Consider the following 72,089-nt stretch of genomic DNA (forward strand, 5'->3'; position numbering starts at 1 on the left):
CTAGTTTAGCGTTTTCCTCTAAATTTAATGATTTCTTCTATGACTGCTATATGATGAAGACGTCAAATTTTCACATATTTAAAATTAATTAAATTAAAATTTGATCAATATAAAATTAAAGACACGACTTTAGCCAAAAACAACAAAAATAACTTGTCAAAAGACAAATAGCAGCAGTGGTTACGATCGTTTCATTGGGGCTACCCAAATCATCAGACCACTTGCCAGCTATCACTAATTCTTTTGGTGCCTTACTCATAATCTCGACTATAACCCGGTGGGAATTATTATTGGATTTGTTTATCCTTTTGGTAAAAACAAAAAAGAAATGCTCTTATGAAGTTGGAAGAAATCTGTGCCATATATCAGATAATTTAGTTTGTTTGTGTACAAAAATAAATGTAAAGCAAATAAATTTTAAAATATTTACTTATTTTGGTTTTGACCACTGGGATACCACCGACGTTTGCCCTGACGAAGCCATCCACCCCGCAGGCCCTCTTTGCCTGAACGGTCTGTGGCCCAGTATCGGCTGCTTCCAATCCTGTAGGGTTCGTTGAGTATGGGATCTTCCGGTTGCGTCAGAGGCTCCACCTTGGCTAAATTGACACATTGCCGGATAAGAGACAAAACAAAGATCGAGCAAGCGCTATAAGGAATTCCGTACAGCGAAATGTCGAACAACCCAGAGATAGGTCCATGTTGTGTTTGAGGACCAAATATATATATATATATAGACGTCAGATTTTCACATATTTAAAATTGATTAAATTAAAATTTGATCAATATAAAATCAAAGACACGACTTTAGCCAAAAACAACAAAAAGAACTTGTCAAAAGACAAGTAGCAGCAGTGGATACGATCGTTTCATTGGCGCTACCCAAATCATCAGACCACTTGCCAGCTATCACTAATTTTTTTGGTGCCCTACTCATAATCTCGACTATAACCCGGTGGGAATTATTATTGGATTTGTTTATCCTTTTGGTAAAAACAAAAAAGAAATGCTCTTATGAAGTTGGAAGAAATCTGTGCCATATATCAGATAATTTAGTTTGTTTGTGTACAAAAATAGATGTAAAGCAAATAAATTTTCAAATATTTACTTATTTTCGTTTTGACCACTGGGATACCACCGACGTTTGCCCTGACGAAGCCATCCACCCCGCAGGCCCTCTTTGCCTGAACGGTCTGTGGCCCAGTATCGGCTGCTGTCAATGCTATAGGGTTCATTGAGTATGGGATCTTCGGGTTTCGTCAGAGGCGCCACCTTGGCTAAATTGACACATTGCCGGATTAGAGACAAAATAAAGATCGAGCAAGCGCCATAGGGAATTCTGTACAGCGAAATGTCGAACAAGCCAGAGATAGGTCCATGTTGTGTTTGAGGACCAAATATCCCCAGGGATATTAAAATCTCCTAGGACTTTCTAATGGTCCCTATCCGAAAGTTTATTGGAAATTTTCTGAATAGCGAAAAGGTGGCTTCAATAAATAGGAAGTACCGACAATGGAGGTATGTAGGAACAGGTAATAAAAATGGAGCTACCATTGATAGATCGCTTCACACAGAGGAATTCAACGTTGTTGGATTCCTCGAAAGAATTAGACAGTTACCATTTTCCTAGTATAGCGTTTTCCTCTAAATTTAAAGATTTTTTCTATGACTGCTATATGATGAAGACGTCAGATTTTCACATGTTTAAAATTGATTAAATTAAAATTTGATCAATATAAAATCAAAGACACGACTTTAGCCAAAAACAACAAAAAGAACTTGTCAAAAGACAAGTAGCAGCAGTGGTTACGATCGTTTCATTGGCGCTACCCAAATCATCAGACCACTTGCCAGCTATCACTAATTCTTTTGGTGCCTTACTCATAATCTCGACTATAACCCGGTGGGAATTATTATTGGATTTGTTTATCCTTTTGGTAAAAACAAAAAAGAAATGATCTTATGAAGTTGGAAGAAATCTGTGCCATATATCAGATAATTTAGTTTGTTTGTGTACAAAAATAAATGTAAAGCAAATAAATTTTAAAATATTTACTTATTTTGGTTTTGACCACTGGGATACCACCGACGTTTGCCCTGACGAAGCCATCCACCCCGCAGGCCCTCTTTGCCTGAACGGTCTGTGGCCCAGTATCGGCTGCTGTCAATGCTATAGGGTTCATTGAGTATGGGATCTTCGGGTTTCGTCAGAGGCGCCACCTTGGCTAAATTGACACATTGCCGGATTAGAGACAAAATAAAGATCGAGCAAGCGCCATAGGGAATTCTGTACAGCGAAATGTCGAACAAGCCAGAGATAGGTCCATGTTGTGTTTGAGGACCAAATATCATATTATATATATAGACGTCAGATTTTCACATATTTAAAATTGATTAAATTAAAATTTGATCAATATAAAATCAAAGACACGACTTTAGCCAAAAACAACAAAAAGAACTTGTCAAAAGACAAGTAGCAGCAGTGGATACGATCGTTTCATTGGCGCTACCCAAATCATCAGACCACTTGCCAGCTATCACTAATTTTTTTGGTGCCTTACTCATAATCTCGACTATAACCCGGTGGGAATTATTATTGGATTTGTTTATCCTTTTGGTAAAAACAAAAAAGAAATGCTCTTATGAAGTTGGAAGAAATCTGTGCCATATATCAGATAATTTAGTTTGTTTGTGTACAAAAATAAATGTAAAGCAAATAAATTTTAAAATATTTACTTATTTTGGTTTTGACCACTGGGATACCACCGACGTTTGCCCTGACGAAGCCATCCACCCCGCAGGCCCTCTTTGCCTGAACGGTCTGTGGCCCAGTATCGGCTGCTGTCAATGCTATAGGGTTCATTGAGTATGGGATCTTCGGGTTTCGTCAGAGGCGCCACCTTGGCTAAATTGACACATTGCCGGATTAGAGACAAAATAAAGATCGAGCAAGCGCCATAGGGAATTCTGTACAGCGAAATGTCGAACAAGCCAGAGATAGGTCCATGTTGTGTTTGAGGACCAAATATCCCCAGGGATATTAAAATCTCCTAGGACTTTCTAATGGTCCCTATCCGAAAGTTTATTGGAAATTTTCTGAATAGCGAAAAGGTGGCTTCAATAAATAGGAAGTACCGACAATGGAGGTATGTAGGAACAGGTAATAAAAATGGAGCTACCATTGATAGATCGCTTCACACAGAGGAATTCAACGTTGTTGGATTCCTCGAAAGAATTAGACAGTTACCATTTTCCTAGTTTAGCGTTTTCCTCTAAATTTAAAGATTTTTTCTATGACTGCTATATGATGAAGACGTCAGATTTTCACATGTTTAAAATTGATTAAATTAAAATTTGATCAATATAAAATCAAAGACACGACTTTAGCCAAAAACAACAAAAAGAACTTGTCAAAAGACAAGTAGCAGCAGTGGTTATGATCGTTTCATTGGCGCTACCCAAATCATCAGACCACTTGCCAGCTATCACTAATTCTTTTGGTGCCTTACTCATAATCTCGACTATAACCCGGTGGGAATTATTATTGGATTTGTTTATCCTTTTGGTAAAAACAAAAAAGAAATGCTCTTATGAAGTTGGAAGAAATCTGTGCCATATATCAGATAATTTAGTTTGTTTGTGTACAAAAATAAATGTAAAGCAAATAAATTTTCAAATATTTACTTATTTTGGTTTTGACCACTGGGATACCACCGACGTTTGCCCTGACGAAGCCATCCACCCCGCAGGCCCTCTTTGCCTGAACGGTCTGTGGCCCAGTATCGGCCGCTTCCAATCCTGTAGGGTTCGTTGAGTATGGGATCTTCCGGTTGCGTCAGAGGCTCCACCTTGGCTAAATTGACACATTGCCGGATAAGAGACAAAACAAAGATCGAGCAAGCGCTATAAGGAATTCCGTACAGCGAAATGTCGAACAACCCAGAGATAGGTCCATGTTGTGTTTGAGGACCAAATATATATATATATATAGACGTCAGATTTTCACATATTTAAAATTGATTAAATTAAAATTTGATCAATATAAAATCAAAGACACGACTTTAGCCAAAAACAACAAAAAGAACTTGTCAAAAGACAAGTAGCAGCAGTGGTTATGATCGTTTCATTGGCGCTACCCAAATCATCAGACCACTTGCCAGCTATCACTAATTTTTTTGGTGCCCTACTCATAATCTCGACTATAACCCGGTGGGAATTATTATTGGATTTGTTTATCCTTTTGGTAAAAACAAAAAAGAAATGCTCTTATGAAGTTGGAAGAAATCTGTGCCATATATCAGATAATTTAGTTTGTTTGTGTACAAAAATAGATGTAAAGCAAATAAATTTTCAAATATTTACTTATTTTCGTTTTGACCACTGGGATACCACCGACGTTTGCCCTGACGAAGCCATCCACCCCGCAGGCCCTCTTTGCCTGAACGGTCTGTGGCCCAGTATCGGCTGCTGTCAATGCTATAGGGTTCATTGAGTATGGGATCTTCGGGTTTCGTCAGAGGCGCCACCTTGGCTAAATTGACACATTGCCGGATTAGAGACAAAATAAAGATCGAGCAAGCGCCATAGGGAATTCTGTACAGCGAAATGTCGAACAAGCCAGAGATAGGTCCATGTTGTGTTTGAGGACCAAATATCCCCAGGGATATTAAAATCTCCTAGGACTTTCTAATGGTCCCTATCCGAAAGTTTATTGGAAATTTTCTGAATAGCGAAAAGGTGGCTTCAATAAATAGGAAGTACCGACAATGGAGGTATGTAGGAACAGGTAATAAAAATGGAGCTACCATTGATAGATCGCTTCACACAGAGGAATTCAACGTTGTTGGATTCCTCGAAAGAATTAGACAGTTACCATTTTCCTAGTATAGCGTTTTCCTCTAAATTTAAAGATTTTTTCTATGACTGCTATATGATGAAGACGTCAAATTTTCACATGTTTAAAATTGATTAAATTAAAATTTGATCAATATAAAATCAAAGACACGACTTTAGCCAAAAACAACAAAAAGAACTTGTCAAAAGACAAATAGCAGCAGTGGTTACGATCGTTTCATTGGGGCTACCCAAATCATCAGACCACTTGCCAGCTATCACTAATTCTTTTGGTGCCTTACTCATAATCTCGACTATAACCCGGTGGGAATTATTATTGGATTTGTTTATCCTTTTGGTAAAAACAAAAAAGAAATGCTCTTATGAAGTTGGAAGAAATCTGTGCCATATATCAGATAATTTAGTTTGTTTGTGTACAAAAATAAATGTAAAGCAAATAAATTTTCAAATATTTACTTATTTTGGTTTTGACCACTGGGATACCACCGACGTTTGCCCTGACGAAGCCATCCACCCCGCAGGCCCTCTTTGCCTGAACGGTCTGTGGCCCAGTATCGGCTGCTGTCAATGCTATAGGGTTCATTGAGTATGGGATCTTCGGGTTTCGTCAGAGGCGCCACCTTGGCTAAATTGACACATTGCCGGATTAGAGACAAAATAAAGATCGAGCAAGCGCCATAGGGAATTCTGTACAGCGAAATGTCGAACAAGCCAGAGATAGGTCCATGTTGTGTTTGAGGACCAAATATCCCCAGGGATATTAAAATCTCCTAGGACTTTCTAATGGTCCCTATCCGAAAGTTTATTGGAAATTTTCTGAATAGCGAAAAGGTGGCTTCAATAAATAGGAAGTACCGACAATGGAGGTATGTAGGAACAGGTAATAAAAATGGAGCTACCATTGATAGATCGCTTCACACAGAGGAATTCAACGTTGTTGGATTCCTCGAAAGAATTAGACAGTTACCATTTTCCTAGTTTAGCGTTTTCCTCTAAATTTAAAGATTTTTTCTATGACTGCTATATGATGAAGACGTCAGATTTTCACATGTTTAAAATTGATTAAATTAAAATTTGATCAATATAAAATCAAAGACACGACTTTAGCCAAAAACAACAAAAAGAACTTGTCAAAAGACAAGTAGCAGCAGTGGTTACGATCGTTTCATTGGCGCTACCCAAATCATCAGACCACTTGCCAGCTATCACTAATTTTTTTGGTGCCCTACTTATAATCTCGACTATAACCCGGTGGGAATTATTATTGGATTTGTTTATCCTTTTGGTAAAAACAAAAAAGAAATGCTCTTATGAAGTTGGAAGAAATCTGTGCCATATATCAGATAATTTAGTTTGTTTGTGTACAAAAATAAATGTAAAGCAAATAAATTTTAAAATATTTACTTATTTTGGTTTTGACCACTGGGATACCACCGACGTTTGCCCTGACGAAGCCATCCACCCCGCAGGCCCTCATTGCCTGAACGGTCTGTGGCCCAGTATCGGCTGCTTCCAATCCTGTAGGGTTCATTGAGTATGGGATGTTCGGGTTGCGTCAGAGGCGCAAACTGGCTAAACTGACTCTTGCCGGATCAGAGAAAAAACAAAGGTCGAGGCTCAACCTGGGATGCTGACCAATTGTAGTCGGGCGGACTTAGGCAAGTCTTTAATCAGCCTCCCCTCAAGTCAGGTGTGTGATGCGACCCGTGCACACTGAGTCTGCACGGAGCCTTCCCAGGGCCAGGCAACCCTGGGTCGTAAGTGGCCTCGCCTCATTTCATAAAATGAAATGAATAATACAAACCGAGCTTCGGAAATCCCGGGAGAGGAGAAACCCCAAAAACAGTCAACGAAGGACGAGAAGGAGATGCTGAGGAAGATATTGGTCGCGGCATCTCACATTGTATCGGAGACCGACGAAGAAGAGTCGCAATCCGAGGGGAGGGCGAGTAGCATTCCAAAATCGAAACACACAGGTGGGGCTCAGCTGGGCACCACCTCAGGGATGGCGAAAATGTCTCACCATCAGAGACGATCGAGGGTCAATATTGCCCGCTTCGTTCTAGGCAAGATAGCTAAGAACGAGGCTGAGGGCAACACGGATCTCCTTGCGAATATCGCGGAATTCGAGCAATATAACGCGGCAAACCCAACTACGTTCCAGCCTTCGAAGGCGAAGGGAATTCGCTCGCAGACGTGGTCAGAGGGCACCGGGTCATCAGGTGCGACGACGGGTCCTCCGGAAGCTTCCTGGCGGAGTGTGTTGCTAAGATTAGCGACACATGGGCTGGCCTTAAAATTAGGCTAGTCCACGCCAGGGAGATCCCAAGGAGACCCAGAGCTCGCATCTGGTTACCAAAGGGCCAAACTGACCATGCAAGGGTGATTGCCTGTCTGAAGGCTCAGAACCCAGACATACATACGGACTGGACCATCCTCAGAGCAGAGCAGGAGATGAAGGCGAGTCAGCCTTTCCTCCTACTGATCAACCAGCGCTGTCTGCCCCAGCTGGAGGCAACGGACCACAAGGTCAGGTACGGCATCAGGAAGGCCAAGATTAAGGTCTTCTTGGCCGAGCCGGACGAGATTCTGGAGGAGGTCGATGACACCAACAAATTGTTGGACGACATGGTCATCGACGACAAATCTCCTGACGCGACCCCCACCAACATCGATGTCGAGAATCGTGCAGATTAACCTGAAGCGCAGCTCGCACGCTTCAGCTAATCTCACGATCCTTCTAAGGGAGAGGGATACCGACATCGGTTTGATACAGGAGCCTTGGACCAGGGACGGGCAAGTCACTGGACTAAGGATCCAAGGATACATACTACTCGAATGGTAGGTCGAGACCATGCATTGTAATTAAGAATCATTTTAATGCTTTTCTCTGTCCTAATCCACCTAGCAGTGGCCAGATTCGTGGCGGCGGATGGGAGCGGAGTCACCATATCATCTGCGTACATATCCCATGATGAGCCGGTAGTCATAGCCTCTGCAATGGGCGGAAGTGATGAAGACGACCCTGGTGCTCGGGTGTGATGCGAATGCGAGGCACACGCTCTGGGGGAGTTCGGAGACTAACGTAAGAGGTGAGTCACTTTTTGACAATATTATTTGTAGAAATGTTACAATATGCAATAAGGGTAACACACCGACCTTCATCTTTCCGAGCACGGAAAATTTTCAAGGTTGGGAAGAGGTGTTAGACCTCACCTTACATATAGAACAGAATAATTACAGGGTCGAGAATTGGAGGGTATCGACAGAACACTCCTTCTCAGACCATAGGTACATTTTCTTTGAAATAACGACACCAGTTAAGAAACAGGTGCCAAGAAGAAACCCCCGTAAGACGGATTGGAACAACTTCAGCGAAATTTTCCAATCTAAAGTAATCGGCCGTAGGATCAAGACTATATCCACTGCAAAGGTACTCGACAAGGAGGTGGAGGACCTAACAAATATTCTGAACGACGCCTTCAAAGAGACTTGTAAGCTAACATTGTCGAAGAAGCAATACCCACCGTGGTGGCCAAAGGAACTAACCGAGCTCAGAAAGAGCGCGAGAAAGTCCTTCAACAACAGCTATATAACCCGGGATTGGGGAACATACAAAGAAGCACAAAAAATGTATAAAAAGGCAGTATACAAGCCCAAGAAAGAGTCCTGGCAGAAATACTGCGAGTCACTGGAAGGCATAAAGGACACGGCGAGAGTAAGCAAAATTATCGTCAAAGGGCACATAAGCCCTACCCTGATCAACAGAGCAGACGGCTCTGCTACGACGACAATTGAGGAGTCACTAGAGCTACTAGTTGACACCCACGTCCCTGGAAGCCAAAGAGTGAGCTCGGAACTCGAGGAGGGAACGAACACTCAAATGGACACGCCTACGAAAGACATCATTACCACTGAGCGAATTCAGTGGGCAATAGACTCCTTCGATAAGTATAAAGGATAGCATTTGCAAATGGCTAAAAGCTATTTACGAAGCTATCTTAAGACTGACGCACATCCCACTGCTGTGGAGGGAGGCAAAAGTCATCTTTATACCGAAACCGGGCAGAAGGGGGCATATCCTAGCAAAGGGTTATAGACCGATAAATCTTACCTCCTTCGCCCTGAAGACACTAGGGAGACTCCTGGACGTTCACATTCGGGAGTCTCTAGAGGGACATCAACTCACGGATGCGCAGCATGCGTACCGCAAAGGGAAATCAACTACACGTAGTTGTACATCATGTCGAGAAGACATTACAACACAAGCAATAAACAATAGCAGCCTTCCTAGACATCGAAGGCGCGTTCAATAACGTTAACTCCGACTCAACTTGCTAGGTATTGAGAGAGGCATCAGAGAGTGGATCGGGGTCATGCTAAAGAGCAGGACGATCACAGCCGAACTGAGTGGCACTCACCTCACGCGGACTGTGAAGAGAGGCACACCTCAGGGCGGGGTATTATAGCCCTTACTCTGGCTCACAAATATGAACACCATACATTGACATTGACATATCTCAATACGGGTGGAGTTAAAGCAGTTGCGAACCCAAACGACGTAGTACTGCTAGTATCAGAACCATACCCTGACGTTATTAGCGAAATAATGACGGGTGCGCTAGGTCGATTAAATAAATGAGCAAAAACCTGCGGACTAGGTATCAACCCCACTATGCTCTTCACACGAAGAACAAAGATTCCACCCTTCAATATGCCCAGTATAAACGGCATGGAGTTAAAACTAGCGGAGCGAGCGAAGTACCTAGGTGTTATTCTGGATAAAAAACTCTCATGGACAGAAAACATTGCAGAAAGAGTAAGGAAAGCAAGCATTGCATTCTACTCCTGCAGGAAAATGTTTGGAAACAATTGGGGACTGCATCCAAAGATAATTTTATGGCTCTACTCAGCAGTGGAATGGCCGATACTAACTTTCGGAGCCCTATTATGGTGGCCGGCACTAACTAGGGCTTACAACAGAAAGAAGCTGAAGGATACTACGGGAAGCGAGTGGGGGGGCCGTGGGTGCAATGCGCTCATGCCCCGCGGCTGCTCTCAACGCTATCCTGGATATAATGCCGATAGAGCTGTTCGAGAAGGACATTGCAGCACAGAGCGCAGTAAGATTGAACGCAAGCAATTGCTGGAGGGAATACGGCGCCGGGCACGGACGTAAAGACCGACTACATGATCACGGAGATGAAATTCGGGAACGCATTCTCGACCTCATACCCATCAAGGGAAGACTGGAGTAGGGGCAAAGTCGTAGTGGAGAACGAGGTGTCCCTCTACACCGATGGCTCAAAAATTAGCTGCGGCGTAGGGGATGGGATCTTCGCTGAAAATTGGAGAATTGAAAAGGCTTTCAATCTCTCTAACTCAGCGACGGTCTTTCAGGCTGAGTTACTAGCCATAAGGGAAGCAGTCGAACTTTCCTTAAGGCAAGACCTAAGGGGCAAAAGAGTTCGAATCTACTTTGATAGCCAAGCGGCTATAAAATCTCTAGCTGCCGAGAAAACGAACTCACGACTAGTGGCAGAATGCAAGAAGGCCCTTAATAGACTTGCCGACAAAAAAAAGGTACAAGTAACATGGGTACCGGGACACAACGAGATCTCAGGTAATGAGAAGGCAGACGAACTAGCCCGTGCAGGCTCGGCAGGGCTAAGTTCTGACTTCGAATTACCGATCTCCCTAAACGCGATCCAGACAAGGATCCATGACCACTTTAAGCAGTTAGCTAATAAAGAATGGCAAAGTAAGAGCGATCAAAGAAGGTCAAGGGAATGTTGGCCGAGGTACGACAAGAAACGAACCAGTGAACTGCTATCCATCAGCAAGCGGGATATTAGTAGGTTCACGGCACTCACCGCGGGACATTGGGCGATCGGTTCCATACAATACAATCTGTAAAAGCTGTAAGCAACCTATAGAGCAAGAGACACCGAAACATCTGCTCTGCTTCTGCCCAGCGCTAAAACACATCAGACTTTGCCACTTTGGTGCCTACCTGATGGAGTCACTGGGAAGCATAGGAAAGCTGAAAGTTTCAGCAATCCTAGGTTTTCTTACTGACTCTGGGTGGTACTGAAAGTGAACAACAACAACAAACAGAGGGAGTGGACCAAAAAGAAGCTTAGCTCTAATTGGAGGCCCCAGCAAGGGGCCTCACCACTATAACCTACCTACCATCATATACCTAACATAGGAACGATCGAAAATTTATTCAATTAAAAATTATAAATTTTTTAAATTATAAAAATTATAATTATAATTATAAAATTTTCATCAAATTTGAGATATAGCCATTTCATGTTCTTCTACAATTTTGTGTAACTTTTTATAAAAATCGGACTACTATATCATATAGCTCACATAGGAACGATTAAGAAATTAATACAATTAAAAATTATAACTTTTTCAGTTTTTAACAGCTTTTTATCAAACTTAAGCTATAGCCATTTCATATTACTTTACAATTTTGTGTAAAATTGTATGAAACTAGGACTACTATATCATATAGCTCACATAGGAACGATTGAGAAATTAATACAATTAAAAATTATAACTTTTTCAGTTTTCAACAGAGTTTTATCAATTTTGAGATATAGCCATTCATATTAGTACTACATTTTTTGAAAATCTATATCATATAGGTGCCACACAAAAGATAGTTAGATGTGGAGGAAAAATTCAAATCTGTGAATGTAAAACTAAGATTATATTATTTATAGGTGAATGAAATGAAAGCATTCATTGTTTTTTTTTTTAACATAAATAATTATATTGTATGGATTCCTAGTCATCGAAGTTCTATCTGCAAGGGTATATAAACTTGTTTCATGTATAAAAAGTTCGTTCTTTAATAAGAAACGATCTGCAATTTTCACAACCAGATGACTTTGCAATATATATATAAGATCAAATTTATTTGGATTAAAGTGTCTCGGGAGCAGAAGCAGCAGATTTAATATTAGCATGTTTTAAATCATTATTTGTAAACAAGCGATCAGCTGCGGCAGAAGCTTTCCACCTCATAAGCCGGCATGAAAGCCTTCCGCCGAAGCTCTTCTGTTTGGCTTATCTATTCTCTCGATTCATTCGCTCACTTACGTTGAAACTAAAAACACACAAAAACTTTGTAACCAAACCACACACAAGCACACACAAATTAAAACATAACTAATTTTACGCCAACACAAAACAAACCCCTCGCTAAGTCAATTCGCTTAATAGGTGGCATAAATTAATGCCCTCCTCAAAACATTTGGTGACCCCGACGGGATCGCGTAAAAAATCGTTTTCGTTAAAATAAAAGGTGAAAAGTGCTTATATATAGTTCGTATGCTCACACAATACAATTGCATATCGTTGCATCGCTATTGAACTTTATCGGTACATTCGAGTACATAGCATCTCTTTATATATTTGTGCACTAGCATATAGTTGCAGCCCTTTTATATACTTTTCGTGCAAATTGTGTTTGCGCTGTTGGTTTTGGTGGTCCGATAGAACCGTTAGCTCGCGGTCAATGAACGCAAAGCTTGGCTCCGCTATTCTTTCGTTCTCTATTCTCTGCGTTTGGTACAGCTGCATCGGTCGCAAACCCAAGGTGACATTTGAATACTCTTTTTGAAAATAAAATGGCAGAGAATGATTCGGTTACTGCGTGCCCATCCGGGGTCAATAGTGATTTTGACTTTTATAAAGCCAAAGCGGACTCGGTTTTTCGACAGCTAGTGGCTTTGAATGACTTTTTCGGTTCAGAAGAGGCGTCTCATTTTGATGAGGCCGACCTTCAAGTCAGGCTTGAGCTTATTGAACAAATGCAAGATAATTTTGATAAATCTCAAACAGCTGTCGAAAGGCTCAATCTACTAGAGCTGGCTAGTGATGTGCGTGCAAAATTTCTAAACATTTATTGTGCGGTGAAATCCAAAATATCTCGCGAACTAGCAAAACTCCGCCGAGTGTCAGTGATAAATTCGACTGCACTCCCAAATTTCAACATCGAGCAGGCTTCAACCTCCAGGGCTGGTGTCCGGGCCACTAGGGTGCCTGAGTTTAAGCTGCGACGATTTGGAGGCGCTTATATGGACTGGCCAGATTTCTACGCTATGTTCACTACAGTCATCGGCAACAACGAGGACCTGACCAATTTGGAAAAATTCCAGCATCTACGCTCCTGTTTGGATGGCCCCGCGTTAGACACAATTCGCTCGCTGGAGCCAATAGAGGCCAATTATGAGAAGGCAGTCGACCTATTGACTGCTAGGTTTGATAACAAACTTTTGCATTTTCAGGGGCACATACGATCTATTTTCAGGCTTTCTAGTGTGGTGAAAGGGTCGGCAAGGAGTTTGCGGCAATTGAGCGACGGCATCAACTCTCATCTACAGCCCTTAAAACAATGGTAACCACCCAGGAGATTGCGGATGGAATGCTCATATCCCTGGTGTCCTCCAAACTGGATCAGCATACCCAGGAGAAGTGGGAAGAGGGATTGTCTACCAATAAGCTGCTAAAATGGACGGATATGGCTGGCTTTTTGGAGAAGAGATGTCGGATGATGGAAAACATTGAAAATGCTATGGTAACCCACACACCTAGCAACCAGGTGGGAAAAACTATAAATAAAAATGTCCAAAACGCTTGCACCGCATCATCCTACACCTCATTATGTATTTTGTGTGATTCTAAGGATTACTTTATTTCGAAATGTCCACAATTTATTGCCTTGAGTCCCACACTACGCTACAAAGAAGCAAAAAGGCTACATCTTTGCCTAAATTGCCTGCGTAAAGGCCACAGCCTGCAGCAGTGCAAAGCTGGGAACTGCAGGCATTGTCGCTCTAAGCATCATACATTGCTACATTTGGAGTCAAATCCTGCTTCATCACCCTCGCAGCCCACATCCACTTCTGCTCCTCAAAATAGTGCCTCGCTCACTTCTGCTTCGCCAAATTCACCCCCACCTAAAGCCTCGGTAGATCATCAATCTGATTATGTGCTTCTTGCCACTGCCATCATATATGTCCGAAATCGTTCCGGCATAATGGTGCCCTGCAGAGCCTTGCTCGACTCTGCATCGCAAATTAATTTCATTACTTCTCGACTCGCTCATCAATTGCAACTGTCAACTCGTCGCTCAAATACATGCATCTCAGGTATAGGAGAGTCTTCACTCATGGCTGATAAGGCGGTAGATATTATTGTACGATCTCGCAACAAAGGTTACCGAACATCATTCGCTGCAATAATGACTAGCACCATCACAAATTATCAGCCGCATTTCGACCTAAACTCTTCAGAATGGAACATCCCCAGCAATTTATTCCTCGCCGATCCGCTCTTTCATAAAAGTCAAAGGATTGACATTCTTATAGGAGCTGGAATCTTCTTCGACCTGCTTTGCGTTGGGCAGATACGGCTGGCCGATCACCTTCCCTCCTTGCAAAAAACTAGATTGGGTTGGGTAGTATCCGGTGGCATATCTTCGCCGGCCCATAAACACTCTTCTCTTCCCGCATTGTCAGTTGAGCACGATGTACAATTGGATCCTGAATCGTTGCCGGACCTTGTCAAACGGTTTTGGGAAATTGACAGCTATTGTGGATCGTCATCTGCTCCAACTGATGAGGATGCCTTGTGTGAGAATTTATTTGCTCAATCTCATTCTCGGCTTGAGTCAGGCCAATATTCAGTTCGATTGCCCGCAAAGACTAGTCTCGATATGCTAGGAGATTCATACCATCGTGCTTCGCAGCGATTCAAATCATTGGAATTCAAATTGGCTAGAAATCCTAATCTCAAGGCTCAATATATTGCCTTTATAAAGGAGTATATCGATTTAGGCCATATGTCGCTCTCTTGCAAGCAGTCAGCTTTGCCGCAATATTATTTGCCCCACCACTGCGTTCACAAATTGGACAGCTCGACTACCAAACTCAGGGTAGTCTTCGATGGTTCTGCCAAGTCTTCGTCTGGATACTCTTTAAACGAGTTGCTCTTTGCTGGTCCCTCCATTCAGCCTAAAATCTTCAGCACTTTGGTTCGGTTCAGATTCTTTAAAGTGGCACTATGCGGCGACATCTGCAAAATGTATCGCTGTGTGCGTGTCACCGAACCTGATAATCTGCTCCAATGCATCCTCTGGCGTGATAGTCCAAGCGAAGAAATTAAAATATACACCCTGGACACCGTCACTTATGGCACTAAGCCTGCTGCATTCCTAGCAATTCGTGCTATGCAGCAGCTCTCCTATGATGAGGAGAAGGATTTTCCTGTGGCAGCCAAGATCGTGCGTAGGGACTTTTATGTTGACGACCTTATTTCTGGAGGCGACTCGATCGAAGAGGTCGTTTATATCCGGCAGCAGGTTAAATCGTTACTTGCAAAAGGCCTATTTCCAATTCGTAAATGGTGCTCCAATGAGCCGGCAGCGCTTGAAGGAGAACTTGAGGCTGATCGCGAGAAAATGCTCAAATTTAGTGATGGGACTGACTACGCCAAAACACTTGGCCTATACTGGGATACAAGTTCCGATAATTTGCTTTTTGGATTCTCTGGAAATGTAGCAGACAAGCCAGCTACCAAGCGGTCTATTTTATCTGCCGTAGCCAAATTCTACGATCCCCTAGGTCTTACAGCGCCCATTATAACCAGGCTCAAAATATTCCTGCAAATCCTGTGGAAAGATTAGCTCGACTGGGATGAGACTTTGCCACAATCTTTGCATTCCTTATGGTTGGAACACTCCGCGCAAATCTCGGCAGTCAGCCATTTAAAATTTCCTCGCTTCATCATGCAATCTGACTCATCTTTGGAAATTCATGGATTTTGTGATGCAAGCTTGGCGGCATTTGGTGTCTGTATTTATGTGCGCTCCGAAGCAGGGGGCACCTACTCATCACATTTGCTTTGCTCCAAGTCTAGAGTCTCGCCGCTTAAAACAATAACCATACCAAAACTTGAATTATGCGCAGCTCTATTGCTATCCGAACTCATCCACAACATCGCTAATGCCATTTCTCAGCCTTGCACATATCATTGTTGGTCTGACTCAACAATTGTGCTCTCTTGGATTCGCCAGGCCCCATCAGACTTTAACATTTTCGTCTCCAACAGAATCGCGCAGATTCAAGAAAGGACCAAGGATATGGCTTGGCATCATATATCGACCCACTACAACACGGCTGACATATTATCCAGAGGATGTACTCCGCTCGAACTTTTGGATTCGTCGCTGTGGCGTGAGGGCCCACCATTCCTGCGGACAGACGAAGCTTGCTGGCCGCCTCATACGCCTACTCTAGTAGATGTGCCTGAACGCCGCCGCCTCGCGCTGGTGCTGACGCAAAGCCAGGATATTTCGTATGGCTGCAAGTTTCAAAATTGTTTTGGAAAGCTGCAGCGAGTCTTTGGCTACATACATCGGTTCCTAATGCTAAAAGCCAAGGATGAGCCACGACGGCGAGGACCTCTTACAGTAGACGACATCAAGGGAGGCACGCATCTGCTCATCAAGGGAATCCAGCTCATCAACTTTGCTGAGGAGTATAAGGCCCTGCAATCCGAAAGGCAGATTTCCTCAAAAAGCAAGCTGTACTCGCTGCATCCAATCTGCGATGAATCGGGACTTATTCGAGTTGGCGGTCGGCTGCAGAATTCATTATTGGATTATGATGCAAAACACCCAATTTTGCTTCCCAAGGATCATCCAGTCACGTAAGCAATCATAGCTCTCTATCATTTGAAATTTCTTCACTCAGGCCCGCAGAGCTTATTGGCGGCTTTACGGCAAAGGTTTTGGCCAATTGGTGGTCGAAAAATAGTCGCCGCCACTATAAACAAATGCATTCGCTGCTTTCGATTAAAGCCCAAATTAGCTGAGCACATCATGGCCCCCTTGCCATACAACCGCGTGCAGCCAAGTCGACCATTTGTCACAGTGGGAATCGATTTCTGTGGTCCTTTCTACTCCAAGTCTGAAGTCAGAAACCGGCCACCCGTCAAATGCTATATCGCAATATTTGTTTGCTTCGCCACTAAAGCCTGCCATTTGGAGCTGGTGGAGGATTTGTCTGCGGCTTCATTCATCGCTTCATAAGCCTAAGGGGCAAGCCTGGCACAATATGGTCCGATAACGCTACAAACTTCGTTGGAGCCAAAAACGAGCTGCTGGAACTGAGGCAACTGTTTCTCGCCGACCCTCAAAACAGCGATCTTCAGCAGGCCCTCGTTTCCATCGGGATCAAATGGCAATTTATTCCCCCTCGTTCGCCTCATTTCGGCGGCCTATGGGAGGCTGCCGTCAAATCTGCAAAATATCATTTTCATCGGGTCGTTGGCAACACTATTCTCTCATTCAATGAGCTTCGCACTTTAGTTTATGAAACTTCAGCGATGCTTAACTCTCGACCGCTCTGTCCAATTTCAGAAAACACTAACGATTTGGATGTCCTTACACCTGGTCACTTTTTGATTGGGTCTTCTTTCGCCACAATCGAGGAGCCCGACATCACGCACCTCAGCATCGATCGGCTGAGCCGCTGGCAACGAGTTTGCCAAATTCAGCAAATCATCTGGCGGAAGTGGAGTACCAGCTACCTCTCGCTTTTACAAGAACGTGGGAAATGGCGTGCATCAAGGCCCAACATCCTACCGCATAGCATTGTGGTGCTCAAGGAGGACAACATCCCTCCGCTTCAATGGCGCCTTGGCAGAGTGGAGAGCATTATCCATGGAGCTGACGGTGTGGCCCGTGTCGCTGTCATTCGGACAGCCACCGGCCTAATAAAAAGGGCTGTTGGCAAAATAGCTGTTCTACCCCTGGAAACCACCTCATCTGGCAGCGTGCCGCATCTAGCGGGGGGAGCATGTCGGGAGCAGAAGCAGCAGATTTAATATTAACATGTTTTAAATCATTATTTGTAAACAAGCGATCAGCTGCGGCAGAAGCTTTCCACCTCATAAGCCGGCATGAAAGCCTTCCGCCGCAGCTCTTCTGTTTGGCTTATCTATTCTCTCGATTCATTCGCTCACTTACGTTGAAACTAAAAACACACAAAAACTTTGTAACCAAACCACACACAAGCACACACAAATTAAAACATAACTAATTTTACGCCAACACAAAACAAACCCCTCGCTAAATCAATTCGCTTAATAGGTGGCATAAATTAATGCCCTCCTCAAAACAAAGTGACTTCTTGTTAATTTAGTCATTCTTGTTACTGATCCCTGCTCTAATTCGTGTACCTCTAGTATAACATAAAAATCGACTATTCCGTCAGGGGTTTCAAACTTAGCTTTTAGTAAGTTATTTCTTATAGATTTGAAAAGATTGGGGAATGTCATAAATCTAACAATATTTTTTATTATTGAAGCTAAGGTAAGGATTCTCATTCGTGACTTCAAGTATCGAGGTACATTTTCTTTTGTTATCTCCTTGATCATACAAAACGCCTCTTACTTTGAAGCCAATATTTTCTGCAATATTAATGTTTTTATAAATAGGGCTTTTAAGCCATACTTTTATGTTTGTTTCCGGCACAAAATAGTTCAATATAAATTTGCATATTTTCCAAATACCCCGTATAACAAATCCTTTTCATTTTAAATTCGAATTTTTGCAGCTTCTCTATTCTCATTTCTCTATTTTCAGACAATTTTCTAAAGGCAAAATATATATTTTTTTTAAACAGTGATGAAGTGTTCGCCACAAAATCCTCACTAAAAATGCATTTTTCTGCCCATTTAATTAAAATTTCTGGGTCTTTGTCTGGAAATGTAAACATTTAAAGGGCGGGGAAATCGCGCCTAGATTTTTGGCAGTGGGGCATGCAGCCTTAGTTTATACTGATCGTGCCCTTTTTTCATCTGCCATTGCCATAAGGGCTTTCAAATGGCCTAATTAACAACATCTAAAGAACAAACAATGCTCAAACTCAAACCTGTTTCAATAGCAAGCAGCAGCAACAGCACGTAAAATTGACGCGCAAAGAAACGCCAAAGTTGTAATTTGCTATTTATACCACTTATTTGCACAACTTCTACACTCACTTATTATAGTTTATGTCGCAGATCCAACGGGTTAAATTTTATATGACAGGAAAGCGTATGAGTAATTAATAATCGTGTTAATCGGCACCTATGCTGGTGTAGGCTTTTAGCGAGCGCAAGAAGAGAAACCAAAGCGGGGAAACAAAGAATTGGCGCGATTTTCTTAGCCCGCTTTTTCACCCTAGCGCGGAAATCAAAACAAATTTGAATTTCAGAAGATCATTTAAATTCATAATTATATATGAATTTACAATTATTTAATTATTTTTTTTATTTAACACATAAATTATAAAAATAAAATAAAATAAATGTAAGAATATGTAATAGTAGTAGGATAATACGGGTCATGGCTCACTAGGTAATAAATCATGTCAAAAAAGGGGGTGGGGTGACCCTAATTAGTCACACGTGGTTGCACACAGGTGTCATAATGACCTAATTAGCATAAAAAGGTCACTTAATTAAGTTAGAAAGGGTTGGGGTGAGGATCACCCTAAAGAAATGGTGAAAGTGGGTGAGGTGTTTTGACATGTCTTGTCTAGTCTTGTTTTTTTCTCACCCCAAAGGTGTGTGTGTGAGGGGTGTTTTCTCATGCGTAAAAATGTGTGGTTGTTTAGAGTGATCTTTAGTGTGATGCGTACGAATTTGTAAAACGATATTTAGGTTGAGTAGTAGGAGGAGGAGGAGGGGGAAGTTGTTTTATTATGCGTGTCCGTTTTGTTGATTCAATTAGGGTTGTAGATGATATCTGTTAGTGTAACCTGTCTTCAGTGATCTTGTGACATACTTTTGTGAAACAAGCGTGAGTTCGAGAACTTCCCCCTCGTTTGGCGAGCATTAGCGAGCATTAGATGGGAAAGTGTGTGTGAATATCTAAAGTATGGTGCTTCTAACTTGTATTAAGTTAAGGGGAGGGTAATCTTAAATGTTTCAATTCTATAGTGGAATATACACAAAAACAAATGAGATCGTTTATTTAGTCAAATACGTTTTTATTTAATCATATTCGTGTTACATTATTTTCCTTTGAGTTTTTTAAACAAATTAATGTATCGTTCCATCAATTTTAAGGCATCTTCTTCATTCTTTTCAACATGCATACACCTGCAGTTGTCAGGTCCGACTTTACAATCATCATATGCCCATGCACAGGATGATAGGTGCTCCCCATACTTGGAATGAATTACTGGGGTGGCTTCAACATCCTTAAAAAATGTATGAAATGATTTCAACTTTGAAACATGTTCCTTGAAGATCTCACTCCCATGCTCCTTTAAAAACTCTTCAATTTTTGAGGAAATCATTTTTTTTTTTTTCTTTCAACGTAATAGGCTGAATGTTTATCTTAAACTAAAGTCTGCTGGATATAAATCTTTGTATTATACTTAGAAAACAGATGTTAATAATGCAACGGCTATTGATAGACCCACCCTCGAAAACACATTCAAAACAAACGTTTTTTTTTTTTGCTTTATTTTAGAATTTCAATATATGATGAAATTAATTTTCTAACTTTATATTGTTGAATTACAAAATAAAAACAAGCACACTTTTCTATATTATCATTAGAAAATTTACATAAATTTAAATGTTCTCCAAATGTTGTTTTTATAAATTCCTTCACGTCAATACTCATGAACATGTTCCTTGACTCCAGCAGTAATTTGAAGTCCTCTTTTGAAATCATATTTCCAAATGTATTAATAAATAAATTAATTTTATTTATCAAGGAAGAATAATTTGGTATATTAAGATTGTTACTAGAATCCGAAATTTCGTAAACTTCTTTTCTCGACTCTCAAATTGTGAATTGAATGAATGGTGAAAAGTTGTTGTTGTTGTTAGCAGTTTTCTTTTGTGTAAAAGTTTATGATTTTACGAACATTGTTGAGTGAGCAGACACCATCTCGAGCATGTAATGAACAATATGGAAAGTGGTGTCCATCCATTATTTTTAGAGAGGGACATCCAATTTCATCAATGTTAATTACATCTTCAATTTTAAAAAATTTTTGTAGGAATAACCTTTTTTGATATCCCTTACAAATTATTTCCTTTTTTCTAATTATTTCTCTTAAATACATTTGTGTTTCTTTGAAAAAGTATACTCCATCGTTCCAATAAATTTTATTATGTTTTTTTGTTAACCAAGAAGAGATTCGGTATCCGAATGTGTTTGGGACCCTTATTGTTTACATTGTTCATAAATGACCTGCCCAAAGTCTTGACTAACTCCAGAGTACTTATGTACGCGGATGACGTCAAGCTTTGCGTGCAATACAATGACGTTGCCTGCCAGTCGGATTTACAAACAGATCTTAATAATTTTCAAACTTGGTGCTGTGTAAACTTATTAAACTTAAATGGCTCGAAATGCAAGCTAATGACATTCTCTCGCGTCGCTCCTAAGCTTGCTACTTACACGCTGAACGGCTGCTCTTTGGAAAGAATTAATACAGTTAACGATTTGGGCGTCCGCTTGGACCCAAAACTTGACTTTATTGATCATATTTCGTCTATGGTGAATAGAGCCAGGGGTGTGCTTGGATTTATTAATCGGTGGTCGAAGGAATTCAATGACCCCTATGTTACTAAATCCTTATATACTTCCTTAGTTCGTCCTATCCTAGAATATGGAAGCTGCGTTTGGAGCCCTCAGTACGGCGTCCATAGTAAACGCATTGAGTCGGTTCAAAAGAACTTTTTACTTTTCGCTCTACGCGGTTTGAATTGGGATGCAAACCAAAGATTACCTTCCTACTCTAGTAGACTCCTATTAATAAACTTGCCGTCCTTAGCCAATCGTAGAACGATGCTAGGGATAACCTTTATTTTTAACCTTATCCATGGTGATGTGGAAAGTGCTGACTTGTTGAGTCAGCTTAATTTCCATGTACCATGTAGAACCACTAGATCCTATATCCCATTAGTGTTGCGCCACTGTAGGACCTCCTTTGAACTGCATGAACCTTTTAGAGTGTTATGTGCAAATTATAATGATTTGTACACACTAATCTCTAACGTAGATTCCCTTCCCAAATTAAAATCTTTAATACTAACACACTTAGTAAGCATGCAAGCTAACAATCTGGCAGCACGCCGGTAGTTAATTTTCCTCGTATTCTGTCCTATATTTTCCATCGCGCCTACTAACACCTAATCCAAACAGGCACGTGCTTGGTGTCATACGGGCCACTTGTATGTACTGACCTTAGTGCATCAACGTCCAAAGAAGCTGTTTTCTACATTTTTTATTCAATTCAATAAAATCATGCGGAGAGTGTATGAGAAAATAGGAGCTTTAGTTTGAAAGTCTGCAGGTGATAGTAAAGGAGATTCACTTCGATTATAGTAGCTAGTTTGAAACTTGCAATACATTTCATATAGGTGAGCAAATCGTTCTTTCTCAAAGTCCAAATTCAAGTCATCGTAGGGGTATGTTTTAGAGTTTAAGTACACCTTTAGATTTCTTAAATTGTTTGTAATCACATGGTGATTATCTTTAAATGCAATTAAAGGAAATCGTGGACGTTTACGGTTAGCAGCTAATTTAACATTCCAAACATGATGTGTTTCGTTACTTAGTTTAGGATTAATGTATGTATCCCAACTGCGGAATGCAATCGGTAGATTGGATCCACTTTTTATAATATCATACATTTTAATTTTCGTTGAATCGCTGGGTGTTATATGACGAATTTTCCATGTAATTTTAGTCATATTGAAATGACATTTTCCGACTCTTTGTGCACTCTCAATTTTATCTTCCTCAAGTATATCATTTAAATTTTTTGATATCAATAGTACTAGTTCATGTTTACAATTTAATAAAACTTTTTTGAAATCTTCAGCAAATCCAAGTAGATTTTTAAGGGGTATTGAAAAGTTAAAGTTAGGGCTTAAATTGAAATCGGATCCTCCACTCCATCCAGAATTGTAAAGTCTCTTGCTCTTTTATTGTAGAAGTAATACCACTAAACCTTGTTCTATCTATCTTAACACCATTTATTTCATAGCGTATTTCATCTAAAAAGTATGCCATGCTATTATTTCTCATCCTCCCAATAACATTTTGAGTTTCTACCGCTCCCCCTTCCTTAATTAGTGTAATATCTCCTTGAAAATTTAGAAGACTCTCATGGGGGAGTACATATAAATCTGGATTTTGAATTGTAATTCTTATCTCATCATTCGTTTTAAATGATTGTTGATACGGTGAATAACTGTGATATTCTTTCTTCGATATACTATCATCAGAGAAAGGTTTTTCTCGTACTGCCAATATTTTATTCAACCCCATAACTTTAGTTAAACTCGTACTTTGATATTGTGTGATATTCCTTTTTTATAGCCCGGTGGAACATTAATTCCGAATTCGTATAATAAATGATCTTGTCTACTATCAATATATGATCCGCTCACACTATTACATACTAAGCGAATTGTGTTTATTTTTAAAATGTTAACAGGTTGATCCGATAGATATATTTTTTTCAGGTCGGGGTAGATTATTTTTTTATTGAAACCAAGCAATTGTCCAATAGAGTGGTTTCTATTAAAATAAATAGGTTCCTTGGTAGTTGTAATATGAACTTGAAGTGTGTTATTATTACTTTCCATTTGAAATGTTTTCTCAAGACCATAATCTTTAAGTTTATTTTTTAGAAAATCATAAATATCATTGAGTTCATATGATCCTATGGGGAGTTGAATAACTTTATCACCAATATGAAATAGATTATTATTTATATCAACATTGGGTTTAGAGTTGTACATATGAAAGTCAATGAGTGCACACTCATAGTCACCATTCGTCAGTTCAATAGTTGGGAAATAATTAATTTTTGTAATGCGTTCATTACCATTCAATGTAAGAGTAAATGATCAACTCATTTTGGAATCTAATACAGATCTGTGAAAATATAGCCTTCAGAACGAAACTTATATTCTCAAATAATTATAAATTCATTAAAACCCTTCCTATATCTTCCTTTTTCTATATCGTTATCTTTACTTATTATGAGGAATCCGTATTTATCGCTCCAGCACTTTTGACAAATTTTCATAAATGAATCATAGGACATATCAGTATTTACGTGATCACGATATATTTGTCGCATATTTAAATCATCTTGTTTAAACATTATAATCAAATTACCGTTATCACGTGTTAGATGTTTTGGAATATGAGTATATGTTTGACATAGGTAAAAAGAATATATATTTTTGTGACGTCCCATACAAAAATATCATCAAAAATCATAATAGAGTTTTCTTTAGCACAGTTTAACGGACCGACAACCAATGCTCTTATTGTATTGGGTAATAAAGAACTATGTCGTGGAACTGAATTTTTAACTGATTGATCACCACCCTCGATATTTCTAACTCAGATTTCTTGTTTTTGACGTATTAAGATTAAAACAGTATTCATCATTGTTTTGAACATTAATTACTGCATTTCTTTTTTCAAGTTTTTTTTTTGGCAGTACAAAGTGTCCAGATCCCTTCATCGCATCGCATTTAAACATGTTCAGTTCAACTCTGATTAAGCGGGTTAAAGTCCATCCGCTATCCCTCTCCTGGAACTCACTCAATTTCCTCTTTATGGAAATTGAAGTATGCCATTAAATTGGATGCTGATATTATTAACGTCATTTTACTTTGAAATGACTTTGTTTCCACTACCATATACTCTCCAAACAATTCAAAATTTATTTTTGAACAAAGGGCGGAGGTCATTACCCGTTCAATATGAGGGATCAATGCGAGGGCTGCGTCACTAAGGAATTCACTTGGATTTCTGACAGCAGCCCCCCTCATTCATAAACATTTATTGGAGAATTCGTCCCTTGAATCCATCCAAAATCTGCTTTATACTTCCATCCACAGGTCGGGTTGCAAAAAACTTATGGACTTCTGTACGGATGTGGTGTTTCCATTCCACACCCACAGGTAGATCATCTCGACAGTATTCGCAGTAAATATCATTGATGGAGTTGATTGCGTTGTTGGCGTTGATGGAATAGAACATTTTTGTTTTTAAAAATGTGCACGTACGCTTTTTAATTTTTTAAAATTTTGATTAAAAAAATTGAATGTTAAAACCGGCGTGATGGCTAGGAGTTCAAACTGAAAGTGAATCCTTGGACTCTATAGAGTCCTATTCCTGATTTCTCATATCGTTTTAACTGACTAGTGCTCTGCTTTTCATGTATATGGCGTCCAAACTTGTCAACGTTTATTAATGAATTATTTGAGCCTCTCTCAATTCTTCAATTATAGACATTATTTCTTTTGTGTGACTTGTATTTCCTGCAGATTGTGATGCCATTAATAGTTGTAATCGCTCTACCAATTCGTTCTGATCATCCTAATACACATAATTTGGTTTATTCATATCCAGTCTCATAAATCCAGTCCCTGTTTTCATTGCTTTATTAGGTTTTGGTGTAGACTCGGCAATAGGTGAATTAGCTAAAAGTGGTTTTATAATTTCTAAATACTTCAAAGCCCTTGTTCCTTTCACCTGTCCATTTGGAAGAAAGTTCCTTCGATAGACATTCGTTTTTATTAAAATTTGTCTATAAATTTCCAATTAATTTATATTGTAATTTTGTTTGAAGATGATAACATATTAAAGAATATAATCCATTTGTAAGTTGCCAGTTTTGTCCATCATCAAATTTAATTGTATTGTTTCAAACAATTATATGACTACTACTCCCAAGCATTAATTGACCAAATTCATTTTTTCTAGGACCATACATATGTCTTATTCAATACACGTTCTCTTGCCAGTTCACTAATGTTGAAATTTTTCATACTCTGCTCATGTTTCGATGTTTGATCCAATATTGAACTCGATGTGTGAAGAGGAAGTTGACTTGATGTCACAGGTGATGTAATAGGAGAGTCAGAGTCCTTCTCCTCTATAGCTGCTAGAGAATAGAATTGATCATCATCAACTCCATCATTAATATTGGTCTTCATCCCCCAATCATATGACTTCACTTCATTATCAATGTATTTAGTGGTTGAGTTAAGTTTCTTTGTTTCATAAAATAAAAGTTTCCTCTTCTTATTCATATGTGGTGTTTCAAAGTCTGATGTTATATTTTTCTGATTAGTTTTTATTTCATTCTTTTCATTTGAATGAGTCTTGGGTAAAATATGATATAATTTTTTGTTATCATTAACAAGTTCATGCATTGGTTCTGTAATAGGTTTAAATGTTTCTTCAAGTTCCACAATATTTCGGTTTGGTGTTGTTTTAATTCAGAGAATTTTTTTTACAGCATTTCGACTTTTTGTTAATTGATTTAAAATATTTTCATTCATTCAGTTAAATTTGCTAATGATATGTAGTTATTAAGTGAAATGGATATTACTCCTTTGCATGTGAAAAAGGTACTGATAAATTAACCTTGGTGCAATTAATTATCTATACTATTATATAAAAAGGAAAGGTTTGATTTTTTGTTTGTTTGTTTGTATGAATTGAATAGGCTCCGAAAGTACTTGGCAGATTTGAAAAATTCTTTCACTGTTGGAAAGCTACATCATTCCTGAGTGACATAGGCTATATTTTATTAAAAAAAAAATAGGCATCCTTACTAAAATTACGATAACGTTATCCAAGGTGTTAAAAAAATATCAAAAAACTACCTTACATCTACCGCCCTCTACAGGCAGCCAGCTGAATCAAAGCATTTCCTGTCAAACATTTAAAACATATTGAAATAAGGAATTGGAGATAAAATTTTTTTTTTTTGTTCAGGTTCAGTAAGAATCGAAGTCATGCCACCAAAGAAGTCGAGTTTGGATCGTCGTAATCGCAATACAGAAGCAAAAAGACGTAAGATTACGATTATGACTGACGAAGAACGGGCCTCCATCCGAGAGACTGAGCGGCTGAGAGCAATGCAGATGCACAACGAAGAATCAGCAGAAAGACGAGCAGATAGGCTTGAGAGAAAACGATTGAGAGAAGAAGCTTGCAGAAGATCAAAACCTGCAATACAATCGTCTTGCATTCAGATATAATCCAACTATTGATTACAGCTCGAATCGAATGTCGTTATTGGTCGGATGCATCAGGTCTGCATATACTGTCAGGCTTCTTCGATTGAATCAGACGAAACTTCGGTCCGAGGAATATATCCATTTGCGGGATGCTGTGATGAATGACCGTAATACAACCAACGTTGGAAAGCTCACGATTTTGCCATCCTCATACATAGGTAGTCCACGCCACATGCATGAATATGGTCAAAATGCCATGGCATATGTTCGTTGCTACGGCCGTCCAGACTTATTTATCACCTTCACATACAATCCAGCTTGGGACGAGATAGTACAGCTGTTATTTCCTGGACAATCGTATAGGGATAGGCATGACATCACAGCCCGTGTTTTCAGACAAAAGCTCAAGTCACTGATGGATTTTATTGTGAAATATGGAGTTTTTGGATCTGTGCGGTGCTGGATGTATTCAGTAGAATGGCAGAAGAGAGGATTGCCGCATGCGCACATACTGATTTGGCTGTATGATAAAATTACTCCAGATGAAATCGACGATGTTATATGCGCTGAGATTCCATGGGCCGAGGTTGATACGGATTTGCATGAAGTTGTCATCAAGAACATGATCCATGGCCCATGTGGTACCCTCAACCCATGTTCACCATGCATGGTAGACGGGAAGTGTTTCAAGCGATATCCTCGAGCATTTACAGCCAACACCGTAACAGGGGACGATGGATATCCTCTGTATAGGAGACGGTCAACTGAAGATGGAGGGACTTCGGCAAATTTAAAAATGAGAATTGGTGATATTGAGGTAGACAATCGTTGGGTGGTTCCATACTCAACACTATTGTCAAAATCATACAAAGCGCACATCAACGTAGAATATTGCAATTCTGTGAAATCGATTAAATATATCTGCAAGTACGTGAATAAAGGCAGCGATATGGCAGTTTTTGGTGTTCAGGCAGAAAATGGTGACAACAATGCAGTACGAGTTGTCGATGAAATATCTCAATACCAGGCTGGAAGATACATAAGCAGCAACGAGGCTGCATGTCGAATTTTTTCGTTCCACATTCATGAACGCTATCCAGCTTTAGTTCACTTGGCAGTCCATTTGGAGAATGGTCAACGTGTCTATTTCACAGAAAGAAATGTGCAAGAAAGAGTCCTGAATCCGCCAGCGACAACTCTGACTGCCTTCTTCACCTTATGCCAGGAAGATGATTTTGCCAGAACCTTGATGTATTCAGAAGTGCCCTCTTAACCATAATATGCCCAGCAGGTGGTCAACTAGCTCATATACCGAGGATACCGATGATCCAAAATGATATGACAATCCCATTTAAACGGCTTCAATTTCCGGTAAAAACATCTTTCGCATTAACAATTAACAAGTCACAAGGCAAAACCTTCGAATTAGTATGGATCGATCTGCGAAAGAAATGTTTTATAAATATAAATGTTTATAAATGTTTCATAAATCTAACAATATTTTTTATTATTGAAGCTAAGGTAAGGATTCTCATTCGTGACTTCAAGTATCGAGGTACATTTTCTTTTGTTATCTCCTTGATCATACTTTGAAGCCAATATTTTCTGCAATATTAATGTTTTTATAAATAGGGCTTTTAAGCCATACTTTTATGTTTGTTTCCGGCACAAAATAGTTCAATATAAATTTGCATATTTTCCAAATACCCCGTATAACAAATCCTTTTCATTTTAAATTCGAATTTTTGCAGCTTCTCTATTCTCATTTCTCTATTTTCAGACAATTTTCTAAAGGCAAAATATATATTTTTTTTTAAACAGTGATGAAGTGTTCGCCACAAAATCCTCACTAAAAATGCATTTTTCTGCCCATTTAATTAAAATTTCTGGGTCTTTGTCTGGAAATGTAAACATTTAAAGGGCGGGGAAATCGCGCCTAGATTTTTGGCAGTGGGGCATGCAGCCTTAGTTTATACTGATCGTGCCCTTTTTTCATCTGCCATTGCCATAAGGGCTTTCAAATGGCCTAATTAACAACATCTAAAGAACAAACAATGCTCAAACTCAAACCTGTTTCAATAGCAAGCAGCAGCAACAGCACGTAAAATTGACGCGCAAAGAAACGCCAAAGTTGTAATTTGCTATTTATACCACTTATTTGCACAACTTCTACACTCACTTATTATAGTTTATGTCGCAGATCCAACGGGTTAAATTTTATATGACAGGAAAGCGTATGAGTAATTAATAATCGTGTTAATCGGCACCTATGCTGGCGTAGGCTTTTAGCGAGCGCAAGAAGAGAAACCAAAGGGGGGAAACAAAGAATTGGCGCGATTTTCTTAGCCCGCTTTTTCACCCTAGCGCGGAAATCAAAACAAATTTGAATTGCAGAAGATCATTTAAATTCATAATTATATATGAATTTACAATTATTTAATTATTTTTTTTATTTAACACATAAATTATAAAAATAAAATAAAATAAATGTAAGAATATGTAATAGTAGTAGGATAATACGGGTCATGGCTCACTAGGTAATAAATCATGTCAAAAAAGGGGGTGGGGTGACCCTAATTAGTCACACGTGGTTGCACACAGGTGTCATAATGACCTAATTAGCATAAAAAGGTCACTTAATTAAGTTAGAAAGGGTTGGGGTGAGGATCACCCCAAAGAAATGGTGAAAGTGGGTGAGGTGTTTTGACATGTCTTGTCTAGTCTTGTTTTTTTCTCACCCCAAAGGTGTGTGTGTGAGGGGTGTTTTCTCATGCGTAAAAATGTGTGGTTGTTTAGAGTGATCTTTAGTGTGATGCGTACGAATTTGTAAAACGATATTTAGGTTGAGTAGTAGGAGGAGGAGGAGGGGGAAGTTGTTTTATTATGCGTGTCCGTTTTGTTGATTCAATTAGGGTTGTAGATGATATCTGTTAGTGTAACCTGTCTCCAGTGATCTTGTGACATACTTTTGTGAAACAAGCGTGAGTTCGAGAACTTCCCCCTCGTTTGGCGAGCATTAGCGAGCATTAGATGGGAAAGTGTGTGTGAATATCTAAAGTATGGTGCTTCTAACTTGTATTAAGTTAAGGGGAGGGTAATCTTAAATGTTTCAATTCTATAGTGGAATATACACAAAAACAAATGAGATCGTTTATTTAGTCAAATACGTTTTTATTTAATCATATTCGTGTTACATTATTTTCCTTTGAGTTTTTTAAACAAATTAATGTATCGTTCCATCAATTTTAAGGCATCTTCTTCATTCTTTTCAACATGCATACACCTGCAGTTGTCAGGTCCGACTTTACAATCATCATATGCCCATGCACAGGATGATAGGTGCTCCCCATACTTGGAATGAATTACTGGGGTGGCTTCAACATCCTTAAAAAATGTATGAAATGATTTCAACTTTGAAACATGTTCCTTGAAGATCTCACTCCCATGCTCCTTTAAAAACTCTTCAATTTTTGAGGAAATCATTTTTTTTTTTTTTCTTTCAACGTAATAGGCTGAATGTTTATCTTAAACTAAAGTCTGCTGGATATAAATCTTTGTATTATACTTAGAAAACAGATGTTAATAATGCAACGGCTATTGATAGACCCACCCTCGAAAACACATTCAAAACAAACGTTTTTTTTTTTTGCTTTATTTTAGAATTTCAATATATGATGAAATTAATTTTCTAACTTTATATTGTTGAATTACAAAATAAAAACAAGCACACTTTTCTATATTATCATTAGAAAATTTACATAAATTTAAATGTTCTCCAAATGTTGTTTTTATAAATTCCTTCACGTCAATACTCATGAACATGTTCCTTGACTCCAGCAGTAATTTGAAGTCCTCTTTTGAAATCATATTTCCAAATGTATTAATAAATAAATTAATTTTATTTATCAAGGAAGAATAATTTGGTATATTAAGATTGTTACTAGAATCCGAAATTTCGTAAACTTCTTTTCTCGACTCTCAAATTGTGAATTGAATGAATGGTGAAAAGTTGTTGTTGTTGTTAGCAGTTTTCTTTTGTGTAAAAGTTTATGATTTTACGAACATTGTTGAGTGAGCAGACACCATCTCGAGCATGTAATGAACAATATGGAAAGTGGTGTCCATCCATTATTTTTAGAGAGGGACATCCAATTTCATCAATGTTAATTACATCTTCAATTTTAAAAAATTTTTGTAGGAATAACCTTTTTTGATATCCCTTACAAATTATTTCCTTTTTTCTAATTATTTCTCTTAAATACATTTGTGTTTCTTTGAAAAAGTATACTCCATCGTTCCAATAAATTTTATTATGTTTTTTTGTTAACCAAGAAGAGATTCGGTATCCGAATGTGTTTGGGACCCTTATTGTTTACATTGTTCATAAATGACCTGCCCAAAGTCTTGACTAACTCCAGAGTACTTATGTACGCGGATGACGTCAAGCTTTGCGTGCAATACAATGACGTTGCCTGCCAGTCGGATTTACAAACAGATCTTAATAATTTTCAAACTTGGTGCTGTGTAAACTTATTAAACTTAAATGGCTCGAAATGCAAGCTAATGACATTCTCTCGCGTCGCTCCTAAGCTTGCTACTTACACGCTGAACGGCTGCTCTTTGGAAAGAATTAATACAGTTAACGATTTGGGCGTCCGCTTGGACCCAAAACTTGACTTTATTGATCATATTTCGTCTATGGTGAATAGAGCCAGGGGTGTGCTTGGATTTATTAATCGGTGGTCGAAGGAATTCAATGACCCCTATGTTACTAAATCCTTATATACTTCCTTAGTTCGTCCTATCCTAGAATATGGATGCTGCGTTTGGAGCCCTCAGTACGGCGTCCATAGTAAACGCATTGAGTCGGTTCAAAAGAACTTTTTACTTTTCGCTCTACGCGGTTTGAATTGGGATGCAAACCAAAGATTACCTTCCTACTCTAGTAGACTCCTATTAATAAACTTGCCGTCCTTAGCCAATCGTAGAACGATGCTAGGGATAACCTTTATTTTTAACGTTATCCATGGTGATGTGGAAAGTGCTGACTTGTTGAGTCAGCTTAATTTCCATGTACCATGTAGAACCACTAGATCCTATATCCCATTAGTGTTGCGCCACTGTAGGACCTCCTTTGAACTGCATGAACCTTTTAGAGTGTTATGTGCAAATTATAATGATTTGTACACACTAATCTCTAACGTAGATTCCCTTCCCAAATTAAAATCTTTAATACTAACACACTTAGTAAGCATGCAAGCTAACAATCTGGCAGCACGCCGGTAGTTAATTTTCCTCGTATTCTGTCCTATATTTTCCATCGCGCCTACTAACACCTAATCCAAACAGGCACGTGCTTGGTGTCATACGGGCCACTTGTATGTACTGACCTTAGTGCATCAACGTCCAAAGAAGCTGTTTTCTACATTTTTTATTCAATTCAATAAAATCATGCGGAGAGTGTATGAGAAAATAGGAGCTTTAGTTTGAAAGTCTGCAGGTGATAGTAAAGGAGATTCACTTCGATTATAGTAGCTAGTTTGAAACTTGCAATACATTTCATATAGGTGAGCAAATCGTTCTTTCTCAAAGTCCAAATTCAAGTCATCGTAGGGGTATGTTTTAGAGTTTAAGTACACCTTTAGATTTCTTAAATTGTTTGTAATCACATGGTGATTATCTTTAAATGCAATTAAAGGAAATCGTGGACGTTTACGGTTAGCAGCTAATTTAACATTCCAAACATGATGTGTTTCGTTACTTAGTTTAGGATTAATGTATGTATCCCAACTGCGGAATGCAATCGGTAGATTGGATCCACTTTTTATAATATCATACATTTTAATTTTCGTTGAATCGCTGGGTGTTATATGACGAATTTTCCATGTAATTTTAGTCATATTGAAATGACATTTTCCGACTCTTTGTGCACTCTCAATTTTATCTTCCTCAAGTATATCATTTAAATTTTTTGATATCAATAGTACTAGTTCATGTTTACAATTTAATAAAACTTTTTTGAAATCTTCAGCAAATCCAAGTAGATTTTTAAGGGGTATTGAAAAGTTAAAGTTAGGGCTTAAATTGAAATCGGATCCTCCACTCCATCCAGAATTGTAAAGTCTCTTGCTCTTTTATTGTAGAAGTAATACCACTAAACCTTGTTCTATCTATCTCAACACCATTTATTTTATAGCGTATTTCATCTAAAAAGTATGCCATGCTATTATTTCTCATCCTCCCAATAACATTTTGAGTTTCTACCGCTCCCCCTTCCTTAATTAGTGTAATATCTCCTTGAAAATTTAGAAGACTCTCATGGGGGAGTACATATAAATCTGGATTTTGAATTGTAATTCTTATCTCATCATTCGTTTTAAATGATTGTTGATACGGTGAATAACTGTGATATTCTTTCTTCGATATACTATCATCAGAGAAAGGTTTTTCTCGTACTGCCAATATTTTATTAGACCCCATAACTTTAGTTAAACTCGTACTTTGATATTGTGTGATATTCCTTTTTTATAGCCCGGTGGAACATTAATTCCGAATTCGTATAATAAATGATCTTGTCTACTATCAATATATGATCCGCTCACACTATTACATACTAAGCGAATTGTGTTTATTTTTAAAATGTTAACAGGTTGATCCGATAGATATATTTTTTTCAGGTCGGGGTAGATTATTTTTTTATTGAAACCAAGCAATTGTCCAATAGAGTGGTTTCTATTAAAATAAATAGGTTCCTTGGTAGTTGTAATATGAACTTGAAGTGTGTTATTATTACTTTCCATTTGAAATGTTTTCTCAAGACCATAATCTTTAAGTTTATTTTTTAGAAAATCATAAATATCATTGAGTTCATATGATCCTATGGGGAGTTGAATAACTTTATCACCAATATGAAATAGATTATTATTTATATCAACATTGGGTTTAGAGTTGTACATATGAAAGTCAATGAGTGCACACTCATAGTCACCATTCGTCAGTTCAATAGTTGGGAAATAATTAATTTTTGTAATGCGTTCATTACCATTCAATGTAAGAGTAAATGATCAACTCATTTTGGAATCTAATACAGATCTGTGAAAATATAGCCTTCAGAACGAAACTTATATTCTCAAATAATTATAAATTCATTAAAACCCTTCCTATATCTTCCTTTTTCTATATCGTTATCTTTACTTATTATGAGGAATCCGTATTTATCGCTCCAGCACTTTTGACAAATTTTCATAAATGAATCATAGGACATATCAGTATTTACGTGATCACGATATATTTGTCGCATATTTAAATCATCTTGTTTAAACATTATAATCAAATTACCGTTATCACGTGTTAGATGTTTTGGAATATGAGTATATGTTTGACATAGGTAAAAAGAATATATATTTTTGTGACGTCCCATACAAAAATATCATCAAAAATCATAATAGAGTTTTCTTTAGCACAGTTTAACGGACCGACAACCAATGCTCTTATTGTATTGGGTAATAAAGAACTATGTCGTGGAACTGAATTTTTAACTGATTGATCACCACCCTCGATATTTCTAACTCAGATTTCTTGTTTTTGACGTATTAAGATTAAAACAGTATTCATCATTGTTTTGAACATTAATTACTGCATTTCTTTTTTCAAGTTTTTTTTTTGGCAGTACAAAGTGTCCAGATCCCTTCATCGCATCGCATTTAAACATGTTCAGTTCAACTCTGATTAAGCGGGTTAAAGTCCATCCGCTATCCCTCTCCTGGAACTCACTCAATTTCCTCTTTATGGAAATTGAAGTATGCCATTAAATTGGATGCTGATATTATTAACGTCATTTTACTTTGAAATGACTTTGTTTCCACTACCATATACTCTCCAAACAATTCAAAATTTATTTTTGAACAAAGGGCGGAGGTCATTACCCGTTCAATATGAGGGATCAATGCGAGGGCTGCGTCACTAAGGAATTCACTTGGATTTCTGACAGCAGCCCCCCTCATTCATAAACATTTATTGGAGAATTCGTCCCTTGAATCCATCCAAAATCTGCTTTATACTTCCATCCACAGGTCGGGTTGCAAAAAACTTATGGACTTCTGTACGGATGTGGTGTTTCCATTCCACACCCACAGGTAGATCATCTCGACAGTATTCGCAGTAAATATCATTGATGGAGTTGATTGCGTTGTTGGCGTTGATGGAATAGAACATTTTTGTTTTTAAAAATGTGCACGTACGCTTTTTAATTTTTTAAAATTTTGATTAAAAAAATTGAATGTTAAAACCGGCGTGATGGCTAGGAGTTCAAACTGAAAGTGAATCCTTGGACTCTATAGAGTCCTATTCCTGATTTCTCATATCGTTTTAACTGACTAGTGCTCTGCTTTTCATGTATATGGCGTCCAAACTTGTCAACGTTTATTAATGAATTATTTGAGCCTCTCTCAATTCTTCAATTATAGACATTATTTCTTTTGTGTGACTTGTATTTCCTGCAGATTGTGATGCCATTAATAGTTGTAATCGCTCTACCAATTCGTTCTGATCATCCTAATACACATAATTTGGTTTATTCATATCCAGTCTCATAAATCCAGTCCCTGTTTTCATTGCTTTATTAGGTTTTGGTGTAGACTCGGCAATAGGTGAATTAGCTAAAAGTGGTTTTATAATTTCTAAATACTTCAAAGCCCTTGTTCCTTTCACCTGTCCATTTGGAAGAAAGTTCCTTCGATAGACATTCGTTTTTATTAAAATTTGTCTATAAATTTCCAATTAAGTTATATTGTAATTTTGTTTGAAGATGATAACATATTAAAGAATATAATCCATTTGTAAGTTGCCAGTTTTGTCCATCATCAAATTTAATTGTATTGTTTCAAACAATTATATGACTACTACTCCCAAGCATTAATTGACCAAATTCATTTTTTCTAGGACCATACATATGTCTTATTCAATACACGTTCTCTTGCCAGTTCACTAATGTTGAAATTTTTCATACTCTGCTCATGTTTCGATGTTTGATCCAATATTGAACTCGATGTGTGAAGAGGAAGTTGACTTGATGTCACAGGTGATGTAATAGGAGAGTCAGAGTCCTTCTCCTCTATAGCTGCTAGAGAATAGAATTGATCATCATCAACTCCATCATTAATATTGGTCTTCATCCCCCAATCATATGACTTCACTTCATTATCAATGTATTTAGTGGTTGAGTTAAGTTTCTTTGTTTCATAAAATAAAAGTTTCCTCTTCTTATTCATATGTGGTGTTTCAAAGTCTGATGTTATATTTTTCTGATTAGTTTTTATTTCATTCTTTTCATTTGAATGAGTCTTGGGTAAAATATGATATAATTTTTTGTTATCATTAACAAGTTCATGCATTGGTTCTGTAATAGGTTTAAATGTTTCTTCAAGTTCCACAATATTTCGGTTTGGTGTTGTTTTAATTCAGAGAATTTTTTTTACAGCATTTCGACTTTTTGTTAATTGATTTAAAATATTTTCATTCATTCAGTTAAATTTGCTAATGATATGTAGTTATTAAGTGAAATGGATATTACTCCTTTGCATGTGAAAAAGGTACTGATAAATTAACCTTGGTGCAATTAATTATCTATACTATTATATAAAAAGGAAAGGTTTGATTTTTTGTTTGTTTGTTTGTATGAATTGAATAGGCTCCGAAAGTACTTGGCAGATTTGAAAAATTCTTTCACTGTTGGAAAGCTACATCATTCCTGAGTGACATAGGCTATATTTTATTTAAAAAAAAATAGGCATCCTTACTAAAATTACGATAACGTTATCCAAGGTGTTAAAAAAATATCAAAAAACTACCTTACATCTACCGCCCTCTACAGGCAGCCAGCTGAATCAAAGCATTTCCTGTCAAACATTTAAAACATATTGAAATAAGGAATTGGAGATAAAATTTTTTTTTTTTTGTTCAGGTTCAGTAAGAATCGAAGTCATGCCACCAAAGAAGTCGAGTTTGGATCGTCGTAATCGCAATACAGAAGCAAAAAGACGTAAGATTACGATTATGACTGACGAAGAACGGGCCTCCATCCGAGAGACTGAGCGGCTGAGAGCAATGCAGATGCACAACGAAGAATCAGCAGAAAGACGAGCAGATAGGCTTGAGAGAAAAAGATTGAGAGAAGAAGCATGCAGAAGATCAAAACCTGCAATACAATCGTCTTGCATTCAGATATAATCCAACTATTGATTACAGCTCGAATCGAATGTCGTTATTGGTCGGATGCATCAGGTCTGCATATACTGTCAGGCTCCTTCGATTGAATCAGACGAAACTTCGGTCCGAGGAATATATCCATTTGCGGGATGCTGTGATGAATGACCGTAATACAACCAACGTTGGAAAGCTCACGATTTTGCCATCCTCATACATAGGTAGTCCACGCCACATGCATGAATATGGTCAAAATGCCATGGCATATGTTCGTTGCTACGGCCGTCCAGACTTATTTATCACCTTCACATACAATCCAGCTTGGGACGAGATAGTACAGCTGTTATTTCCTGGACAATCGTATAGGGATAGGCATGACATCACAGCCCGTGTTTTCAGACAAAAGCTCAAGTCACTGATGGATTTTATTGTGAAACATGGAGTTTTTGGATCTGTGCGGTGCTGGATGTATTCAGTAGAATGGCAGAAGAGAGGATTGCCGCATGCTCACATACTAATTTGGCTGCATGATAAAATTACTCCAGACGAAATCGACGATGTTATATGCGCTGAGATTCCATGGGCCGAGGTTGATACGGATTTGCATGAAGTTGTCATCAAGAACATGATCCATGGCCCATGTGGTACCCTCAACCAATGTTAACCATGCATGGTAGACGGGAAGTGTTTCAAGGGATATCCTCGAGCATTTACAGCCAACACCGTAACAGGGGACGATGGATATCCTCTGTATAGGAGACGGTCAACTGAAGATGGAGGGACTTCGGCAAATTTAAACATGAGAATTGGTGATATTGAGGTAGACAATCGTTGGGTGGTTCCATACTCAACACTATTGTCAAAATCATACAAAGCGCACATCAACGTAGAATATTGAAATTCCGTGAAATCGATTAAATATATCTGCAAGTACGTGAATAAAGGCAGCGATATGGCAGCTTTTGGTGTTCAGGCAGAAAATGGTGACAACAATGCAGTACGAGTTGTCGATGAAATATCTCAATACCAGGCTGGAAGATACATAAGCAGCAACGAGGCTGCATGTCGAATTTTTTCGTTCCACATTCATGAACGCTATCCAGCTTTAGTTCACTTGGCAGTCCATTTGGAGAATGGTCAACGTGTCTATTTCACAGAAAGAAATGTGCAAGAAAGAGTCCTGAATCCGCCAGCGACAACTCTGACTGCCTTCTTCACCTTATGCCAGGAAGATGATTTTGCCAGTACCTTGATGTATTCAGAAGTGCCCTCTTAACCATAATATGCCCAGCAGGTGGTCAACTAGCTCATATACCGAGGATACCGATGATCCAAAATGATATGACAGTCCCATTTAAACGGCTTCAATTTCCGGTAAAAACATCTTTCGCATTAACAATTAACAAGTCACAAGGCAAAACCTTCGAATTAGTATGGATTGATCTGCGAAAGAAATGTTTTAATCATGGTCAACTGTATGTTGGTCTATCGCGAGTCGGAGCCAATGAAAATCAATTAATTTTGCTGCCACAAAATAAAACATCAAATATTGTTTACAGAGAAGCTCTAACAAAATAAATGTATTTTCTTTTAGGGTTATGACCTCAATAATTGAAAAAAAAAAAAATTAATAAAGGATGAATATGTGTCATATTATTATTATTATTATGAATGTGTTAAAATTGACAAATCTAAATGTAATGTTTAATGCCGTGCGAAGCCGGGACGGGCTGCTAGTTATTTATATGGGTCTTGGCACTACAGTCCCAGATTTCAGACCCATAAAGCATTATGGGTAAAAATATTTGTTTATTAATTGTCAGCTTATTGTGATTACACAGTTTTGATCTGCGAAATATAAAAGGGTACAATATTCGGATGGTCTTATTTATTTTGTCAATGGTATGACTTATGTGAACATTGAAAATACGTTTTTTGTCAATATTTAATCCTAGGGACATATAGAGTTCTCCCATTTAATGTCAATGTTATTTAGTTTAAGTTCACCATTTAGCAGAAAACACAGTTTCCGTTTTTTTGGTGAAGAAATAAACAGAGAGATAAACAGGGCCGCATCGTCGGCAAAAATAAGTGCATGACACCTTTGAAACAGGTGTAACAGAATATTATTGGTGTTAATGTTATAAAGAATAGGTGCGAGCACAGAACCCTGTTGGACACCAGCTTAGATTAGTTTTATATTCGAATTGGTACCATCAATACTGACGTAAAAGTACCTATCTGAGAGAAAACTTTAAATAATCTTTGTTAAATACGTTGGGCTGTTACAAGTGACAAGCTTATGCACTAGACCATTGTGGCAGAGAGTATTAAAAGCAGATTCTATGTCAAGCTTTACCATGCCAACTGACTCTTTTCGTGCAAAACTTTTCTTTACATAGTTAGTGATTCGATCAAGTGGGTGAATACAGTTAAGAAAGGCGCGAAAGTCATATTGAACTGAGGGTAAAATGTTATTATCTTCCACGTGCAGATTGAAACTAGCTTTAATTAGTCTTTAAAAAATTTTAGGGGAACCATATAGCAAACTTATCGGACAGTAATTATTTGGACAATCCGGTGGCTTTCCTGGCTTTGGAATTGGAACAATTCTTGCAATTTTTCAACACAATGTAATATAATTTGAGATATAGCCATTTTATTTTACACTTAAATTTTGTGTAAAATTATATGAAAATCGGACTACTATATCATATAGCTCACATAGGAACGATTGAGAAATTAATACAATTAAAAATTATAACTTTTTCAGTTTTCAACAGAGTTTTATCAATTTTGAGATATAGCCATTCATATTAGTACTAAATTTTTTGAAAATCGGACGACTATATCATATAGGTGCCACACAAACGATAGTTAGATGTGGAGGCAAAATGCAAATCTGTGAATGTAAAACTGCAAATATAATATGTATAGGTAAATGAAATGAAAGCAGGTATTACTTCATTGTTTTTTTAACACAAATATATATAACTTATATTGTATGGATTCCTAGTCATAGAAGTTCTATCTGCAAGGGTATATAAACTTCGGCGTGCCAAAGTTAGCTGTTATGAATAAATTAGTACGAGCCACGTCCATAGACCGTGAAAACAAAATAATAAATAAAATATCAAATATCAATATCATAAAATAAATTTGGGATTGGACAAGATTGTGCGAGTAGCAATTAGACACCACGGAGGGAAGATCATTTACATAAATGGATCAAGAGCAGATTCTTGAGACACACCACGTTTTAAAAACGCAAAAGATGACATTACAAAAGATTGACGACGTTGTTGTAAATATGATGATATCATCATATTAGTTTCACAGCAGTTTTCGAAAAGTTGAACGGAGTTATCAATTTTGCGCATAGAACATCATGAATAAAGGTTTTTGCTGATTTGCAACTGCGGCTTTTACTGAATCCGGATTGGCTATTATTAAGTAATGCATTTTCATGTAAAAAGGAACTAATCGGAGCTGGCTCGATGTGAGGATGTATATGAGCTAGGACGAGACTCAGTTCCGTCAGGGTCACTCACAGAATAATTTGTGTGATTACAAGGCCGCAAAGGGGTTAACAAGGGTACCAAACGCGGAAATTCCCTTGACGAGATCGGTCCGAGAGATTCGTTTGTTTTGCCTATTTTTTCGGATTCTGATGGGGAAGAATGAAGCCGTATGCTGAACATGGATTTCCGCCCCTTTGCTAAATAACATGAATGCTCTGCTAGTAAATTGCGTGTCGTTATCGCTCACAAAAATCTATGGGGCTCCGAACTTCGCGGGAATTCGTTCTCGAAAGGCTTAATTAAGGCTGGCCTGCGTAGCCTTCCTTAAGGGAACAAACTCTTCCCATTTCGTGAAGTGGTCCAAAAATACGAAAATCATAGTATTTCCTCGTCGGGAGCGAGGCAGGGGTCTTACAAAATCGGCACATAGGGTAGAGAAGGACCTTTCGGGTCGTCGGGTGTACATTTTTCCCGCCTGCTTTAGTTGAATTTCAAACAGGTCGGACACCGGCACATATATCAAGCTACGTCCCGAAACAATCCTGGCCAAAAGTAGCGTTGGCCAATGCGTTTCATCGTTTTGCGAATTCACGTGTGGCCCGCCGTTGGGTGGTCATGACATTCCTGCAGAATTTGCTCGCTGTGGCTACTGCCCCGGCCTTAATTATCAAAGTGATCAGCGAAGTGTCTATACAGTTGGCCATTCTCCTCGATGTAATCCGGAAATTTTTTTGGGCTCGCCAGTATTTGCTGGATCTTGGCTTCTATCTATTTGCGTATCTGGTCCCCTCTTAAGCCGTTTCCAGAGGCTACCACGATAGCGCGTCAGCCACTACGTTCATCTCTTCCCGGCGGCAGAGAACATCGACCTATAACTGCTATAGATCGAGTGCTCAGCATGCGATCCAACCAATCTGGTTATCCTTCGAATTTAACCATTTTAGAGCTAGATGATCGGTGATGATAATGGAACGGTATCCTTCGAGATAGCACCGCATTTCCGGACCGCCCAATCAACCGTCGCTTAAATGTTTTCTTCCGCTTTAAGCAACCTCCGGGTCACATATACTATAACCCCCTCGGTACCTTTCATTATTATTGTAAATTTCGGTCGTCACCTTTTGGATGGTTATCATGGCTCATCCGGCAGCTTCCATTTGACATTTTTTTGGCGTTTTGTTTCCGGATCGTATTGAAAACACCACAATTTGTTGCCAGTAACGATGCACTATGGGCCAGGCGGCCCGGATTTTGGCCAAAAGGGTAAAAAATGGTTTTAAGAAAATGAGAAAAAAAAACAATTGCATTATAAAGAGGATAGATTAAGCTATCTTTCTTCAAAATTTTATTACTCTCTATTCAATGGGTACGAGATGGCAGCTAATCAAAGTGGATATTTGCGTTTAATTTTTTCATTTTATTGGCAAAAATAAAAATTTCCTGCCCCTATGCGGGCAGCTATAGTCACATCGAAATGCTTTTAATGTAACTAATACAACCCAAAATTTAAAAAAAAAAATGTTTTTTATATATTACACTTATTATTTTACAAACAAATTTAAAAAGAACACAGTTTTTAACCCATTTTTCACAAGTTGTGATTTCAAACTTAGGGTACCTCGACGTACCACCTCCGATCAAATTGAAAAAAATTTTAAAAATAACTTTGAATATTTCCCTTTTACGTATAAGCTGTCCCAAATTCGCACTCTGAGGTTTTTTATACAAAAATTAAATTTTTAAACTTATATTATTAAAAAAAAGTCTTTATAATACTGCCTAAAGGCAGGCAAGAAATAATATATTGCAAGCATTGACAAGCAAAAGTACAATTTAAAAAATTTGTGGCATACTTTTAGTGCCACATTTTACAAGCATCTATAAAAATGATTTTTTTGGTGAAAACTTAAAAAAATTATTGGTTTAAAAACTAATTTTTTTTTGTTTTTGTTGTAATAGAGACCATATTGGAAGTAAAAAACAAAAATTGCGGTAGATTGCTTCAAAGACGTTCATGTAATTGAGACTAGAAATTTGAACTTAAGGGGCTTAAAACTAAAAAACTACTGCATTTAATGCAACAAATATATTTTTTTCTAATAAATATTATCTAAATACTCATTTCTGTAAAGTGAGATCCAAATCGAATTGCTGGTTTTTTCTTTTCTATGAAAAACAAAAAAAAAGGAAATGTTTTTCAACTTTGGTAGGGATTATCTTCATAAAAAAAAATATTTTCTATTACTAATACATAATACATAATACACATAAAATTCAATGTTTTGAGAATGTGCATGCCAAATTTCACGTCTCTAAAAAATTTATTTTAGAAGTTACAGAGTTTTGGCCAAAATATGAACTTCCTGGCCCATAGTGCGATGTTGTAAAGGAAGTTTGGGTCTTTTTCTGGCTTCCTTAATGATGTCTTTCGAACGTAGAATCCGAAGCGACTTTTCGCGCTCTTTTATTTCCAATTGCATATAATCAATTCTAACTGTTTCTCTTCTTGGCAAAACTTAACTTGCAAATTTTCTGGTAAAACTGTATAAAAAAGGCAAAGCTTGGGTAAAACGGTGACATCCTTTAATGCCGTCGGGGCGCTTTTGCCGCTGGATGAATATTGGGAAAAACTGTGTTCATCCGAAGCCGCTTATACCGGCCAAATACCCTGGATCGATGTTCCACTCACGCCATCATGCAGGCGCAACCCAGATGGGTCAAACGAGGCCGGTTTGTGCGTTCCTACAAAGACAAACAAAACAGTGATGACGATGAAGATGAGCTTCTTGGAACAGGCGAGTCGCTGGAGGACTCCCAAAGGCCTCCCAAAAACAATCAGGACACCATTCATAATGCGGATCTTAATCACAACTACAATCGCGGATCAGTCATCCAATGTACTAATGAACCATAAGAAAAACTTATATAACATTCCATAGAATCCCCCGGATATGGGCTACGCCGCGCCTATGGTCGATATGAAACCACTATGCCACCGTTAACCAATGGCTATGCTGGTGAAAGAGCAAAGTCAACACTCTGCCGCAGCCGGGCAACCCAATGGAATTAAATAGTTCCGTCACGGATGAGTACACCGTCCAGCAGGTGGCTCGCAATGTAATGTTGATGATCAGTACAGTGCGCAATATCGATACTCAAGAAACTCCCGAATATTTTAAGGGTAAGAAATCAATAAATCCAGCTGCTGGGGAGTCTTATCTATCCGAACTACCGGAGGGCTCTAATTAAGGAGCCGGATACAGCAATTCTCACTTTAGAAGTATATTTAATTTAAGTATCTTTAAATTTCGCGTTCAAATTCATATTAGTTTTGGGGGTAAACACCACTTGTGGGTGAATTGTGCGCCGCCACCGATAGGCAAGAAGAAGATTGTGTGGAGGGCTGTGAATGGTACCGAATGAATTTAGTTGTCGACGGAGGGAGCACTTCTCTTCCATACATATTTCGGCTGATAAGAACAGACTGTGCCGCTTATCAGCAATGCACAACAAAAAGTACACAGGGACAGGTGAGATGTGAGAAGCGAAAGCGAACGAATATAGAAACAAACGGCATTAAATTTACAGCGAAGGCGAATTTTCATACATAAGTGAAGTGCCGATGGAGGAACACCGCATAGGAATATAGAGTAATAATTAATCAGTTAATCTGCAAAGCATTCAGAGCGTGGACGCCAAAAAATGCTGGACGGGAACGAACGACTAGCGGGTTAGTGAACAGTGATCATAACTCCGGATCGTTCTAAACATTAACCTCAACTTATTAGCAGACATACATATGTATGCATATTCATGTGCCTTTTCGAATTTAGAATAACGCCTGACGAAAGGCATTCAATTTGTTATTTTGTTATTAGGTTAAGGGCCGAAAGCTGCGAATCATCTCATTTAGTTAGTTGTAGAGCTTACTTATTCCACCGACTTAAAAGGATTTCTCCAAAATAATATAACGCAATAAAATTAATTACGTTGCGTTCTCTAAAAAAAAAAATAAAGAATTCGGCTCATTTTTTTTTAATTTGCGCACTCGTTTTAAGTAATTTTCATTCACAGAAGATCTCAGCCGGCTCGACCGTTCGTCGTCCCCCAAGTCTTCCTGACCGTCTTTAAAACTCTTATACCAGTCGTAAAAAGTGGTACGGCATGGACAATGATCACCGTATACTTATTTTATCATTTTGTGAGTTTGGGTAAAAGATTTACCGAGCTTAAAACAAAACTTTATATTTGCTCTATATTCAACACTCCTTTTACGACCGATGACAAAAATTTACTAACACATTTGACAGCGTAGTTCCGCTTCCTAATATTTAGAGGGAATGGAAAAGAAAGAAGTACCTTTCCAACGCGTGTACTTACGAAGGCGAAGGCTCCGTGTCCGCTTATGCCCGGTGAAAGGTAGTGGGGGCCGAGTTTAACCGAAATTGCATTCCCTTTCATTGAAACTGTCCTCGACCAGGCACGGTGAATGCAGTACATTCCGGACTACCCAATGCCATCGAGATTTCTTAAGATTTAACGTCGAAATATATCTCGCGTTTCGCAACCGCTCCAAAATGTGGCCGATCATGGGAAGAATGGAGCTTGCAATAGGCGGTAATGCACACAGAATCTTTTTGCCTACCAATGATGATGGCGATGACGATGGGCGCACTATGAGGGCTCAATGAGGGCTCGAAACAATCGTCGCGCAGGAGTCCACTTCTACGTTTATGATCTTTTGCATCACTGCACTATGGGCCAGGAAGTTCATATTTTGGCCAAAACTCTGTAACTTCTAAAATAAATTTTTTAGAGACCTGAAATTTGGCATGCACATTCTCAAAACATTGAATTTTATGTGTTCAAAAATTAGTAATAGAAAATATTTTTTTTTTATGAAGATAATCCCTACCAAAGTTGAAAAATATTTCCTTTTTTTTTGTTTTTCATAGAAAATAAAAAACCAGCAATTCGATTTGGATCTCACTTTACAGAAATGAGTATTTAGATAATATTTATTAGAAAAAAATATATTTGTTGCATTAAATGCAGTAGTTTTTTAGTTTTAAGCCCCTTAAGTTCAAATTTCTAGTCTCAATTACATGAACGTCTTTGAAGCAATCTACCGCAATTTTTGTTTTTTACTTCCAATATGGTCTCTATTACAACAAAAACAAAAAAAAGTAGTTTTTAAACCAATAATTTTTTTAAGTTTTCACCAAAAAAATCATTTTTATAGATGCTTGTAAAATGTGGCACTAAAAGTATGCCACAAATTTTTTAAATTGTACTTTTGCTTGTCAATGCTTGCAATATATTATTTCTTGCCTGCCTTTAGGCAGTATTATAAAGACTTTTTCTTAATAATATAAGTTTAAAAATTTAATTTTTGTATAAAAAACCTCAGAGTGCGAATTTGGGACAGCTTATACGTAAAAGGGAAATATTCAAAGTTATTTTTAAAATTTTTTTCAATTTGATCGGAGGTGGTACGTCGAGGTACCCTAAGTTTGAAATCACAACTTGTGAAAAATGGGTTAAAAACTGTGTTCTTTTTAAATTTGTTTGTAAAATAATAAGTGTAATATATAAAAAACATTTTTTTTTTAAATTTTGGGTTGTATTAGTTACATTAAAAGCATTTCGATGTGACTATAGCTGCCCGCATAGGGGCAGGAAATTTTTATTTTTGCCAATAAAATGAAAAAATTAAACGCAAATATCCACTTTGATTAGCTGCCATCTCGTACCCATTGAATAGAGAGTAATAAAATTTTGAAGAAAGATAGCTTAATCTATCCTCTTTATAATGCAATTGTTTTTTTTCTCATTTTCTTAAAACCATTTTTGACCCTTTTGGCCAAAATCCGGGCCGCCTGGCCCATAGTGCACTGGTTTTTAGCCACTTTGTTCTATGGGCTTATCTTTTTGCATGGCGATTCGATGTTCTGCAATACAAAAGCTTCCCGTCATGCTCCCGAAAGGGGTTAGTTCTTCTTCAAAAAACTGGGCAATCCGCAACTCCAAGGGTTCTTTAGGGATGACTGTAGCTAAGTTAGTTTTCTTTTCCAGAGAGCGGACTGAATCGGTGGCCTTTTATTCTTAGGTCCGGGGTAACCTTCGGAAAGGATTTCTTTCTGGAGCATGGCATGGTATCCACCAGTGGTTCCAGCCCGTAGGCCGCTGCAATGAGCGGTCGAGTCCGTGGGAACACTTCAGGGGGCGTGGTCCGTTGATCTGCCGAGTACAGGGCCTATGATGTCTCGGGGTTTGGAGAGGACAATTCTTCTAGTTGGCGGTGGAGTCTTTTTGCTTCATTTATTCCAACGAATATTCCAACCGTTGCGTGTGGTTCTGAGACCAGGATTATGAACTAAGCACTAGCGGGTTTTGCGGAGGTAGCTCGGTTATGAGAGGTGTCTCCATCTGTAAACTTTAGGCAGGACCCTCCAAAATGAATGTTGGTCTAGATACAACAGAAAAAGTCGATTCCGAGGATCAGTTTATCCAAGAGATTTGGATTTGCGCGAATCCCGATGCAAGGTCAACTCGGTTGTGGATCCGTACACCAACAGGATTCTGGTACGCATATACCTCTCGCTAACGGATCAATTTCCCTGGCGACTCTTTCGCTGATAAAACTCAGTGAGATGCCGGTGTCAAGGGTAACAAGAAACTACTGGTCCTTAATCCTTACCATTGTCTATTTGTTGTGGGGCACTCGGAGATCCTTGCTGCCTCTCCCAGCAGGCGAGAGCCCTGTCCGTTTCCCGAACCTGTAAGACGACAGCAGTTAAGGGTTCGTAGTCCTATTTGGCCGCATTCCCAACAAAAAAGCACTTGGGCCTTGGAACACTCTCTGGAGAAATGCCCGGTTTCCCCGCATCGTCAACAAGAGTTTTGAACATTTGCTATTCGTCCTGGCCCTTGGATTATCCGTCGACTATCTGCTAGTGGTGGTCAAAAGTCTGGTCTCTGGCCTTTGTGTTCAGGGATGCCAGGTAGCTTCTTGAAAACCCACGCTTCGTATGGCCCAGACGGGTCGTGTGCCGTAGCCAGTTGGTTCAGCGTGTGGAGCTCGGAAGTGAATTCTGGTGCAGTCGCTCAAGCTCCTTCTCGAGAGAAAACTTCGATCGCTTCATCAGGAGTCGAATCTCAACGATACACTCCCTACAAGTCTCGCCGGGCCGTTGGTGTCGCGTCTTGATAGTGTCTTATAATCGCTGTAAGTAAAGTAAAGGAAAAAAATACAAGAATTCTCGACGAAAGTGTTTCCAAGTCCTAAAAATAAAAGGTCCGAGATCAACTATCGGCTCTACCAGTGCTGGTTACACTCGGTGTGCTACGATTGCATTTCCAAACGCTTGATAATGCGCAACGGGTAGGAATATCCTTGGAGCAGGACCCCCAAGTTTTGCAACTTCTCGGCGAAAGCGGTTCAAGATATCTTCGAGCGCTGGTTTCGGCTGTTGGGTCCATCAGCCTTTCCCGCTTATGGCGGGGAAACTCTAGTCCCATTGCGTTGGTAGTGAACCGGTAGGTTAACTCTGGTGCGGATAGCGGGCCATTTCTGCTTAGCCTCTCTGCTAACTTTACTGTGGATAGTTCTTAGCGCTGGACTTGGCCTGCAGATAGCCGGGGATCGGTAGCACCTCGAACAGCAGGGTGCTTGGATTCCTGGTTCCCTCGCCGGTAAGGTCCTTATCCTTTTGCTCGGCCGGTTCAGATCGACCAAGGGAGGGAACACGATTCTACATCTCTTGGGGTGAGAGAACCAGTATAATAATTCCCTAGCTCTTTGGTCCTTCTGGTTCTTCTGATTCAGAACTTCATGGTCCTCCAATGTAAGGAAGAACCCTAGGCGGCTGCGAAGTTCCTCCATGCTTCCTCTTTGGGATAACCCAATATCCTAAGAAAGGGCCATAACTTCAACCTTGAGGTGGTGGCCAACCCAGCGTACTCCAATGGCTATTCGTGTAAGGCAATCTAACCTCCTCCTGAGAATTGGTTGAAAAAAGCTCAGACCAATAGCCACCGGGTGACCTTTGAATTAGGTTTGGACAAGCTCTCAAAGCCTCTGGCTCCTCAAGGATATCCTTGTCCACGCGATGGCGGGCTTTATTTGTTAAAAAAAAATTTCTCGAATGCTCAGATGTCCTTTTAACTTGACTACTGCGAAGGACGATAACACTTTGACGGTCAGGCGATAGCTTTGACTAAAGACTATACAGAGTGGTGTAACGAATCGCTACACTCAAAATAAATGTTACAGGCAAGTTGTTAGCTCGAGATCGGAGCGCACGCAAAATATTTTTCCGGCTTCGGCTCGTCGGCTACGGGAGTGATGGTCTTGCTCGGATCTCGGGTTGCCTTTGCATAATTTTAAACCGGAATGAATGCGTGCAATAACAAGATTATACCGGGACAGAGAAGCAGACAACACATAAATAAAAGTTGAGGAAAAATTTGACTCTCTTCGGCTTACTTGCTCCTCTTCAGCACTCCTGGTGTCCTGGAGGCTCTAGTTTGCCCACCCTTCCTGTGGTCGCTCCCATCCTCAGCGCTATATAACTTGAGCGACCCCTTTGACAAGTGCTGCCCTACATCACAAGGCATGCCAGCTGTGGCCAATTCTCGACATTTTAAAACATTATAATAATTTTATTTAAAACTAGAAAAATATAAATTCTTTACTTGAAATAGAAAACGTAGATGGACAATTAAACATTAAAACTTAGAATGCAAATGATAAATAAATATACGCCTTTCGACTCGATTTCGGGCATTAAAAAAGGAATAACGGCAAAGCAATTTTGGGCAAGTTGAAGGAAAATATTATTTACGTTGACTAAAATTCAACACATGTTGCAATAACAAAAACAACATTTACATAAGGAGAGGCATAAAAGCTTTCAGCATAAATAGCCTTAAGCGCAATCGCCTTATGTATCAGCGTTCTTTTCTTTTCCTTTCCCTCTTCGTTTTCCGCCGTTGGTTCGATTAAATTTTCGCTTCTTTCTTTTTTCATTAACAGCTCATGATTTGGGATATTCTCTTTTTTTTCAACATGTTTCCTTTTTTACTCGAAATTATTTAAATTATTACCACAACACACCATTTTCTTAACTCCACCGATGAAAGCGCTTTCCTCGGAAGTTAGCTGAAAATTGGGAGGAAATGACACATGCAAAAAAAGAAATTCACATCCAAAGGGGACGCCCTAAAAGAGAATACGAGAGAACGAATTAATATTCCTCTTTGCCGCACATTGCTCTTTACATATACATAGGTTAATTCTCCATTATTTTTTCCGCAAATTAACCTAACTTAAAATGTCTATTCTCTCTTACACTAATTTTTCCATATCTTTTCTTCACTAATACTGGAACAAAATGGGGCTCGAAAATTCCTTTTTTCCCCCAATTATTCGTCGCGATGAGGCATGGGGCTCAAATTAAACAACTTTGGTCGGGATCGCATCGCGGCGGCGAGTTTAAATCGCCCGAACAAATTACATTAAACTGATTGCAATGCTTTGCCGAAATTTACGCCTACGCCGACTCTGCCATAAAAGCTCGTACGACTGCTAACGAATTCTCCTCTTAGTTGTGCTCTCTAGAGCTGTTTGCGAAGGGGACAAAGGTCGTTCTACAGCATTTGGCGACTAATTATTTATCAACCACATAAAATTAAAAAAAATATTTTCCCCAGCTCTGCTGAGCGGGGCGACGGGAAGTCCTCCTCCAAAAGTTTAGATCCAGGCGCTTAAAAGATCCAAGAAGCTGCGCCGGCGTCGTTTCCTTGCCTGCCCCTCTCCTCTTCTCGGGCCTTCGAGCGGTACAAACTGCAGCCTTTAAAATTCTTAAATAAGTTCAAGCTGCCTATGCTTTTCCCTATCTGTACGCTCACCTTTCTATTCGCGGCTCAGTGGCCAATACCCAAAATTGTGTTCTCGACACTTTGAACGCTCTCGAATACTTTTTCGAAATTCTGTCGCCAGTCGCCAAATATAGCAGTCACTACACTTCAGCAGCCAAAAATGGAATGCTGGAAGATGATGCCGGAATAGTGGCGGTAACCCAATGTGAAAGTGGGGGAAACGGGGAGACCGTTGACAAATGCCTCTGTTGCTCTCTCACCCGATCTTTCGTGCCCTAGCTGACCTACGCTTGCTACACTGGCAAAGCCGCCTTTCGACTATGATCGACCAACAGATGGCGCTAATAAAAAGTATCTTATACCGAGCAAGCGCTACATCTCTTAGGATCTTCGAAATCCATCAAAGTCCTGGAGACCAAGGCTTGGACGTCAACTTTCCATGTTCAATAAGATGAGTTCAGATTAAGACACGAAATTAATCGGTCGGTGTTCTTCAATAAAAAAATATGTTTTAAAAATTCGGTTTAAATAAAATAAAATATTTCTTTAAACTTACGGAATACCAAGTATTTAATTATATAGATTATATGTATCTATATATATAAAAATGCTCTGTTCGTGTCTACTAGACTTGAAAAGTTCTAAACCGTTTAAGCCCAAATTTTTACACAACATGCGTTGATGTTCCAGCTCGGTTATTGTCTACTTTTGATGTTGATAGCTTATCTGCGGTTGCGAATATATACATTTTTTTAGCGTTTCCCCGTGCCCCTACTGCTGCGCTTTTACAGGCAGCCAGCTGAATCGAAGCATTTCCTGTCAAACATTCAAAACATATTGAAAGAAGAAACTTGAAAAGTTCTCAACCGTTAAAGCCAAATTTTTACACAACATGCGTTGAGGTTCCAGCTCGGTTATTGTCTACTTTTGATGTTGATAGCTTATCTGTTTTTGCGAATATATCAATTTTTTTTCGCGTTTCCCGTGCCCCTACTGCTGCGCCCTCTACATGCAGCCAGCTGAATCAAAGCATTTCCTGTCAAACATTCAAAACATATTGAAAGAAGAAATTGGAGATAAACATTTTATTTTTTTGTTCAGGTTCAGTAAGAAACGAAGTTATGCCACCCAAGAAGTCGAGTTTGGGTCGTCGTACTCGAAATACAGAAGCAAACAGACGTAAGATTACGAATATGACTGACGAAGAACGGGCCTCCATTCGAGAGACTGAGCGGCTGAAAGCAATGCAGATGCACAACGCGGAATCAGCAGAAAGACGAGCATAGAGATAGGCTTAAGAGAAAACGATTGAGAGTTAGGCAGTCGCGTTCTGCAGCAACCGATTTGATTCACTCTCAAAATAATGAACGCGACAGGGCAAGGGTAGCTGAAGCGCGTTTAAAGCTTGCAGAAGATCAACACCTGCAATACAATCGTCTTGCATTCCGATATAATACATCCAGTGCACTGGCAAAGCCGCCTTTCGACATATGATCGACCAACAGATGGCGCTAATAAAAGTATCTTATACCGTGCAAGCGCTACAGTGGAAGATCCGTAGAGCCATACGATTTTTATGCACACGATTTTTTTCGTGCTGGCTTTTGAACTGGCTTCAGGGTCTCTCGCATTTCTTTCGAAAGCCAACGAGAGAGCGCTCTAAAGCCAGCCGCTCTCTCGTGCTGGCTCTAGAGCCTGCAGCTCTCTCACGCACTCAGCGATATTTTCGTGCCGCCTCTATTCTTATACGAATACAAAAGGTCCACCGCGGCCAAGAAATTAAAAGTTCTTAAAAACAAGTATTTTTAACATGGTTACCTAACAAATTGATCAGATTGATTAAGATTAAAAGGAATTTTTCATTTTCTAAAATAAATTTCGAAATAATCGATGTCAAACACGCGTAAACGCATTTATATTGTTTTTATAAAAAAATGTTATTAAAAAGGCATATGTTGTTTTGATGCCAATCTCGTAAACAAGATAATTTGGTTTGACTTTTACTTTCTAATACCAAACGGAAAATACAGAGTCAATATTTAATGCAAAAGGGTATATGCCATTACCAATATTCGTACAGCTTTAATTTCAATTATCGGTTTCTAGAATGTCGCGTGCGACCGGGACTAAAATGTAATTTAAAAAAATATCTACTTAATATTTTAAAATCATAAAAAATACATTATTAATATAATTGATGGCATAATTAATTAAAATTTATTGCATTACAATTTTTCATAATGCTTTGCTGAAATCAGAGCTTAAACTGGTTTCTTGCAAATGTATCTTCTGTTTTTGTTGCGTAAGAATGCAGTACACTTTTGTGAATATCTTGAAAACGAACAAGGGCCCAAAATATATCTTAGCACCAATTATAATGCTAACCAAGAGCTTTACGTTTCAAATTTTATAAAGTCAAAAAAAAGTCTTAACACATTTCAGGATGAAACTTCCTACCCTTTATTAGTTTTATTGTTTTCCATTAAAATGTTAGCAAACGACTATTTGATAAATTGGTCTGTAATAAATTCTATATATTCTATTCTATTCTACGCTTTTCTGTGGAACGAAATAAAAAGTATCCTAAGTCCGTCTCCTGGCTCTAATCTACCTTCCTACCAATTTGGGTTATAAGTGGTGTAACAGATACGACTTTCTTTTTTATATATCCACAGTCCCACAGACTTTAGCACATGCCTACTTATTCCACATATGTAAAACCATGCATAATCATCGAATAATAACCAGATAGTCATCGGACACCACAACTCCACAGGAGTCCCCGATAGTAGACTAAACACAAGTCCCCAGTAGTAGAATAAACAATTTTATTGTATAAACATTCTCCCCTATTTGTAGCGTTCACACGCTCAAAGTTTGGAAATTTCAAAAAGAGCACATGTATCCAAGGGCGAATGCACTTGAATCCAAAAGAAATTAAAGAATAAATTAAGCTCTCTCTGTAACGAATCGCTACACTCAAAACAAATGTCACAGGCAAGTTGTTAGCTCGAGTTCGGAGCGCACGAGTTACAGTCTCGTGACCGAGGGAGTAGAGGAGATCTCGTATGCGAGTATCGCTTTACTAAATGCTGGAAGGAAGGCTTGCAAACAAACGACCGTGTTGCTTAGAGTACAAAATAAGACTGCCTGTTTATTACAATGAATACTTCACGAGTATAGGTATGAGTGTACAAGAATGTGTGTGTTTGTCGGAGTTCATGCGTTGACGATCTTTGTTGTTGTCCCGTCTGTGTTCTCTCCCTGTGGCCGTGGAGAGGGGTATGTTAACTCGTGCGTTGACGATCTTTGTTGTTGTCGCGTCTGTGTTCTCTCCCTGTGGCCGTGGAGAGGGGTATGTTAACTCCTCCCCCCCCAGTCCGAAGAGAAGGCCACGGAGGGGGAATGGCCGGATCGGAGACAGTTGGCCAGGCGGCGTGTTGTTGGTTTACGCCACGAACTCCGACGATATTTTAAATTTAACAAATTTTTTTTCAATAATGGTTATCATAATGTTAAACATGTGTATTGTTTTTAAAGTATAACATAATTCATAAGTATGTTCATTTAATGCTAACGTCACATTTTGTTTACTTATTATGTCTCTTATGTTGTATTTGTTCCTTATAAAATAACAATTTAGGTTTAGCTTACTGGCTAAGGGGCTATCAACTACGTTGCTTACATAATCAGTTACTATACATAATCCTATTACCATAAATTGAAATGAATAAATGTTATTTCTGTCTTCTCCAAGTTCGTTAAAGAAAGAGTTTTGTGCATTTTTAAAGAGAAAAAAAAAATTTATTATTATTGCTTAAGCTGGTGATCCGGTGTTTGTAAATTTCTTAACTGTTTTTCTGATTTTTTGTTTGTGTAACTTTTGACCTTTAGTTGTTAAGAAGGTGATGCCTTTGTCTTTACCTACTTTGTGAATTGAAAATCTCGGGGTTATCTTGTTTCTACGGTTTTCTTTTCTAAATACTGTATCATTGGGCTCGACTTGGACTGGTGTCTCTCTTTCCTCGTTTAATTTAGTCAATCTTTTCTCTGTGGTCAAGTTTAAATGTTCTTGTACTTTTGGGTATATGTCCTTTCTAAATTCGTTTAGTTTCTGAAGGTAATCGTGGTGATTGTCGAATGTTATTGTTTTGTTAAATATGTGAGTTCTTCCGTGAAAGAGTTCGAAAGGGGTATAGGAGGTGCTGGAGTGTATTGCATTGTTATAAGTTGCAACTGCTTCTGCGAGTATTTGGTCGTGACCGCATTCTAGGCGTGCTTCCTTTCTTTTGTTCATAATTATTCTGTATAGTTCGGTTAAAGTGGAATGCAGTCTTTCGACCGAAGCGTTGCCCGTTGATTGTTGAAATGAAGTTGTATGGGCTGTTATTTGGAATTGGGTTAAGAGATCGTTGAATAGACTGCCCGAAAATTCCGCTCCCTGGTCGAAAATTATTTTCTTTGGTGCGCCATAGTGACTTATAAATTGTAATAGGGCATCGGCGACTTTTATTGAATTCCTATTGCTAAGGGGGTAGGCTTGCGCTAGCTTGGTGAATTTGTCTATAATGGTGAGGTTACAAGCATTGTTAATGAAATATATGTCTATATGCATGACTGCCAATGGTCCATCTGGGGCGGTTGAGGTTTGCATCAGTGGTCTATGGGGGTGTCTATCGTACTTGAGGGTTAGACAAGTATCCCAATTTTTTATAATTTTTGTGATAATGTCTTTTAAATGCGGAAAATAAATGTCCCTTTTTAAATGGTTATATGTTTCATCTATCCCCCTATGATTGGTGTTAAAGTGGTACTCACGAATTTTGTTTTCCTGGTCATGGGGATTAGTTATTTCGGTTAGCCATATTTTGCAGCGGGAAATTTTGTATAAATCGTTTTCGAAGAAATAGTTATTATAGGATTCTTCTATTATTTTGAAAATATCGTCTGGTGCAAATATTGCGAATGTTTTATTCGGCTTTAGGATTGTTTGAAGGGTGTTTGTAACAGAGTCGAAAGTATGCACGGGTTTTGTGATTATGTGTCTTATTTTATGGGCAAATGGTGTTTCTACTTGTCTTTCAGTTGTTAATCCGATACGGAATATTATTTGACTATTGAAGTGATTTAGTGGTTGTGAAGCAATTGGTATACTTTGTGGGTCTTCGTTTATGTTCAAGTTTGGCTCAATTCTGCTGAGTGCGTCAGCGACTACATTTTGCGACCCTTTTTTGTATACTACTTCGTAGTCGTAAGCGGCCAGGATAGTTTTCCATCGAAGTAGTTTTGGATTTTGGCCTTTAAGGTTTTCTAGCCACGTTAATGGCTTATGGTCTGTGACTATTTTAAATCTACGCCCGAAGAGGTATGGTCTGAAATGACCTACAGACCAAATAATAGCTAGCATTTCTTTCTCTATCGTAGAATAGCGGATTTCCGTATCCGATAGTGTCCTGCTAGCGAAGGATATGGGTCTGTCATTAGTGTCTGGGCCTTGTGACAACACAGAGCCTATCGCATAATTACTTGCGTCTGTGGTCAACGTAAATGGTTTATTAAAATCAGGGTATGTGAGTATGGGATCATTACAAAGAAGATCTTTCGACGTTTCGAATGCTTGTTTAAATTCCTCATCTATTATTATAGATTTCTTTCCTTTTAACTGTCTCGTTATGGGTTTAGTTATTTTTGCGAAGTCCTTAATAAATTTTCTGTAATACCCTAATAATCCCAAAAATGATTTAATTTCCCTGGTTGTCTTTGGGCAGGGGAAATCTTTGATGGCTTGAATCTTAAGTGGGTTTGGTTTGACTTCTTCCTGGGTGACGATGTGTCCCAGGAAGTCGATTTCCTTCCTTAAAAAGTGACACTTGCTCGGTTGGATTTTTAGATTTGCGTTTTGGAGTTTTATGAATACAGATTTAATATCTGTTATATGCTTTTGGAGTGAGGGAGAGAATACTATTATGTCGTCGAGATAGACGAGACAGACGTTACCGACTAGATCACCTAAGACGTTGTCCATAACGCGTTGGAACGTGGCAGGGGCGTTCTTGAGACCGAAGGGCATCCTCGTGAACTCGTAATGCCCATTTTCGACGGTGAATGCCGTCTTGCTTGCGTCGCGTGGGTTCATTTGGATTTGGTGAAAGCCACTTGCTAAGTCTATTGTTGTGAAATACATGGTCTTTCCTATGCTGTCTAGTATATCTGCAATGTTCGGAATAGGGTATCTATCAGAGATAGTTTTTTCATTTAATTTTCGAAAATCGATTACCAAGCGCCACTTTTTTTCGCCTGTGATGTCACCTTTCTTAGGTACGATCCAAACGGGTGCACTCCAAGGGGAATGGCTGTTTTTTATGATGTTCTGTTCGAGCATTTTTGAGATTTGCTTTCGAACTTCGTCTTTATGTACAAATGGGTAACGGTAAGATTTTGTGTGAATCGGTATATTATCTGTTGTTGGTATAGAGTGTTTGACGGCGTTAGAGAACGTTAGTTTATTGTTTTTGTCGTGAAAGAGTCTTTTGAATGATTTGCATAGTTTGAGAATATGTTGTTTTTCCTCGCTGTTAAGGTGTTCCGTTTGAATGTTTAACTGTTGGTCGTCCGGTAATTCTGTATTAGTTGCCGCGGACATGCAGTTTAAGTATTGATGGGTTAGCGGAGAGAACTCTTCTGCCTGTAGCGGTTCTTCAAGATAGAGTGTTTGGATCTGGTCTGAGTTATTACAGACTTCGAAATAGGCGGATCCTGCGTATGCGGTGTATAAGCCGCCTGTTATGACTATTTGATTATCCAGATTCGTGGTTTCATATATAAAGTCTCCCTGCATGAAGTTTACTGGGAGCGGAAGTCGTATTTTAGTATTTTGTGGTAGGGTATGTAATGTATCTACAGGGTTTTCTCTTGTAAAGATTGGGATGGCGGTTTCTGGTGTTTCTAATATGGAGTCGGCAAGGTTTATTTTTGCATTTAGGCCGGATAGGAAATCCATACCTAGGAGACCATTGAAGTGGGGGTGGAAATTAAATAGTAAGAACTTGAAATTGGAAATTTTTCCGAATTGTTTGAAATTTATTTCATCTGAATATTCCCGAATTTTGAATGTACTAAGTACGGTGTGGATATTTATAACGGAAGTTAGTTTTTTTATATGGTCTTCGTTAATAAGTGCTGGGTTTATGAATGAGTAGGTAGATCCAGTGTCTATTAGGAATTTGAGAGGTTTTGGCACCATGGAATTTGGTGATAAGAAAACAAATGGCAAGGAAGATCCGTGACTCTTCTTGCTTATGTACCCGACTGGCTTCCCGAGGCTTCTTTTAAAAAATTTGCATCATCGTTGATGTTACATAGGGGAGCGCTTGGATTATGTTTGTTCTTGTCTTGGTGGTTTAGGGTCTGATCTGGTTTGTCGTTATTGTGGAAGGGGTTCCTGCCCGAAGTTTGTCTATCGTGTCGACCGTTACTATTCTTATTGGAATTATGTTGACGTGTGAAGCGTCTTTCATTATTGTTGTTAAAATTTTGTTGTCGCTGTGTAAAGCGACTATTATTGTCGTTGTTGGTGTTATCATGGCGGGCATTGTTGCCATTATTATAGTTCTGTTGTCCTGGTATGTAGCGTCTATTTTAGTCATTATTGGTTGGTTGTCCTTTCGCATATGGGTGATTCCTGTATGTCAAGCTGTCGCGTCGTTGGTTTTCTTGGTGTTTATTCAGGTTTCTAGAAAAACTCAATTCGATCTGTCCGTACTCGTACGCTTTCTCAATTGTCTCTGGTCTTTGGTTCCTAATGGCTGACCTAAGTGGGTCCCTTAATCCAACTAGGAATGTATTAAGGCAGAATCTGTCATATTGGTCACGTTTGGTTGTGAGTGAGTGTTCACTAGGGTCTGTTTCTCTGGCCAGAGACATTAATTCACTTCTTATTTTAGTGGCTGTGTAATATAACTTTCCCATACTGAGTCCGTCCGGAAGATTATGTAGCTCTCTAACAAGCATTTCTTCCGTTTTTTTACTGGAGTATAGTCGCTTTAGGTTTGCTTTGATGTCATCCCAACTGAGGAGTACATCGCAGATACTCAGCGCTTCGTCCGCCCTGCCTTTAATTTTGTCACGGATAGTTCCCAGTAAGTACTGTCCGCAAGTTGCTTGGTCCACTGATCCGGCTAACAAAAGTAGTTGTTCTACTCTACCTATGAATCTATCTAGATTGTCAGGTGGGCCTTCGTAGGTGGGTAGTTGATGAACAAGGGCTAGTAGTTGTGGTAGATTCAGGCTTGTGTTTGTGGAAGTTGATAAATTGCTAAGGGTGGGGCTTTGTGCGTTACCGGAATCCATAGCGTTGGTGAGACTATTGCTTTGGGATTGAACTAGCTGGTCTTTCTCTTTTGTTTCTATTGCTTTCCTTGTCTCAGATAGACTGGCCTCGCTTCTTAGACCCAATCTTTTTTTTTGTACATTTACGTGTATTGAGAAGAAATGGTATGTATATAGTGTATATAAAATAGTAATAATGTAAAGTAGTAATTAAGTGTATGTATATTACTTATGTGTATGTGTTTTTTTTTTTTATAGGATAAATTTTGGGTGTGTATATCTGCTATACGGCTTCGTTTGTATATTAGTGTGGTAATTTAGTGTACTATAATAAGTGACACTATTTATATGTATCTATGCTTGGGTGCAAGAAAATTGGTATGTATTCTTTACAAAGTAAAAGAAAACCTGTAGTGTGTGTTCGTTACGCAGTTTCTCTTCTCCTTGCTTCCCTGTGTTTAGTGTAAGTTGTATGCCATTCGTGTAGTGTTGCTGTGTTTCCGTCCACCCTCGTTGTTGTTTTTTTTTTTTTTTGTGGTTTTGTAGATGTTATCGACTTCAACTGTAATGTATGTGATTTAGTAAATATTTAATGTGTTAGAGGTTAGTGAACATGTGACAACAATAACGTTAAGTTGTACGTGGAATGTTTTGTTGTTTCTTCTTTTTTTTTTGTATATAATATAACATATAACATTTTCCTTTAATTCATATTTATTTTATTTTTTTTTTAATATGGTTCTATTTTCGTAGTGCATAGTGTATAAAAGGAATTCAACAGTGTGCAAGCCAACGCGGCATCAAGTGTCGGTCCGCCACTCTGGCGCGTCGTCAGCTCTTAGCGGCAGCCACTGCACAACGACGCAACAAGAATTTCACAAGCGGCGTAACACAAATACATATGTACATGATTACTTGAAATTTGCCGAAGGGAACAGTATCACTGTGTATGACATTTATTTTATTTTTTATTTTTCTTTTTTTTTTTTAGTAGTATTTTTGTTTTTATGTATTTCATAATAATAAATTTGCGTTCATGTAAATTGATAAATGGAAACGATCCCGGTGCCTTAACAGCGATTGTTGTACACATATACGGTCGTTAATCACATAACTTACATTTATTTTTGTAAATCACTGTGTGTGGATTGTCCCGTTGCGTTGTGGGCGATTGATGTACACATTGGCGCATCGGTGATATTTGAAAGCACGTTGTTATATTTTCGGTTCTTACGCAGCGGAGTTCTATTCACAACGAAGTCTAATATTCGACTGATCTGTCTTCACAATATTCTTCTTCGGTGCACAATGAACCACACTCGGCGACAGCGACGCCAGGCTGTCGTCGCGACCTAACGGTTGTTCTCATAAATGCGGGGCCACAACAACCAATCGCAGTATAGCTACGGGCTGATGCGATATTGGCATAGTGATGAAATTACTATTCTGGTGAAATACCCAAAAAGCATACACGTACACCTAGTGATCTCCGGCACACTCGCACGGTCGCCAGGCTGTCGTCGCGACCTAACGGTTGTTCTCATAAATGCGGGGCCACAACAACCAATCGCAGTATAGCTACGGGCTGATGCGATATTGGCATAGTGATGAAATTACTATTCTGGTGAAATTCCCAAAAAGCATACACGTACTCTCTCACACACGCACACCTAGTGATCTCCGGCACACTCGCACGGTCGCCACACACAGTAGTTTGAGATGTCGAGTTTTTGATCTATTTGCCAATTTCTCATTTAATTTTTTCTCTTTTTTTTTTTTGTTGAGTTGTTGTGTATGGATGATACCGGTGCCTTATCAGCGTTTGATGTACACATATACGGTCATCGCACACAACAACTCGTTGATAGAGTAGTTGTAAATTGTCCCGCGCAAGTGAACCCGGTGCCTTATCAGCGTTTGATGTACACATATAAGGTCGCTTGCGCGGCATTTAGAATTTCATTTTGTTTGTTTTATTTGCACATTTTTGTATATCGCTCCCTCCTGAAATCCCATTTACACTTGCACGTTATTATGTTTTATTTTCTTTTGCAGTTGTTCTCTCTTTTAAGTATGTATGTATTATAATTATTTCGCTACTAAAAGTTTCCACGACCACCGCTGTCACCTGTTCACTCACCTCAGCACACAAAGAAATTAGAACGATAAGCGTAGTGGGCATGGTTAATCCCTTGTTCGTAGTTCGGCTGCGCCAGTTACAGTCTCGTGACCGAGAGATCTCGTATGCGAGTATCGCTTTACTAAATGCTGGAAGGAAGGCTTGCAAACAAACGACCGTGTTGCTTAGAGTACAAAATAAGACTGCCTGTTTAATACAATGAATACTTCACGAGTATAGGTATGAGTGTACAAGAATGTGTGTGTTTGTCGGAGTTCATGCGTTGACGATCTTTGTTGTTGTCCCGTCTGTGTTCTCTCCCTGTGGCCGTGGAGAGGGGTATGTTAACTCGTGCGTTGACGATCTTTGTTGTTGTCGCGTCTGTGTTCTCTCCCTGTGGCCGTGGAGAGGGGTATGTTAACTCACGCAAGATATTTTTCCGGCTTCGGCTCGTCGGCTACGGGAGTGATGGTCTTGCTCAGATCTCGGGTTGCCTTTGCATAATTTTAAACAGAAATAACTGCGTGCTACAACAAGCTTAAACCGGGACAGAGAAACAGACAACACATAAATAAAAGTTGAGGAAAATTTAACTCTCTTCGGCTTACTCCCCCTTTTTTAGCACTCCTGGTGTTCTGGAGGCTCTAGTTTGCCCACCCTTCCTATGGTCGCTCCCATCCTCAAAGCTATATAGCTTGAGCGACCCCTTCGACAAGTGCTACCCTACATCACAACGCATGCCAGCTGCGGCCAATACTCGACATTTTAAAACATTATAATAATTTTATTTAAAACTAGAAAAATATAAATTCATTACTTAAAATAAGAAACGTATATAGTCAATTAAGCATTAAAACTTAGAGTACCGATGATAAATAAATATACGTCCTTCAACTCGATTTCGGGCAAAAATAAAAATAATGGCAAAACAATTTTGGGCAAGTTGGAGGAAATTGTTAATTACGCTGACTGAGATTCAATCCACATGTTGCAACAACAAAAATAATAATTCGAATTGGAGAAGCATAAAAGCCCTCAGCTCAAATAGCCTTATGTATCAGCGTTCCTTTTTTTCCTTTCCCTCTTCGTTTTCTGCCGTTGGTTCGGTTAACTTTTCGATCTTTCTTTTACGTTAACGGCTCAAGATTTGGGACATTTTCTTTCTTTCCAATTCATTTCTTTTTTTTGTACTTGAAATTGTTTAAATTATTACTTCGACACTCACCATTTTCTTAACTCCACCGATGAAAGCGCTTTCCTCGGAGGCTAGCTGAAAATTGGGATGAAAATGATACATGCAAAAAAAAGAAATTCACATCCCTAAAAGAGATTACGAAGATGGGGGGGAAACTATAAAAAAAAGACGCATACGGCCCGCGCTATTTAAATCGATTTTCTCATTAATTTTCACCGGAATGCAACGAATTAACATTTCTCTTTGCCGCACATTGCTCTTTACATATGCCTAAGTTCATTTCACATCATTCTTTTTTTCCTTGCAATTTTTCCGAAATTTAACCTAACTTAAAATTTATATTTTTTCTTACACTAATTTTCCATATTATCTTCACTGACACTGGAACAAAATGGGGGTCGAAAATTCCCTTTTTCTTTACAATAGTTCGTCGCGATGAGGCATGGGGCTCGAATTAAATGTACTTTGGCCGGGATCCCATTGCGGCGGCGAGTTCAAAACGCCCGAAAGAATTACATTAAACTAATCGCAATGCTTTGCCGAAGCCTACGCCTACACCGACTCTGGCATAAAAGCTCGTACGACTGCTACCGAATTCTCTGCTTAGTTGTGCTCTCTAGAGCTGTTCGCCAAGGGGACAAAGGTCGTTCTACAGCATTCGGCGATTAATTATGCTTCAACCCCATAAAATTATATAAAAAAGTAATATTTTCCCCAGCTCTGGTGAGCGGGGCGACGGAAAGTCCTCCTCCTAGAATTCAGATCCAGGCGTTTAAAAGAATCCAAGAAGCTGCGCCGGAGTCGTTTCGTTGCCTGCCCCTCGCCTCTCCTCGGGCCTTCGAGCGGTACAAACTGCAGCCTTTAAAATTCATAAATAAGTTCAAGCTGCCTATGCTTTTCCCTATCTGTACGCTCACCTTTCTATTCGTGGCTCAGTGGCCAATAAGCAAAATTGTATTCTCAGCACTTTGAACACTCGCGATTACTTTTTCGAAATTTTGTCGCCAGTCGCCAAATATAGCAGTCACTACACTTCAGCAGCCAAAAATGGAATGCTGGAAGATGACGCCGGAAAGTGGCGGTAACCCAATGTGAAAGTGGGGGAAACGGGGAGACCGTTGACAAATGCCTCTGTTACTCTCTCACCCGATCTTTCGTGCCCTAGCCGACCTACGCTTGCTACACTGGCAAAGCCGCCTTTCGACTATGATCGACCAACAGATGGCGCTAATAAAAAGTATCTTATACCGAGCAAGCGCTACATCTCTTAGGATCTTCGAAATCCATCAAAGTCCTGGAGACCAAGGCTTGGACGTCAACTTTCCATGTTCAATAAGATGAGTTCAGATTAAGACACGAAATTAATCGGTCGGTGTTCTTCAATAAAAAAATATATTGTAAAAATTCGGTTTAAATAAAATAAAATATTTCTTTAAACTTACGGAATACCAAGTATTTAATTATATAGATTATATGTATCTATATATATAAAAATGCTCTGTTCGTGTCTACTAGACTTGAAAAGTTCTAAACCGTTTAAGCCCAAATTTTTACACAACATGCGTTGATGTTCCAGCTCGGTTATTGTCTACTTTTGATGTTGATAGCTTATCTGTGGTTGCGAATATATACATTTTTTTAGCGTTTCCCCGTGCCCCTACTGCTGCGCTTTTACAGGCAGCCAGCTGAATCGAAGCATTTCCTGTCAAACATTCAAAACATATTGAAAGAAGAAACTTGAAAAGTTCTCAACCGTTAAAGCCAAATTTTTACACAACATGCGTTGAGGTTCCAGCTCGGTTATTGTCTACTTTTGATGTTGATAGCTTATCTGTTTTTGCGAATATATCAATTTTTTTTCGCGTTTCCCGTGCCCCTACTGCTGCGCCCTCTACATGCAGCCAGCTGAATCAAAGCATTTCCTGTCAAACATTCCCAACATATTGAAAGAAGAAATTGGAGATAAACATTTTATTTTTTTGTTCAGGTTCAGTAAGAAACGAAGTTATGCCACCCAAGAAGTCGAGTTTGGGTCGTCGTACTCGAAATACAGAAGCAAACAGACGTAAGATTACGAATATGACTGACGAAGAACGGGCCTCCATTCGAGAGACTGAGCGGCTGAAAGCAATGCAGATGCACAACGCGGAATCAGCAGAAAGACGAGCATAGAGATAGGCTTAAGAGAAAACGATTGAGAGTTAGGCAGTCGCGTTCTGCAGCAACCGATTTGATTCACTCTCAAAATAATGAACGCGACAGGGCAAGGGTAGCTGAAGCGCGTTTAAAGCTTGCAGAAGATCAACACCTGCAATACAATCGTCTTGCATTCCGATATAATACATCTGTTGATTATAGCTCGAATCGCAATGCGTCAGGTCTGCACATACTGCCAGGCTCTCAAATTCAAAAACGAACCAAAAGGATTGTGTTGCGCTTCCGGGAAAGTGAAATTGAGGAGAATGGAGAAACGAAGAATATTGTATACCAAGTATTACACAATTAAATGAATTTGAAAATTATTCTTTTTTGTTTGACTTCTTTCTTATGCGTGCAACCACAATATGCCACAGAGAAACGTGGCAGGGTACAGCTAGTTACTTATAAAAATAAAGAAAAAATAACAATATAAAAGCATTCAAGAACAAAAAAAATGTAAACATGCTAAAATCAAAACAGACAAACACATGTATACAAAAACAGTGCAATACATGTTTGAGATCAGCTGTTTCTGCTGCCGTTCTCGTCCCCGTCTCTACCTAACAAGCGGTCAAAAAATATTAAATTTAAATTTTTCGTCGTTGCTCTTGCGAACAGAAGCACACACATATTTAAGGACACATACGCACTTGCTTGTTTTTGTGTTTACTCGTGCATGCAAAGGAATGCAACGGTCTTTACTTTGTCAGAGCAGGAAGAGCACCACTGCACTATGTGGAATTTGACCGTTTTCATGGACAAAATTAAAATTTTTGAAATTAACATTTTTCACTGCAGGTTTCTTGTATAATGATGTGTATGAATATTGGAAGGTATTTCAGAAAAGTGTGCGTGTCAACGCCTCCCTCCGCCCACAGAAATCGAAAAAAAATCGAATATTTAAAGCAATTTTCAAATTTTGGAACACAGGATGAATTTCTTATTTTAAATGTGTCCTGCAAATTTGGTTCAGATCGGATTGTAAATATAGAAGTTATTTAAGAAGAACTTTTTTTTTTTGGTTTTATTATTCTATGTATTCATTTTCAACTTCATCCTTGTCATCAATTTCATTATTATTTTGAAAAAATAATAAAATAAAATATGTATTGTCGTCTTCCCTTACGTCGATACCAGTTTTAACGGTAAAGAAACATACGAAAGTAACACGCAACATATTAGTATCAGCACATAGTAATAACCTTAAGAATTAATATTAATTTTGAATTTGGTTATTTAATGCACCGCCAAGTCAACCTTTAAGACAGCCCGTGGTGTTCGCTTGCAACAGCTGACTTTAACAGCTGTTATTTTAACATTGAACTGTTAAGTTAACATTTTAGGTATGTAACATAGCATGATCATTTCTTAATATGGTATCATTGAAAATACGGAAATTTGAATACTCGCGAAAAATGAGTTTTGGCCACGAAAATGGGTCAAATTTCACATAGTGCACTGTCGTTTGAATCAAAAAATTAGCCTCATATTGCATAACGATTGCATGGTCGTAAGCCATCTTATAAACTGTATAGTCTTTGCTTAGACTATTTTATGATGTTATTTCTGGAAGAGAAAATTAATCTGCCTTGCAGTCCCTGCTTAGGCGCCATCTTTTTTCTTATTTCAAAGGTAGTAAATAAAATACGAATATACATAGAGATAGGAAATAATAATAAGAAAGAGAAGTCCACTTCCGTGGGACTGCTGCAAAGCTATAATCCGCTGTCGGCTTGACTGGGTGCCATGGGCAGAAATGAGGGCGATTTTAGTCTATTTTTAGTCTATTTATATTTCTGCCCCCACCAAATTACCTGTAGGAAAATCATACAAAGGTGCCTTAAGGTTTTCAGAAACAGTCTCCGGAACCAGGAATGTTTTTGACGCGCACGCCTAATAAGGTCTAGATTCAGCAGGTCATTAAAACTCACTGATCTACCTTTATCCAATTCTCTAAGTCCCCTGCGCCGACGTTGACGAGAAGGTCGAGCTTTTACCCTCGCCTAAGCCTTCGGGAGTTTCATTCTCTGACGGCTGTCCGATTGTAGAAGTTACGCAGCTGCGCGCTAGGAAGCTCTCTTCGTCGTAATGCTGTGATACGCGCCTGGCGTCCGTGAAGGCACTGACGGAGTCAGACCTCCAGCGACTGCGCGGCGGCAGAGAAAGTCTGAGGAGCCTGGCTTTCTGAAATGCTGTTGCGTGTGTGGCGGCGCTTTGAACTGCCCACGACAGTGGTCCTAGCTCGGCTTAACCTACTTTAACTCTATATTATAAATATAAGTCAAGTCCTAAAGTGTCAGATTTATTTGTAAGATTATTAACAAGCACTTCACGCTGGTTGACACAAGCAAATCTAAACCTATTAGATTAGCAGATTTCAGGCACATTGCATTCTGACAGTCTTATGTTTAGTTCCTCCATGACAACATCCTGTCCCAGCGTTTTTATAACCAAGTTTATACGTAGGCATACTGATAATAGTCCAATAGAACATCTATTTCTCGAGATTACTAATAAACTGACATCAAAGAAAATTCTTATTGGATGCATTTTATTTCGATAAGTCGAATATGGAAAGAAATAAGGTCCTTAAGAATAGGCAGGCAAATAAAAACGCTGGGACAGGATGTTATCAAGGAGAAACTAAACATAAGACTGTCAGAATGCAATGTGCCTGAAATCTTTCAGGTATATTCTATTGGACTATTATCAGTATGCCTACGTATAAACTTGGTTATTCACTTTTTAGAGACACATATTTTCTCGACAGACTTTGAGCGTTTAAGTGGTAAATTTTAAGCAGAGTATGGATATTGGAGTTAACTACATTGACATCCATTTTGATATTTAAATAAGATTATTATTACATATTTAATAAATCAGGAGCTTTATTTTATCGCATGTATGCCCCCATTGTTCTCAGTACCTCTGCCGGGACCGGGTCCACAATTGTTTGAACCGATCGATGTGCCCGTGCACGAAAAATGGATCTGACAACAGGAGACGAAGTGAGATGCAACAAAACGCAAAGCTTGTGGAATAGTGTTTTTTGGTTTTCGCCTTCGTATGTGCAACGACTTGATTGATTGATTTGCACTACTTACACAATTTAAAAATTTTTGCGGAGTTCCAAACTTCACGACTTTCCCTTTCGGATATTCTTTTCGCTTAGTTGTTTAGTTTTTTTTCTGTTTGCAACATTTAGCTTAACTTAGTACTCAAGAAATAAAAAAAAACAGAAAGTACATGGAGTTTATTTACATGATATGTATTTATTTATGTTGGTAATAGGCTTTAAAAATATCGTAAAATTTTTATGAAACAAAATAGAACTTTATTAGAACTTTACGTAGCTTTTAATTTAAATCGTTTTTGGTTGTGGGACTCCTTCTCGTCTTCGGCTGGTCTCTTTATAACGGATTTACTAAAATAAAAAAAAAAGTGAACAATATTTTAATACAATTGTATTTTTTTTTAAGACTATAGGAAAGCTGAAGTTTATTTCATCAAGAATTTGTTCCGTAGAAAATTTCCTATGGAGTCAGGATTTTGAGATACTTGAGGATACGTAGAGTCCTCAATAGATCAATTTCTTCTCAAATTTATGACTGTTCAAAGTTACGATTTCATGGCTTCATGCAATGCCCTAGACATAATTAGAGTTTGCAAGAAGCCTTTTATTTGTATCATCACACAGCTACAACTTTGCGAAAAAAATCCTTCCTTCCTTCTCTTGAGGTCTTACATTTAAGTAAAGAGTTGTACTAAATGATAAAATTAGAGAAAGAGTCCATAACCTTAATACATAACTTCAAATACATTAAAATCCTAATGTAATGGGAAAATTCGGACGCCGGATTCGGATTCTAAAAACCAAATTCCTTCGGTTCAGCTTTCCATCAACTAAACCATGTTGACCTTTGTTATTGATTAAAGAGAGACGTTGGCAAGCCAAGAAGACATGCTTAAAACACGTAAAAATAAATCCAAGGATTAAGATATTTATAATTTCGGTAAGTACTGTAGATGTGTAAAACAAGATATATCATTAACATTGATTGAAATAATGTGTTGTCTTATTAAAATATTTATTTTTTTAGGAGTAGAAATGGTAATATTTAGTTTTAAAAGTTGGTTTAAGGGGAAAGAAAATATTTAAATATATCTCTCTACTACGCAAGTTTGAGTTAGAAAAATATTCATGTTCCTATATAAAATGAAAAAGTGAGACTATATAAAGGACTCACTGGAAAGTTTTATTCAGATAGTTTATTTAGAAACGGGCAGACAGACGGACAAACGATCGGAAAATGAAGTCCATTTTTTTATATCCTCACACAGTTGAGAATGATGTAATGTAATGTAAGTATAGTTCCTTTGAATATTGCATGCTAATAGGCACGTCGGCAAGTGATTATTCATGATAATCAAATACAAAATTATCGTGCCGAGCAAAATGCATTGACACGGACCCAATATGCACGTTCGCCGTGCAGAACGCTACCTCAGAATAGACGAAATTTACCTAGAAAAAAAAACAAATATTAATTTTTGAAATAGCCTCAAATTTTCAGGCGTTCAGGGTGGTGTAACCCCTTAAGGTACAATGGCATATTAATATTTTGAAAATGAAAATCTTTTATTTTTTTCGAACTTGCTTCCAAGCATTTTGAATAAAGGCCCATTTCACCATAGGCAAAGCGCTTTGTTATCACCAACTAACCAATATAATAATAATAATAAATTAATTCAGATCTATTTTGTTAAGTCAGCGTTGAGCAATTCAAAATCTTCTGCATGAGCATAATGAATTAGTTAGATTGTTCAAAACCGCATTAGATAAAATGCGTTCCGACGGCCAAAAAATCATTATCAGAACCGTCAAAGGACCCACTAAAAGCCATGCAAGACATTAAGTTGTCAAAAAAATAGTTTATCATTATGCTCATTATCATTATGCTCTCAATTTATGAGATTCTAGTTAATTATATGTAAATTTGATTTATCTGTGTTTTGTTATCACTCTGGAGTATACTTGTATACTTGTTTATTTTTAGTGCCAGGTATCTACACTCATAAAAATATTTGTCTAGATTTTAGAAAAAAAAAACCTTCAGGTGAACCCTTCACGTGGGCACCCGCTGGGATATGGGCACAGTATTACCCCAGAGCACGGGTAATGGATTGCCTCATGCTCCGTCCGCGGTAATGCAGTGTCCAGTTAAGGCTTAGGCTCAATTCCTCCCCTAAAGCCGGAGGAAATAAATCATTAGCCATGATGGGAAGTGCCTGGCGGTAGGTATAAAGCGCTAGTGGGTGGTTCCCCTGAAAAAGTTTGGAGGTACGGAGAAATCAATCGGGACTAGGATGTCAACCCAAGCGTCGGCGGAAAGCGTGACTGCTATCACCGGCGGGCACAGAGGGGGAGCAATCCTATCTACGTGTCGTCAGCAGTAACAGCTCTAATAAGACGTGAGCAGGTCATACTAGTTGTATCACTATGCCACATCAACGACTCCGAGCCTTAGTCGATGCAGGCTCGGACCTGGAAAGCGTACAGCTCATAACGGACACAAGCTCCCCGCGCAAGGACGGGACGAAACAGTCAAGAGAGGGGATAAATTCTAAGGCACAGTATAAGACGGCTCTCAATATCCACAGCCGATTTGAGGAAAAGGCTTCCGTCTCCCAAGAGAAGAAGCGGGAAGGATTATATAATCAACGAGGAATACAAAATCCTACCCAGAGATTACAAGAAGGAAATACGCAGAGCGCAATCAAACTCATGGAGAAACTTCTGCTCCAACATAGAGACGGCCCCAGAAACGGCTAAACTATGGATGTTGATATCAAAGCAACCTACAATACAGAGTCAGCTCAAACGCGAAAAACAGAAAAGCTGCTGGTTTACAAACGATATAGATGGACTATTGTCAACCTACAAGTATGCATACATAAAAGGGAAATCAGTGGAGTCGGCATTACATTCGTTAGTAGCCATCATTGTCAGAGCCCTGCACAATAAGGAATACGCTCTCGGAGTCTTTGTAGACATATCCTAGGCATTTCACAATGTAAGCACAGATGCAATAATAGATCGCCTGGAAGTGACCAACCACGCTACCAACTCCACCAAAGAAATCTTCTAAGTTGTAGGCGGATACAATCCGATTGGGAAACGGCTTCCATGCTGACAAGTTAGGAGCTCTTTCTTTTCACCAAGAGATACAAGGTACCGGTATGGATCTCCCCAAATATATACACAACCAGGCTAACCCCGGAAACAGAAGTCAAATACCTCGGCACTGTAAGAGACAACAAGCAAAACACAAAGGCCACCATTGCACTATACCCATCCAAGAAGATCTCTTACCGGATCTAAAGCACTTGTTCTACATATCAGTGGTGCGTCCGACAATGCCATAGAAAAGAAGACAGCTTATAGAGAGATCCCAGCGGCCAGACCTACTTTTCATATCTGGTGCGCTCAGGTCAACCTTTACAAAAGCACTAGAAACCTTAATTGACATTGATCCCCTCGATATTCACGCGCAACTGACTGCAGGAAGGTCTGTCGCTTCAGGGATTCGGGAAAAGTACAATTGGCCAAAATACGAGCAGCATTTCTGACTACATGATACCTAGAACTTCCCCGGAAGTCAAAACAACAACACTCATGGGACCCGACATATACACAGACGGCGCCAGGATGGAAGGAAGAGTTGGAGCATCCATATACTGTACAGACCCTGAGCTACCAAGCACATGCAGTATATTCCAGGCGAAGGTCTTTGCCATCAGGAACGCGGCAGAGCTTGCGCGGAGAATAGACCGCCCACGGGAGGGGGTAAACCTGTTCGTAGACAGTTAAGCGGCGATTAGATCAATGCAATCGTCAGAGCTGCAAATGCACTGGCAAGCAGGGAGGCACTAGATATTCTAAGCACAACAACGTCAGTGCGGATCTATTGGGTTCCCAGCTATCAGGGCATCGATGGCAACGAGACCGCAGAAGAACTTGCAAAGAAAGTAGTCAACTAGATAGCGATAGAATAGAAAATGTCCCCGTCTCCGTAAGAACGCTGCATAGCAAGTTGGAGGTGCGCAGACGTACAAGTAAAAATCAGATGGAAGAGAACCACCGCAACTTACAAAATAACAAAAATCATGTGCAAAGAGCGCAATGATTCACAAAGCCACTACATATTCCAGACTGTTGGTAGGAATTCTGAAAGGTCACTGCATGCCTGCTGCGCATGCAGTCAAGCTCGGCGCCAGCAAAAAGGGAAACTGCAGGAAATATGAGGATTCTGAGGCAACCGAAACCTTGGAGCATCTCATCACTAGCAGATGCATCCAAGAGATTGGCAGGTGAACTACTTGCCTTCGCAAAAATCACCGCGATCCTCAACGACTTCAATACCTCGTAATATTCTACAGATCTGTTTGATAATAATATCCGGATAACAGGGTCATACTGGCCTACATACAGGCTTAACCTACACTTAAAGCGCAAAGAAGGAGTCATCTTCGACCATAAAAAGTATATATATTCTAGATCAGTATCAACAAACGAGTCGATCTAGCCATGTCCGTCTGTGTACCCTCTTCGGGTTTTAAAAAAGTTTTAAAGAATCTATATATATATAAATGAAGCCCAGTTTTTCCTTGTCGGCACATAACAGCCGATCCGGCT

At 38.9% G+C, this 72,089-nt stretch overlaps 2 protein-coding genes and 1 long non-coding RNA gene across 3 annotated transcripts; 2 read left to right on the forward strand and 1 right to left on the reverse strand.

Annotated features, from left to right (window-relative positions):
* The first annotated feature begins 11,819 nt into the window (after window positions 1-11,819).
* Window positions 11,820-18,000, forward strand: LOC147644863 (uncharacterized). Its single transcript, XM_086839913.1, is given in 2 exon segments — window positions 11,820-13,251; window positions 13,254-18,000. Coding segments are annotated over 2 exon segments (3,057 nt in total). The 5' UTR covers window positions 11,820-12,500; the 3' UTR covers window positions 15,560-18,000.
* LOC147644864 (uncharacterized) lies at window positions 16,016-17,763 on the forward strand. The gene is made up of 2 exons (XM_086839949.1): window positions 16,016-16,584; window positions 16,911-17,763. Exons 1-2 carry the CDS (start codon window positions 16,016-16,018, stop codon window positions 17,761-17,763), a joined length of 1,422 nt encoding a protein of 473 aa, XP_086696075.1.
* Window positions 18,001-53,680: 35,680 nt separating the features above from the next.
* LOC147644865 (uncharacterized) lies at window positions 53,681-71,182 on the reverse strand. The gene is made up of 2 exons (XR_015273229.1): window positions 60,000-71,182; window positions 53,681-59,442 (listed from the first exon to the last, which is right to left on the reverse strand). It is a non-coding gene; the product is annotated as an uncharacterized LOC147644865 (long non-coding RNA).
* Window positions 71,183-72,089: the final 907 nt, after the last annotated feature.

The sequence above is a fragment of the Drosophila serrata genome, unplaced genomic scaffold (assembly GCF_035046125.1).
Source record: "Drosophila serrata isolate PLE 108 unplaced genomic scaffold, ASM3504612v1 contig_82, whole genome shotgun sequence".
NCBI lineage: Eukaryota > Metazoa > Arthropoda > Insecta > Diptera > Drosophilidae > Drosophila > Drosophila serrata.

Coding starts and splice junctions, on each gene's coding strand:
- LOC147644864 (XM_086839949.1), top strand. CDS start 16,016: ATGGCTTGGCATCATATATCGACCCACTACAACACGGCTGACATATTA. Junction 16,585..16,910: donor CCCAAGGATCATCCAGTCAC/GTAAGCAATCAT, acceptor TCGCCACTAAAG/CCTGCCATTTGGAGCTGGTG.